This window comes from Ruditapes philippinarum, unplaced genomic scaffold, assembly GCF_026571515.1.
Source record: "Ruditapes philippinarum isolate M1 unplaced genomic scaffold, ASM2657151v2 ctg4606_1_1_1_1, whole genome shotgun sequence".
Taxonomy (NCBI): Eukaryota; Metazoa; Mollusca; class Bivalvia; order Venerida; family Veneridae; genus Ruditapes; species Ruditapes philippinarum.
In genome coordinates, this window is record NW_026856384.1 from 16,431 (window position 1) to 88,519 (window position 72,089).

The window sequence follows — 72,089 nt, forward strand, 5'->3', positions numbered from 1 at the left end:
GACGTCATGTTCAAAAACGGGCTTTGATGGTCAACTTTGACGCCGTGTGTACAAAAATTAGCTGAATCTAAAATCAAGGGAACCTAATCAGTAATATGGTCAATTTTTTGCATGCCAAGGTTTTTGTCTTTCTTTTTCTCTTTTTACCATTTTGTAATAGTTAAATAATATACATCAATATTTATCTATTGTACTTTATTGTTGCTTAATAACCATTTTGTAATAGTTAAATAATATACATCAATATTTATCTATTGTACTTTATTGTTGCTTAACAGAGAGTATAAGAAGCATTACGGCAGATTTAAGAAACATAAGGAATGACCTTGAGAATAAGATAACTTAAGGGTGATTACAGATGAGATCAATAAAAAGTGTGAGGACGGACTTTCAGACATGTGAAATGAATGTTCTAAGCGACACCATGGCAAACAAAAGCATCGTTTCTGAGAATACGAGTATGTTTACATTGTCTAAAGATGTAAAGTATCATTAGAATCCCCGTTAAACGGTTGCGGACAGAACAGGTTGCTGATATGTTTTCAGTCTTGCAATCGATTGCCGCAAATCGTTCATAAAACATAAGACTTTAAAAGGTGACATAAAAGAAGAATATTCCTGTGAATCCGGTGTAAAACTGATAAACTACAGAAATAATCAGCTAAAAAAAGACACCTAAACGTACATTCAATGCTATATTTTCAATCCATTCATCTTTTTATTTGCCTAAATTATAAATACCACCATCACATAAATAATTGTATAGATAACATGTCAAATATTGACCAATTCAACATAAAAATCATAAAAATGAAAGAACTATTACCGTTTAAATCCAGTAAGGTCAAGATAGTTTTGCGACATTGAAAAGCTTAGAAAAATCTTTCGGTTAAGAATGGTTGCTAAGTTTTGTTGGTTGTAGCTTAATAATTTGTCAACACATTGAACTTAAACTTATATGTTACAAAAATGATGTTTTATTTCCGTCATAGATTTCAGGGTAAAATCTTATTAAATCTTACTGTAATAATTTTGTAAAACTGCACACTTTGCTCTCCCTGAATACTTATCTGTTTATCTATCCTGTATTTTGCAGAAACTCATCTAGCAAATTGTACATATCATACTTCTACAGAGCTTACGTTTTCATGCTAGTTGTTCTTGTTATTTATTCCAGTATTCTAGTGTGATGTAGGGAAATAATTGTTTATTAATAATCATAAAGGCCATTCAATTCCTGCTTATATCACCATGCACAGATAAATGCATATCGGAATATGCTTCTTAAAAAGAACAACGATTTTTTACGGCAAATATATAAATAGGGCAGCTTGTGTGTGGCATCTTTGTCGAACAATAATTCTTCTTCAGTGTACAAAATATTTACAGCTATTTACAGCCCGATTATTACTAAAATCATTGTAAAGTCGCGTTTTTTCATAAATGAATTGATATGTTCGGAAAAAGGATTATACAGAATAGCTTTCTATATAATGCACATCAATAATATAACTACACAGGTGTAAGTGTTCCCTTCCCTTACAAAATTTGAATTTATTTTTTGCTCAGTAGGTTTAGCGATGATTTCACGCATGCACAATCCTTTGTACATGTAACATTTTCCTTTCAATACAGCTACATTCGAATCTCTTCAAGATATAAACATAAATAATTATATCGTATTTATATTACATGTAATGCATTGTTTTCTTTCTTAAATTATTTTCTTGTTTTAGAGAGCATGAAAAGCATGGCACTTAATGTAGAAAATATTAAGAAAAATCTGGAGAAGAGTTCTTCCGGTTTAGATGACAGTTACAGGTGAGGTAAAAGCTACTTGCAAGGATGGTCTTTTAGACTTGTCGAACAAGTTTGCGACTTTGGAAAAGCAAATAAAAGAGTTGGATCAGGCAACAGAGAAAATACAAGTTAGTCTAATTTTCAATTTTTCGGCCAAAGGCCGTGACAAATCTATTTGACTTCCTGTAAAATTTACAGGGAGGTACTGAATACAAATAGGTTCAATTACATTGGTGATTTAAAAATTACAAACTGGAATATGGGTATCTCATTGGCCATTCTAAAAATCATTAATATAAAGGATCTTCAAGTCTTATTTTTTAATAAATAAAAAGTAGTATCGAAAACTCACTTCATTCTTAAGTTTCAAAGATATTTTGTAAAAGCAGATTTGGCAGATTAACCTTGGCCAAATATCTTTTTAAAGATACTTCTTGTTACTTTTGTTTCTATCTTGACTGGTCTTCTTAAGATGCCAGTCGCACTTAAAAGCAAGTGATAACAGTACATCTATAAAGTCACAACATCTTAGCACAATAATTAAAAGTGAGGCCTTGAATTTGCTACGTGATTTCTACTCTTATTCCAAAAACAATCTCTGTTCATTTATTATATTTTCAATAAATATTTGATTATGAGCATATATCTGTAAAAATATATTTTATGTATTCTTTACTATAATGGATTAAAAATTGTTTAAATTAAATCATTTGCATAATTAATCATTCATCTTTTAATTTTGACACACATGTGTTATATTTCTAAAATGCAATATTATTCACTTTTTAATTGCATAAACCTTTGTGGCTGCAAATTTGTAATTTTAAAAGCATGATTTGACATATTTCAGAGACAGTTGCATTTAATGTAATGGATGCAGTAAGCTACTCGGGAAAAGAAGCAATCTAATTTTCAAATATTTTATTGAACGACGGCAATGCCTACAACAATGTTACGGGAATTTTCACAGCACCAACTACCGGGATTTATCAGTTTAATGCACACGTTTGTGGCTTGAAAAGCGCACAAGACATTGAATACTACATAAAGGTTGGCAGTAATGTGATTGTTACCGGGGAGTTTGAAGTGCCAGAGAGAGCTACAGATACAAAATGTACGTCATTTAGCGCAGTTGCCTTGGCTCGAAAAGGTGATCATGTTCTAGTTGGTGGAAGTGAATTCTCTAAATTAGATAGAGAAAATAACGACTTATCTTCTTTCTCAGGTGTACTGATACGAGCAGTATAGGGGCATATCTTTTATTTTATGAAACATCATTAAATATTGTTATGCATTGCTCTGATTAAAAAAATAAAATCAGTTTTCTATCTTTATAATATACTATGTACATATACTCAATGTACATTCTTTACAGCAACAAATTGCAAATATATATTTTTCAACCATCACACAATTTAGAATAAGTTTAATATGAATAGTGTATATTAGTGAAACTGAATGTTAAGTGATTAATTTCCAAAAACCTTCTCTTGAATTATGTAACGTTTTCTTCTGTTGGTACTTTTCATTGATGAAGATTACTACTTTGTTGATTTATAAGCATTTACATAGCAATACGGTTTCACAAAGTGACTTTACCTTATTTATTTGCAATTCCTTTATAAATTATTTCATCAGCTTAAGAGTTTGACAATCAAGTGACGTATCTCTTACACATCATTAACTAGAAAGAACACGAAAGATTTATATTTGATAAAATAAGGAAAATATCAAAGACCAGTAGTAATATGAGATAACTAAAAGTTTTTCGAGATTTTTGTACCATTTGATGTAGACTTTTACCAGTTACTTTTTTTCACAATTTTATATCGTTTTGCTTATTCCTTTATTTTCAAAATCATCATTATAATTAGTCTTACTGACCTTAAACTCAACCGACTAAGCATTACACTAGATATCGATATTAGATCTTTGTCAATATTATCATATTGTTCTGTTTTGTTTGCCCTGATTGATCTCTGATATATTTTCAATTTTTATGTATTTAAGGATTTTTGGACCTCCGTGGAGCTCCTTTAAATTAATTACTATATGAATTCACTTTACCAAAACGTTCTTGACTGATCAATATTAAACTTTGATGAAATCCGTTACTGCTTTGTTTTTTTATCATTTCAGCCGCCCAATTTAAAGTGATTGATTGGCAATATTTACCCGAGGCATTTGAATATTCACCTGTAAATATAAATTAAAGATAAGTTGCCTAACTAGCCTCGGTGATAAGGAGTTCAGATTTTTAGTCCACATATTGGACATTGTATGTTCTAATCTTTTTTTTTTTTTTTTTTTTTTTTTTTTGTTATAATATATATTTTGCGAAACTTAACAACTAAGTTTTTGTGCAAGGCGGTAAATCCATTTAACCTATTTAACGACTTTACAAATTGAAATATGAAATTTACATATACATTTACATCTCGATATAAAAGTTGTGATTGTTTTAGAAAAGACACAAGAAATTAAAGATATGATTCATCCACTAATGCTGCATACAATTTAAAAAGGTAGAAGAAATCAAACAAAAACAGTTTGTTGAGGATTCGAACCTACAATTTCGCGATTACTACGCTCTCATACTTTCAACTATGTGACTTTTGTATAAAAATAAAGTATCGAGAACTTCCCTTTCAATAAAAATCAATTACTAAATAGTAATTGATAGTTACGATAACGCTTCTGAAATTAATGAGTCTCAGGTCAATATTACCAAACAACATAATAGAATTTGTTTGTATACAACACATACACACACAAGTTTTGTATATATACATGTACGATATATGACTGATATCAGCTTTTGGATATGTATTTAATAAAATTATGTATGATCAGTTAAACGTGTTAATTTGTGCATGTATCACTAACGTGTATTTATGCTATAGAGCTTTAGGGTTTTCCTCTACTTTTCTGACTATACTTTATTATTATTAAGATCGGTTCGATTAGGACAATCAGAGTGCAAAATATGATAAACAAGATCAACAAGGAAAGGCGGCGTTCAATGAACGCAACCCCCACATGACCCAGCAACAAGAACCAATGGCAAGGAGCCCAGGGGGACCCCAAACAAAAACAGGACAGGGCAAAGACAGAGCACGGACAGGTTAATCATTAAATGATAATTAATTTGTAACTGATTAGGAATTCAAAGAAAATAAAAATAGGCCCACAAAGGGGAAGGGGACAGGAGACCGGGGGGAGGGGCTGGGGAGTAATCAAAGAAATAAAAACTAGAGGCAATGGGGAAGATACTTACCGTAGACGAGAAAACAACAAGGGACACAAGCAAAAGTGTCACCAAAACAGTATGAAACAACATAAGACATACATCTGAGGAACACAGTGGGGCGCCGCCTTGGAACGGTCAGCAGCATAATAATGACTGCTGGGGAGTTTAAACCGGTTAATGGTGCACCAAACCTCGCTCTTAGCCCCACCATGTTCCTATAAACGAGACAGTGTAAATAAAATGAATCCCCGCCAAGTGAAATTCTAACAGTTGTCATGGTTACAAAAGGTTAAATAAGTAAAACACTAAAATGATCATGTAGAAACATATAAAAGTAAACCCAATGACCATAACAAAAGTACTCAATGTCCTAAAGGAAGACAGAGCAACAAGAAAATCACCTACAAGGGCCCGACGAAGCAAGGCAGAAGACGAACATTAAGACAATTCAGTTCCAAAGGGCTTTACGAACTATACATCATAGAGTCTCCCACTTGGTCCGTCAGATGCAATCAAAAGACGAAAGCGTAGTGTCCAACTGTAAAAGGGTTGAACACTAAACATGCAGTATGTCTTAAAATAGTAGGGTCATAACCTCTTTTAATAAAACGTTTAATGATTTTAGTAAAAACAGCAGAAAAATTACCATGACCCAAAATCTTACGAAGTTTGTAAATCACATCGCCATAAAAACCAGGCTGGCTAATCCCTTGTCGCAGAAGAGTTTTTAAATCACTATTGAATTTGGAAATTAAATCAAAGTTACGATTGTAAAATTTAGTAAAATATTTCCGTAATTTATGATAGCGGTAGCCCTGTTTTAGAAGCTTGCTGGTAATAAAAATATTCCGCTCGTTGAAATCCTTTACGTTGCTACAAGCTCTAGCGAATCTAATTAACTGGGAAACATAAAACCCGTAAGATGTTGCATGGGGTACGTCTCCATCTAAATGTGGATAATTAACTATACAAAAGTCAAAGTCATCTCTTTGATCATAGATTTTCGTGTGAATAGAATTGTTGTTGATAGTAATATGAAGATCCAAAAATGATGTACTAAAATTTGAAGAGTTCGTTTTATTAAGTTTCACAAAGTTTATTGTGAAAATGTTATATATATTTTACACAAAAATGCAAAATTATATAATTATTACCATTTTATACAAATTCTTTAAGATAGTGCTTACGGAGAGAGTTTCTAAAATAGTTTTTCATGCTTCCTACTCAATCTGTACAATTTATTTTTGTCAATTATCATGTAAATGTAATGTTTATAAATAAAATATTGTTTAAGCTAAAAAAATATTTCAAAGATTATTGTTTCTTTACTGACTCGTTTTCTGCAGGATACGGCATGAAAAATGTGTTTGCTTATCAAAGGAAATTCGACAGGATGAATAATATTTTTTATCAGGCATTAAAGGTATACTATGCTCAAATTTGATATAAGAAAATATTGTAAACACGTTTTGACTGCACACAAAGTAGACATATCTTATATTTAAATTCTACACAACATATGTGGTCACAATATGAATAGATAATGTTATTTAAAGAAAGCAGATTTTTAAAGGACTAACATTACTTTTCCCATAATAGGGAATGCAGCATCAGATAAATAGTTTATTCATCTTTAATTCAAATTGGACATATTTAGTAAGAATTACATAGATTTCAATAAATCTCTGTGATTAAAATATTATACTAATTGATGAGCATACATGCATTATAATTAAAATCAAACATAGCATATATATATATATATATATATATATATATATATATATATATATATATATATATATATATATATATATATATATATATATATATATATATATATATATATATATATATATATATATATATATATATATATATTAGAAACCGATAGAAAAAATGTTAATCTATATATCAGGTAAGGTTTTAGACATAATAAAATAAACCAGTAAACAAATTCGCAAATTAAAGTTTAGACCGAATCTTGAATTTTTTAAATGTGTATTTATACTGTTGTTGTGTGTGTGTGTGTGCGTGCGTGCGTGCGTGCGTGCGTGCGTGTGTGCGTGCATGCGTGCGTGTGTTTTGTTGTTATTGTTTTTTGTTGTTGTTGTTTTTTTTTGTCATTTTGCAGGAGCAGGTAACTTAAAACTGTGACAAGCAACATCCAAGAAAAAAAATCAGTATGTTTACTCATTGAAGCATAATGTGTTTAAACGTTGCATAATAACTGAAAATATAACACCAAAAATGTTTTAGTAAAATAATGTATCGACATGATTGCTTTTGATTATTTATTTACTTCTAAATGAGACCTAAAGGTGTAAATAAAGCCCAGGTAACACAGAAAATAGGATAGTGATCCCAATTTGTTAATCAATTTGATTTTAATCATATATGCCTTAAATTAGGACAGTTTAAGAAAATTATCTTCTTAAGTTTAAATTTCCTTTCTTTGTCTTTGATTAGAAATTGCACTACGAGCCGGAAACGTCTTTATCTCTTTAAATAGATCTGACCTTGTCATTGTTACACTTTCATTTATTTTCCTCAGCCATTTAATACTGATTTCATTTCTTTATCCATACTAAATTCTTCTTCAGTTATATGAATATATTCAGGTATCTCTAATTGACTTATTTCTTTCGTGTATGACACTGTCAATTTATAGCCGACGAGGTCACTGTGACCTGATATGTAACAATGCATTTGTGCAAAATTGTAACAGCGACATAATTTTCTCAGACGAGTATAGATTGCAAATAAAAACTGACAATGAACGTTTTTGTTTCTGTAACTGTAAATGTAGATTTAAAATCAGATACTAGTAAATTAATACTAACACATCAAAGCATGTTCTGTAAAATGACACGATGTCCTTGGAAGTCACGTTTTACCGGTAGTTTGCACATTGAATATGAAGAATTTTTGTTTGTCCAAAACAAGTGATAAATTGTTATTTAATGGGTGATATCTTTTGTGTTTAAACAGAATTTTATTCAATAACAAGAGCCACCACAGGGCGGGGACAACGCTCGACTTTTTTACTTTTTTTTAATCAAACAATTAACAGTTAAAACAAATCATAAAAAAAGAAAATTGAAGAAAAAAAAAAAGTATTTCTTTTCTTAATTTTAGTAGGTCTGTATTAAGCCGCACTTGTTGTTTTGTCCAAGTATGCATTTTTCCATAAATAAATGACAAAGTTAAAAAATATAATCAAAATTCATGTTAATTTAAAGCTCAAGTTCACATCTAAATTATTCCACATGTCTGTTTGGTCACACGAGTATAAATCAAATCCATCAAATCCGTACATAAATAACAAAATATGAAAACTTAACAATCATTCAATACTTTAACCTTAAAGGTCAAGGTCAATTCAAGGTCAAAGTCAGTTCAATCTTAGAGGAGGTCTTGTGCCAAAGGTCACTTATTAGTGGAGGTCAGTGTCTGTCTAGTTAACTTGAAGGTCTATCTTAAAAGATTATTTTGTTCAAATTTGACGGCAATCCATTAAAAAAAAGTAATAGCTCGTAAAAGCAAAAATCAGCAAAAATAAACGACAACAAAAAAAAGCAAAATTTAGATTAGACATTTAACCTTGAAGGGCAAGGTCATTTATAAATGTAGGTCAATGTAAGTCGGGTCTAATTGAAGGTCTAGCGCCAAGGGTTGTTACGGCCAAGTATGAAGACAAATCAACAGCAACCTAAAAAGTTATGATCAAGGTTTAAGTTTACGGGAGAAAATGCTTCTAATTTTTATTAATCTTTTGTGTGTTTTTTTTTTTTTTTTTTTTTTTTTTTTTTTTTTTTTCAGAAAAAGTCGAGGTAGAAATGAAAGCAAAAGAACAAATTAAAAGTGTTCTTCCGGGTACGATATGATAAAGGGGCAAAGTAATCTTCATATAAACTCTGTCTTTCTTTTTACATTACAAAATACCACTATTAGTTATTGTGTTTATTCGATCAGAAAATAAGTGCATTTTGTATGATTTGGGTTATTCATTACTGAAATATTAAGAAAGAACGAATGTATATTTTAACCAGACTTAAATGACCTGTCGAGTTTTCAATTTTGGACGTGTACATTCTCAGTTTTGTTGCTTTTTTGGAGAGAGTACTAACCAATTCTAAAATTGTTTTTTCTCGATTTTTTTTCACTTTCATTTTTCTTCTTACTCGTTTTGATACTATATGACTTTGTGAACACTTAAACAAACATAATGGTTTACAGCAAATGACTCAACAAAATGGGAATTGATGTAGATTAATGTTACAAGATTACATAAAACACATTTATTTTATTTCCCTACCATGGCCTTTTTAAATCCGTTGACCATTTTTCGTCGCCTTAGTGCATTACAGAAAAACTCCTAATGAATTAACAAGGACTTAACCCGTTATTTACTCTAAGGTGCCAAACATTCTGTACCTAACCTGGTCCTTTCGATATCCGTCATCATCTTTATGGATGTTAGAATTCAAAAAATTTAAAATATCTAGTAGTTAGGTTAGAAAACGGAGGATCGCTTTCCCAAAACTCAGAGCATGTTAATGAACTCAAAAAGTTCGTGTAATATAACATTTTCGTAAAGCGGAGGCTCGCATATGAAATACGAGGCTTGCTTTATCATCTTTCGAAAACCTGAATGCCTTAATTTCTTAAACTTTGAGGTTCGCGTGATAACACTTTTGGAGACTCGAATTATAATTTCCTAACCTCGGATGCTTTCTTTAGTACATTTTTATTTTATGTCGGAAGCTCACATTAAAAGATTTTTTCTAGATGCATCATTCAAACTCTGGTTTGAATAATGACATAATAGGCATAATGATATTTCGAAAAGCATACTTTATGACATTCCATTTTCGTGTGGACTCACAGTGTAACATGTTCACAAATTCGGAAGCTCTGTTTATGACATTCTTAAATTCTTAAGCTCGAGTTTGAACTTTTTTTCAACTAGGATGGGGGGGGGGGGGGGATGGGCTAGCTTTATAACGATTTCCTGAACGTATACACATACCTTGTTCAAGTATGATTTAGCTATATGGCATGATTTAGCTGTATGGCATTATTTAGCTATGTGTCAAGCTATTAATTAAGGAAGGAAGGAAGGAAGGAAGGAAGGAAGGAAGGAAGGAAGGAAGGAAGGAAGGAAGGAAGGAAGGCAGGCAGTAGGATGGAAGGAGGGAATCGATATGATTACACTATACATTAATGAAATCAAAATTAGCAGAATACTGGGCCCGACAGGATCGAAACACGGGCCTAATTCTATCTAACTGGTGTGATGTTCTTTCTCTTTTGTATCATAGCAAAAAATTAAAACACTTCCCCTGTCGACAAAATATTAAATCCCAAAATAAACGATTCAATGTACGAGCATCTATCGTTATCCCTTACCATGTCGTCACAATAACACGGTGCATATCCATATCGGTACCCTCTTTGCGAAATCTGCTCAAACGGTACCCTCTCTGAACATGCACAGGTGATTCCCTGTTAAAAACAAACCAGCGATGGATAACAATCCAGTAAAATTTCATTGTAATATGGAAAGGAGGTATGACATGTAGAAAAGATGTATACCACGGAACACTAAAATAATTTATTTATGTGCTGATTTGTCATGTGCCCGATTTTCATGTACTACAACTTCACAATAAGCTACAAAAGATCGTCATGTCTTGCCTTGCCCATCACCTCGACATATTGTTAGGGCTGAAATGAGTCTGTGGCTTGATTTTATATGCATCATACATATTTAATATGTTCATATACATATCTTCTGACAAATGGCAGTATATTGTCAAAGATAAATTAGAAATCTATAAGAACACCCTACTTTCGGTTTTGCAGCGGCACAGGCAACCTCTCTAGTTAAGCGTTAAGTATATATGTAATATTTTATGTATATATTACATACTTATCGATAAACGCACATAAAAGCATATGTCGTGCTTTGAGGGTACCTATGTGTTAAAGATGAGAGGGTAGCTGTGATATAAAAACTCAAATGAAGAGAGGTAGCCTGTGCCGCTGCAAAACCGAAAATAATGCAAATTAATAATTTCAAATTAATTCTTGCAAGTTAATTAAAAAACGTCACAACATGGTGTTGGTAAGGAATCGAACTAGGGACCTGCAAGTCCGTAGTCCGACAACTATACCAATGCACCACACCTCACTGACGAGTGAAGTTAGCAAATCTATAGATATATTCGTTCACTATCACTGGTCACTGTTTATTCAAATGACCTTTACGAAAGTTAATGCCAGGTCAATATTGTTGGGCTTTACAATATAACAGACCAAAACAAAAACAAAAAACAAAAACAAAAACAGAAAAAACAAAACAAAAAAAACCACAACAACATAAACACTTTGACGCTAGTTTAGCACTGATAAGAAATGTAAACAGTTATGCATCAAATAGCAAAATTTAATTTATAAAAATTGACAAAAGGAATTAGTGACGGAGCAGTATAATTAAATCATGTTTTCGCAGTGTCTTTATTAAATTTCAGACTAAAATATGAAATCTCGATAGATGATTTTTTTGTATAATAATGGAACATAGTATTAAATGCAATGCTTACATAGTGTTTTAAGTCCCGTCTCAATATCACTTATTATGTACTTTCCAAAACAGGAAGAGAAACTTGTTCATGCATTGCGCGTGAGCGACATTGATCTCACATACTTTTGTATCTACCTGCATTAATATAAACATGTTTAAACAGTCCAGTGATGAAAGACGTTGATATTGAAATAAAAACCACCAAATTCACATTATGAGACAGCAGTTCTAATTGTGACTATCATGCATTACCAAGCATTTGTATTAAAGATATAAGGAAAGACCCCCTCTCCCATGTCATGTTGACTGTCATTTTTTTAATTGACTTTTTTTTTTTTGGTTTTGATGTTTTTCTTTATTTAACTTTTTGTTTCACCTTGTATATGAATGTTTTCAGATAACTGTTCATTAGTTGTTTTAGAATGTCCTTGCATGCGATGTCATAAAGTGATCATTTCAAACAAGATTACTAAGTATAAACTTTATGAGTTTAATTGTTTGATGGATAATGTGTTCTGTCTAGAACACAATAATGTATCATTCAATTGTAACCTCTTCCCTATCCACAGGGAATAACATGTACATTAACTTATTTTGATTGTCAAAACATTTGGAGGAGGCCCTTTCTGGGAAGAAATTCAGATAGTGAAATACCTGAAAATTGCCTCCGCACTACAAGTCGGTATTTTGGCGCCAAAATAAACCGGCAGTGTGGCAGCAGACTCAGCTACTTTTCCCTACTTTACCTTACGCTGTCCCGTGAGTAGGGCAAACATGTGTTTTGCTTTTGTAATGGGGGATTTATAACATGTGAGGTGCTAGTCATCTGAGGAAAATAGCGCTGAATATGAAATAAAGTAGTATTTTGACTTCCATACAAAAGTAATAAATCACTATAACTGAACTTATTAATAAAACGCAAAGAAGCAAAAAATGGCTCGGCTCTGCTATATGGTCAATAAATCACTTTATGAAAATCGCAACAGCATAACAAATAAACAAATAAATAAATAAATAAATAAATAAAATGAATGAATGAATGAATGAATGAATGAATGAATGAATGAATGAATGAAAAGATTTTGAACATAGCTAAGGAAGCATAATGAAAGCTTAATGGGCCTTTAAACATGGTTGTTATATCCAGACTAAAATATCAAAATTGTAACATATTTGATTGTCATGTTGTAAACCATTCGTGAAACGGTTACGATTACTTTATTTTCGTTTTGATAGTTTGATTTAATTTAGCTGTTAGCTGTTAGCTGGTAAAACACGAATGATTCGTAAATTAAAACAGAAACATTTTAGACAATACATCGATATATCATTAAACATTTACGTATCCCATAGTTGAGTTATTCATATATCTCAGCTATGGGATGTTGTTTAATATACAAATATACATTTCCTGGTAAAAGAAGTAGGTAAATGGAACAATATAAATCTTATCAACCATCGAGTGCTTGTGTGTTTTTTTTTCTCTCTCAAGTTCCTGTTTCAGTTTGTTTATGAGAGTATTAAATATGTTTCGTTTAGTGCAAATGTCAGACATAAATAACTAAAACATCATCAGACAACAGACTTCTTGAAATTTTCCCACTCTTATCAACCATATTTTTTAGTCAAGCGATTCTTGAAAGTCACGTGCACCGAGTCATAAGTACCATATTTTTATTAAATGTCTCTCATTTACAGTGACAAATTAATTTGATAAATTTTGGGATCGTCGTTATAATGACGGAATAGTTATTTGTTATTCGTTTGACACCCCCCCCCCCGCCGCCTTTATCTTGATGTAAAGTCGCAACAACTTGACGTTTACAATTATTATAATGGGCAATTGACATGCCACCGGTTGCACCCGGACAGTTGGTTTGTTTGTTTTGTTTGTTTCATTTTACGCCTTTTTCAACAGTATTTCAGTCATATAGGCGGGTAGTTACCTAACCATCGTTCCTGGAGAGTTACACCAGTACTAGACTACCTTCCTCCGCGCTTAAGTTGGAAGTCCAGTAAGACATTGAAGGAGAACATAATTGTATTCAAACATGATATAAGTTAATAGAAGTGTTTTCCCCTGGTACATGTTCAATACATGTATAAGACCTTCAAAATACTGCTGTAAACACGTATGCTGTATGTTTAAACGTGTTCGGTGAATGATACAGCATATTACATGATATGTACCCGTATAAATTATAACGTCTGCAGTGATTGGTTAACTTCAATACCGGATGAGTCATTCTCTTTTTGAAAGGTGACGCGTACCCAGTAGTTCAAGTAAATCAGGAATTATTTTACCAAAATGGCGGACGAAGATGGTGATACGATTTTTGGTAAAATAATTCGAGGAGATATTAAAGGCCCTCCATTTTTACATGAAGATGACAAGGTAGTTATATTTATTGTTGTTTTGTTTGCGCTTTGCATTTATAATTTATAGTAGCTTTAAATCGCATTTATAAATGTAATAAACAACATAATGACTTAATAGTAAAGTACATTGTAAGTGGAGCAGGCGCAGAATTAAACATGTACAAATAAGCTTATTGTTGAATGTTCCAGTATTCATACTGCAAGGAATGAGGACATAGTATTCTATTTTTATTCTGCATAATTAAACAGCTATCGCCAGATTACTGGCGGGGTTTTTACTCAATGTACCACCAAGAACTATTGTTATTTAATATATGAATTGAAATACATGTAGTTACAGTTATATACAGATATTTTCCAAAGCATGGCCATCTTTACCGAAATTTTATAGTTTAATGTCAAGTAGAAAACAATCAACTTTACTGAATGCATCGAAATTTTCAAATAAAGCTTTTTTGAAAAGAAATGAAATAAATATGTACATGTAAGTTAATGCATGTCATATTCTTTGTTGTTTCTCCACATCAGCTTCGCAATGATGTAACAATTATATAACAATTATATGTCATTTGATGTATGTGTGATTTGTATATATTGTAATTTGTTAACCTTTGCCAGAAGCATTTTGTATGCTGATTATTGCAAATAGAATATTGGATTGAATTGAATATATACTTAGCTCTTGTCACATTTTATGCCAATAGCTTATTTATTAATATGTAGTAGACGTATATTACAACGAAGTTAATAAATACATAATATAACTTTATTTAACAGCAAATAGAATGTAACCAATACATTTCTAGCGTTTGCATCACGTGATGTTCCAACAGAAATCATGCATGGATCCAATCATACTAGTTCAGCCTTGTTTTCATTTCTTACGCGGGTAAAAAACATTGCACATCATTTTTCGATTCTAAAGAAAAATCATATCAATTCTAAATTGTTCTCCAATCCTCGTTTATATTTCCTGAATCCCAAAAATTCATATCACATATATATCATAGGTCTGTCGCATTGTGGACGCTTCGTCTAATATAGGTTGTGCAGCTGTGCACTCATCCAATTTAATTTTGTACGTAACTATTTCGTCACATGCTTGTCCTTTTTCAATGTGATATAGCCATAAAGTATTTCTTTTAATATGCACACGAATAATAATAACTGCCTCACAAAAATGCATAAGAATCTGTTGATAAATGAAAATGAAGTTTTTTATAAGATGTAGTCATTTAGTTATGTCTAATATTTGTTGTCATTCATATAAACATTTTAGGAAAAATGTTAGTAAGCTCGCCAAAGGCTTGCCTGGAAAAAAAAACAACCACCACCACCAACAACAGTGTATCTCAGATGACAGATATACAATATGTGTTTTATAATTATTTATAATTTCAGTGTATAGCCCTGAAGGATATACACCCTCAAGCCCCTATACATTTCCTCGTCATATCCAAGCAAGAAATAAAGACGATTGATAGTATAAACGAAACGCAAAAAGAGGTATGTTTGTTTTGTGTGTTATACACATAAAAATGTTTTAAAGATCTTGTCAAGCAAGCATTGTTATCGGGTTGATAATAATGTCCGTTTTTTAGCTGTCAGAACTGATACTTTTGTGAAGAAAAATCTCTTGGTTATCTTTATTTGGTATTTAAGGGACATTATTTGCATTACTATGGTGGCTGATTTGTTATCGCCTGCGGCGCGTTTTCATCATGTTGCCCTATCGTTTGGCTTATATCGAAAGGTGGGCTTCTGATCGTGCTGTCACTTGGCTCGTTGTCAAAAGCGCATCAAAGTACCAAAAAGTCAGTTCTTCAATTTGAGTCAAGCGACAAAGTGTCATAGTGTTTGGCGTGTTTTGCTAGCGACAGGACGACAAGAGGACAAGGCAATAACGCGCCTTTTGGCGCTTGGTCGTGTTTTCGCCAGTGACAAAGCGACGCGAAAAAGCCACCATACATTACAAATATGTTATATTATGCACAACAAAATGAATTCACCACTTTTTCTTTTTAGTGACGAGTTTTTCCGGTAGCTCATTTTTCTACCTTGATGTGAAATAGCAACCTATGACGCTAATTTACATATATTACAATGCTACTCTACCGTGACTTAAAGAGGACATTTACTACATGCGCGCGCGATAGCTATGACGTGGCCTTGCAATAGATATTACGTGCGCACGCGTTAGTATTACGTGGCCACGCGGTATGTTTTACATTCACGCGCGTACGTAATATCTATAGCGTGACCATGTAATACTGTTGCGTGCGCACGTTATACATATCGCGTGATCACGCAATAGCTATCGCGTTGCCACCTATTATACATTGTGTACGCAAGTAAAAGCTATCGTGCAGCCACGTAGTAAATATAAAGATTTTCTATGTCTCGCTTATGCTACCGTAATCAATTACCAAAAACTATGTATGTGAAAGAAAACAAAGGGGACGTAACTAGAGCATTCATCAATAGCGTGTATGAATTCGGGTGGTATTTGCCACTTTCCATACTTTATTAGTAATAATTTTGAAACCGGTAACTTGATAAGATTGTTTTAGTTCTGAGTCATATAAACGCTTTATTGGTTTAATATGACACGAGCAATTTGATAATATATATATTTCGCCACTAGCCATATCTTATAAAGAAAAAAGTAAGTTCAATATGTCCAGAGCAAACATCATGTAAGTCCACTGCTTCGCGGAAAATGACGAAGTTTGTCGTTTGATGTATGTGATTGCTTGTATAAAGTATCTATATTTGCAGTTACTTGGACACATGATGTGGGTAGCGACAAAAGTTGCTAAGGACCAAGGTGCTACTAACGGTTATAGGATTGTCGTGAACGACGGGAGCGACGGTGGACAACATGTTTTTCATCTTCATTTACACGTGCTTGCTGGAAGAAAAATGTCATGGCCACCGGGATAATAGATAACAAACATTTTTTTATTAAAGTAGTCATTCATACAAGTCATCATAGACTACTTCGAAACGAGCTGATATTTTTGTTTAATTTCATTTTTCATTCATAATTTATTAATTTTGATAAAAAATGTACGCAATTATTGTATTAAAAGTATCACATTCACCTTGAGCTCGAATAAATGAGCATGAAAACTCGATAAATGTCGGTACCTTCCGTATCGGAAATATTTGACACGGAAAATGTTGGCGAATACCTTAATGTTACAAAAAGGATGATAAACTGAATAAATAAAAAAATGTACAACTTCTATATACCCTATCATTTTGTGATCAATAAAACATGAATATCTGTTCTTGATATATGTGTTTTGTTAAGTACCAATATATTTTTTTTTTCATGTAAAAGTTCACGCGTTAACTATTGTAGTTGGATGAATTATTAGCTGTTTAAGTGAAATGTTACAATCATAATCTTCCGACTACCTAATAGATTGCACAACAGTCGCAGAGAACATTTTAATTGTGTTGGCTTTTTTTTTCTTTCTTTTTTTCCTCTTCTTCTTTCAAGACAAAAATAAATTTGAAACATGTAAGGCATGCGTGATATTTCATGACTCCTTGAACGAGTATTTACGAGAATTTACAGTAGGCCTATGTATGTAAAAAATTCCTTGAATTCATATAAATAGAACGTTATTATTTGGTATGTCTGAGAACTTGTAATTCAGTTAAACATCTGGGTGTAATAATTTCAACAGGATATACAGGACTGTAATTTTATACATCTTATACTCGCTCTCGTTCTCTTTCATTGAAGTCCCCTCTATTAACTGGCTTTATAATAATTTTGTGTCATTAACACAGTAAAATATGTTTCCTCGGATTTTAGATAAGTTCAGATTATTATCATATGTCAATTTACACTCCCTTAATCCTCATGTACCAGAGTAACACTAGAAATGTATTAAAATCAGAGTTTAAACAGACAAAATAATGAAACAGATAGCACCAGAAGCTGAACCTAGAAAAAAAAACTCATAAAACAATATTAATTTTTGAGTATCTCATGTTTGACTGTGAAAAGCATTTGCTCATGATAATGATTGTAATTAAAATGATTTAATTAATATGAAATTAAATGTATGCTGGTGCGTAAATTTACTTTTGTTCTTCGAAATTATAGCAGTATTGAATCTCAAGGCCGACCTTTCATGAATCTTACCTAGCAAAATAGGCCCGCCAGTTTAGTTCAATAAGGGTACATGTACTCGGATTCGTAATACCGGGGATCGCTAGTTCAATCCTGGGACGAGTGACAATTAATCATCGGAGTCTTATGGTCAGTTATCTTTCACAATTCATTCAGAAAGAGATAAGTAGTCGGTTACTTGCAGATAAATTGGTAACTTGTCTTTGCACGTCGTAGAGAAATCACAGGGCATCGCAGAAGATTTGGAGCTTGGCTTATTCATCACCAAGGGCAAGTTGACTTGTTCAGACCAGAGCGCGGTTGTGTTGCCTATAGGGTAGTTCCTGGAGACTAAACTACCCCTGTATAGTTAACCCTTTACCTTATATATTTGCTCATGAGGGAAAGGGTTAACTAAAAAAATTAAAAATGTTACAAAAAACAATTTTTCACCAAAATTAGTTGAAAGACCACATGTTTACATGGAAAATCTAGATTTAGGGTAATTCCAAAGTTTTTCATCATTTTTTGTTAACCCTTAACCTCATATATACGCGAAACAACGCACTTTCGACCCCCCTCTTTTAGGCCTAAAATAGTGAAAAAATGTCCTATTTGGGTCCCAACACATGTTTTCGTTTGAGAAATGTTGCTAAAAAAGGTGAGCACTTTTTCGGCGCCGCCCCCCATCCAAACGATACATCAGGGGGTTGCCAGAAGGGGGATGTGCCCCCATCTGTTTGGGGGATTTTGAAGGGGGCAGTAATCCCCCTCATCGCCAAGAAAATTTTGGACTTGTGAGAGGCTAAAAATAACACCAGTTCGATCATAAGGGAACGTTTAACCAACGCTGAAAAGCCTTTGACTCTATCTCAATCCTTGAAAAGTTGCAGCACTTTGAAATAAATTTTGATGGAAAAAATCAAGGCAAAATAGTGATTTTTGGCAATTTTGAGATGTCTCCTCGTTGCCATGGTGACATGAAATTTAAGACTGAGCATGTGGTTACAAAGGCAATGGTCCAGTCAATATTTGTGCCAAGTTTGATTAGTATTGAAGCATTTTTCATAGTTTCATAGCAGTTTGAACTTGTAACAGGAGGTTTTGCAGTGAAAACGGCCATTTTTCACAATATGCTCATGAGGGAAAGGGTTAACTAAAAAAAATTAAAAATGTTACAAATAAAAAAAAAGTTTTCACCAAAATTAGTTGAAAGACCATATGTTTACACGGAAAATCTAGGTTTAGGGTAATTCCAAAGTTTTTCATCATTTTTTGTTAACCCTTAACCTCATATATACGCGAAACAACGCACTTTCGACCCCCCTCTTTTAGGCCTAAAATAGTGAAAAAATGTCCTATTTGGGTCCCAACACATGTTTTCGTTTGAGAAATGTTGCTAAAAAAGGTGAGCACTTTTTCGGCGCCGCCCCCCATCCAAACGATACATCAGGGGGTTGCCAGAAGGGGGATGTGCCCCCATCTGTTTGGGGGATTTGAAGGGGGCAGTAATCCCCCTCATCGCCAAGAAAATTTTGGACTTGTGAGAGGCTAAAAATAACACCAGTTCGATCATAAGGGAACGTTTAACCAACGCTGAAAAGCCTTTGACTCTATCTCAATCCCTTGAAAAGTTGCAGCACTTTGAAATAAATTTTGATGGAAAAAATCAAGGCAAAATAGTGATTTTTGGCAATTTTGAGATGTCTCCTCGTTGCCATGGTGACATGAAATTTAAGACTGAGCATGTGGTTACAAAGGCAATGGTCCAGTCAATATTTGTGCCAAGTTTGATTAGTATTGAAGCATTTTTCATAGTTTCATAGCAGTTTGAACTTGTAACAGGAGGTTTTGCAGTGAAAACGGCCATTTTTCACAATATGCTCATGAGGGAAAGGGTTAACTAAAAAAAATTAAAAATGTTACAAAAAAAACAATTATTCACCAAAATTAGTTGAAAGACCACATGTTTACACGGAAAATCTAGATTTAGGGTAATTCCAAAGTTTTTCATCATTTTTTGTTAACCCTTAACCTCATATATACGCAAAACAACGCACTTTCGATCCCCCTCTTTTAGGCCTAAAATAGTGAAAAAATGTCCTATTTGGGTCCCAACACATGTTTTCTTTTGAGAAATGTTGCTAAAAAAGGTGAGCACTTTTTCGGCGAGGCCCCCCATCCAAACGATACATCAGGGGGTTGCCAGAAGGGTTATGCGCCCCCATCTGTTTGGGGGGTTTGAAGGGGGCAGTAGTACCCCTCATCGCCAAGAAAATTTTGGACTTGCGAGGGGCTAAAAATAACACCAGTTCGATCATAAGGTATTGGTAACCAACGCTGAAAAGCCTTTGACTCTATCTCAATACATTGAGAAGTTGCAGCACCTTGAAATAAATGTTGATGGAAAAAACAAGGCAAAATAGTGATTTTTGGCAATTTTGAGATGTCCCCTCGTTGCCATGGTAACATTAAATTTAAGACTGAGCATGTCGTTACAAAGGCAATGGTCCAGTCAACATATGTGCCAAGTTTGATTAGTATTGAAGCATTTTTCATTGTTTCATAGCAGTTTGAACTTATAACAGGAGGTTTTTCAATGAAAACGGACATTTTTCACAATATGCTCATGAGGGAAAGGGTTAAGCTCTATAGCAAATTACGACTCGGCTGCCGATATTCCGACTAAAGTTGAAGGTAGTGGTCTTACAAAGTAGGCAGGGACGACGGGGAAAGTGTGCTAGGGTCATTTTAATTTTGTTTCAGGTAACTGTACATTAATGTTCTTATTGGCGGCCGTACATTGGAAGGCCTACTTTTGCCTCAAAATTCATTAAGTTGGCTACTTCTCCGTGGTAATTGCATGGAGGTAAAGTATCACCACTTTGTGCTTCAACATAAGTCCTTTAATTGCATGACTGGTAACATGTCCTGGGTCCGTACTCTACAGCTTCTTGTGGTTTTGTCGTAGGGTGTATTTAATTTTAATATTACATTGTATTATAAACTGAGAAGCCGGTGACACATTAACGTGCGAATGGACCTTCAATAAATACATAATTCAGTCAGTCACTTAGAAACTGTACTTCTGCTACTGTATGTCAACATGCGATACTGTATGTCAGCATGCGATACTGTTGGCCAGCATGCGGTACAGTATGTCTGCATGCAATACTGTATGTCAGCATGCGATACTGTTGGTCAGCATGCGGTACAGTATGTCTGCATGCAATACTGTATGTCAGCATGCGATACTATATGTCAGCTTGCGACACTGTAGGTCAGCATGCGGTCCTGTATGTCAGCATGCGATACTGTATGTCAGCATGCGATACTATATGTCAGGTTTCTTTACTGTATGTCAGTATGCGGTACTGCATGTCAGCATGCGATACTGTATGTCAACATCCGCTTTTGTACATGTATGTCAGCATGCGATAATGTATGTCAGCATGCGGAAATGTATGTCAGCATGCGATACTTTAGGTCAGCATGAAATAATGTATGTCAGCATGCGATACTGTATTTCAGCATGAAATACTGTATGTGAGCATGCGGTAATGTATGTCAGCATGCAATACTCTATGTCAGCATGCGCATCTGTATATCAACATCCGCTTCTGTAAGTCAGCACCCGCTTCTGTATGTCAGCATCAGCATTTGTATTTAAGCATCAGCTTCTGTAGTCAGTATCAGCTACTGTATATCAGCATCCGCTTCTGTATGTCAGCATTCGCTTTATCTGTATGTCAGCACTCGCTTCTGTATTTCAGTATCAGCTACTGTATATCAGTATCCGCTTCTGTAAGTCAGCACCCGCTTCTGTAAGTCAGCATCTACTTCTGTATGTCAACATCTACTTCTGTATATCAGCATCAACTTCTGTAAGTCAGCATCTATTTCTGTAAGTCAGCACCCTCTCCAGTATGTCAACACCCGTTTTTGTAAGTCAGAACCCGCTTCTGTAAGTCAGCATCTAAGTCTTTAAGTAAGCATCCACTTCTGTAAGTCAGCATCCACTTTTGTGAGTCAGCACCTACTTCTGTAAGTCATCATCTACTTCTGTATGTCAGTATCAGCTTCTGTATATCAGTATCCGCTTTAAAAAGTCAGCATCCGCTTATAGAAATTCAGCATCAGCTTCTGTAAGTCAGCATTCGCTTCTAAATGTCAGCATCCAATTCTGTATGTCAGCATCTGCTTCTGTTTGTCATCATCAGCTATTGTATGTCAGCATCAGCTTCTGTATGTCAGCATCTATTTCTGTATGTCAGCACCTGCTTTTGTAAGTCAGCACCCGCTTCTGTATGTCAGCATCCACTTCAGTAAGTCAGCAGCTACTGCTTCTGTAACTTAGTATTTGCTTCTGTACGTCAGCATCAGCTTCTTTAAGTCAGCATTCGCTTCTAAATGTCAGCATCAACTTCTGTATGTCGGCATCAGCTACTGTATGTCAGCATCAGCTTCTGTATATCAGCATCCGCTTTAATAAGTCAGCATTCGCTTTTAAATTCAGCATCAGCTTCTGTAAGTCAGCATTCGGTTCTAAATGTCAGCATCCAATTCTGTATGTCAGCATCCGCTTCTGTTTGTCATCATCAGCTACTGTATGTCAGCATCAGCTTCTGTATGTCAGCAACCACTTTTGTAAGTCAGCATCCACTTCTTAATGTCAGCATCAGCTTTTGTAAGTCAGCACCATTTCCTAAATTTCAGCATCCACTTCTGTATGTCAGCTTCCGCTTCATTATGTCAGCATTTGCTTCTGTATGTCAGCAAGCGATTTCAGTGGCGTACCTACCGATGCGCCAAAACGCACGGGCATATTAAAAAAAAGAGTATCGAAAAAAAATAATAAAAAATGAAATCAATAATTTTGGTGTAAATCGATCAACACATTCGTAGCTGCTAATTGATTCAATAGGTATTCTTAGGATGTTACTTAATTCGAATATGCGTTACCTATTTATACAAAATCAACAATGCAATTATGTGAAAAGGGAGTTAGCACATATGAGCTAATTAAAATAAAAAACATTGCTAGGGTATATCACTGGGAAGCCATTTTAGAGAGAATTATTCAATTGTTCTGTCAGTCTCGAATCCGAGAAATCAATTTTCTTAAAGCCTGCGTCACATAACACTCCGATTAGGTTTACGATGGAGTACCGATGCCTGAACGGGATGAAATTGCCAATCTTTAAAGGTCTCCGGCCGGTGACCTTCCGGTGTCAAGTGTCGGGTGGGGCACCGTACGGGTAATCGGAGAATTTTAGTGCAGAGTTATGTTCTTCCGGCATCCGGTACATCGCCAGTGCAACGTAGCAGACACGGTAAAATACCCTCCGATACCAGACCGGACACATTTTGTTATCGGTAAAATACCGGTTAGAATTTTACCTACTGGGTTCCCAATGTTCTTCCAGTTTTCGAGCGGTATCTGAGCGGTCACCGAAGGCGTCTCGGCAGGTAACTGACCGGGACCCGGATGGACGCAGTGCGGCGCACGTATGGTCCTAAAATGTCCGTAAGGATAACGTTGGGGATATTAAACATACCTTAAGGCAGGTAAAGCCTTTGACCCGTGTTCGATTCTCGGACGACGGTGAATGTCACTTTCGTTGTACAAATATTATCAGTACCTTGCGAAATTAAAAGAGATTATTACTGTTTAACTTCTTGACAGACTGTCCAGGAACGATGTGGTGGCTGAACTGTGCTCTGGTATGTATATTCAAGTTCGCTTCCTGCCAAAGTTCTCAGGTTAAATCATAATGAACACCATCATTATCTCATTAGCCGGCGTGCAGAGCTGAATCGGTTAAATCGCTAGACTTGTAATCTGTATATTGTGGGTTCGATTCCCGGGATGACCAACTGAAATTACAAGGAATCTTTCAGACGGGATGTTGCACTTATTCATAATCCCTCATGTACAGACTCAATCAAATAGATAAAATAAGAATCCCTAAACTGAGTCTGCAATTCTTATGTAATTTTGTTGTGATTAATGATTCCGGGGGATCATTTTGTTTCAAAATTTTACAGCGAGGTCCCCTGTATGAGTGCTTTAACACTTGGATAGGTAAAAAAGAAGGAGAAGATTGTTTTGGGTCCTGCTTGGCTCTTTGACGTTGTTCATACTGTGTTGCTAAATAGTGTCGGGGTTGCGTTCATTGAACGCCTCCTTCCTTTTTGATCTTGTTTTTCATATTTTTCTGAAATTGGGGCATCTTGCTATCATTATCTCGCGCTGTCCTCCAACATCAAGAACGACTAATACTCTTCTTGAGGACTCGCCTATACGGGCAACCGATGGCGAGTATTTAGAAAAAATTCTCTCAGTTATCACACACGTTCATGAAGGTTTCTAAAAGTTTCATTTACAATCTTTTATGGAAAACTTTGATTTCAGAGTGTTTTAATATACCTTCCAAAACTGAAAGCAAAGAAGGGGTGGGGAAGAAATCAGAGGAGAAGAAGGCAAGGAAAAATGCTAACAAAAGGATGTGTGAATAACGGCCCGAAAATGGGATAGCATGCCATACGAATACCATCCGAAAGCCGACCAGATATCGCACGTATATTTTACCGTTATCGTACGATTGTTGCAAACAGGCTAGATAACGGAAGGCAACTGGACATTTATCGTACGGTAGTCTGCCGGGTACCTTTAGAATATCGACCGGTGTCCAGAAAGAAGACGCCAACTGTTTTCATCGGATGACCGGGCGAGTACCCTTCGGAAACCGTCCGAATACCTAACTGACCACAGAGGGAGAATGACCGCCCACTTATCCCGGACATGATTGAGATCTCAAATTAGCAACGGTGTCCCAGCGATCCCTCTATATCGGCCGGTCCCCGCTTGTAATGTGACGTAGGCATAAGGAAGTATGGTTTGAAATTTCTTTAAAATGTCAGTTTATACCCCCCTTTGCGAAAAATGAGACTTTTAAACTCAGAAAACAAAATATTTGGCCTTTCTACGTAAACACGGAGTGACGTACACAATGTAAAAATATGATATAAACAATTTCTTTGGAATTTTCTCTATTTTCAGTTTGAGTTAAGCTTTGAATAATCAATGTTATAATGCTTATAAACCTCGCCAAAATCCAAATAATGATAAGAAATTGTCAGTAAAAGCTAAACATTTATTTCATTTTTTACATCTAGATCTATATGCAAAATAAGATCTTGTTTGCATCTTGGTGTTTGCAGCACAACGGTATGGAGACTATTCGTTGCCAAAAATCTAGCCTTTGAAACTTGATATTGCCTACTTCGGTTCTTCTTTACAGATTAGTAAAAATCTAATAGTCAATCCGAGATTTACATACTGCACTGGTATTAAGAATTTTGATTACCTCGATTTGATAAAATGGAAGCTGTAAATGTGCAACAATTGCACACTGTATTTAGAAGTGTATAACTTCAAATTTGCGACTTGTAGAAAACGATAGAATGTACACAACACGTTCAATGCTGTGCATCATGACGTTGAGAATGTAACTGCATCAGTTGACACTCTCAGGTTGACAACACCACACGTTCCTTTTACATTCTAACGCGATTAACATTTGTAAACGATTTTGCAACTTCCATATATTGACTTACCACGGAAATAGACGAAAATTAATAGGCGGAGCCAATTTTCACGAAAACAAAATATAAAGAGAGGTAACTCTTGCTGGTACAAAAATATTTCAAATTATATAAAACTGTTTTAAATTTCACATACATCAACTGCATTACAGTTGACTTGAATATCCTCTGATTTTGTTGAAACGTATTCTAGTACAGGATATTCAAGTAATGCAAAATTGGTTAAGATATACTGTAACAATGTAACAACGTTTATACTGATAATGAGCATAATAATATGCAAAAACTAAAGTTGGTGAATTAACATAAGGATATGTTTCCCATATATATTGACATAAGTCACAAATTCATTCCGATAGGATTTGTGTGTCTTCAAACATTACAATTGTAGTACTCGTACGCATTTCTTTTACATTCAGCAAACAGTACTAGAATGAGATACATCGAATTTACTTTTGGCAACACGAATAAAGAGAACTGAACAGTAAGCCTGTGCCTTCTTTTTTAAAAGACTATTTTGTAGAAAAACCCAAATTTTTTACCAACTGTAATACCACGGAACTATTCAAAGTTTACTATCGATAATTGACATACGAGAAAACTATGACATGCTCACCAACACCAAGGATAACACAAAAAGGGCAAGCCCTTATTTCCATTGTGGTCCTTGAATTGATAATCAACATACATAATATACCTTTATAAAAAAAATGATAAAAAAGGGGAAAATATATCTATACAATAAGGTAAAAATAAAAAAGTTATGTACAAAAGGGTACATAGAACTTTTGTTTTAATTTTACTATTTGTTAAAAGTTTTTTTTGTCAAGTCATACGCTAGAAATAAGGTTACTAATGTAATTGTAAATGCTACTAAGCCAGAATTTGGTCTGTACTTAGTCGTATCAAAATATCTCTCAGATGTTGACTTGAAAATTTGAAAGTGGTCAGGTAGCAGCTTAACTGTTAATGTTACTCATTCCTATGCAAATTTGGAATCCCCTCAGTAAAATTCATTTGTCGTTGAATATAGTCTTATCAATATTTGTTTTACTTCCTTGAAAAATATTTAACCTCAGACAGTAAGTAACCTGGTGATTTTTTTAGTTTCTTTTTCTAGGAAATTTGGTATCTACAACGTTTCAAAACTTATATGCCTATAACCATTTAAAGACCGCTGATGTTGATTGAATAAAGGCATAGAATGGCAATCATGCAAGTGAATTATGTTTGGTTGACGGTAAATACCGAAACTGAGCGGATTACTACGTTTATTTACGGCGGGAAAATGGGCGGAGCATATTTTATCTCCTATTGAAAAACGTGTAAACCTGGATTATGCTAATCCGAATCATGATGGGCTAAGAAAGTAACTTCTGTTTTGTCGGCGTATACACGAACAATGAACTGTATTCCGCATGTTATGATGAACACTTGGTAGTGCTACTATCAGAATAACAGTCAATGTTTTGTCAGTTAACAACATGTATTTTGTTGAAATACATGTTCACAATCTTAAATCGGCAAACTCAATCCAAGAATGCAACATTAGAGTTGACATACAAAGCAATACAATTGTATTTTATCAGTAAACAAACTGTTCAACTCTGTTCAATAAGGCTGGATTTTTGGCAACGAACAGTCTCCATACAATGGAAGGGAGTCAGCTGTATGGAATGTCTTTTTATCGACTTTAGATAAATTGGCGAGTCTGTTTATACCAACATGCTTGATGTGCAACTCTTATTCCCATTTGATTCACAGTGAAAATAAATGTGTATGTAAAGGCTATAATGATTGTTGTTATAGAGATTTATCCATATTCTTACTTTATGAAACTATCAACATTAAATAACCTTAATTAAACGAAATAAAACTGACTCTTTTCAATAAGAAGAACAGCAGAACAAATAAAAACTAGAAACCACGTGATTAATTTTTGCTTTTAGTGTCCTAGATAGGTAGGTACCAGACCTAAAATTCTTGCGCAAAATCTTAGTGACGGTTCGGTATTTTCCATGAGCACAAGGTGTGAGGATACAATGCTACGCGGCGATTTAATCCAAGTTTATAGGTAGCACCGTTACACCGTCAGAAAGTACGGACTTGTACGGAAATATTGGTTCCCGGCCAGATGTATAAATTTAAATTTCAATTTCAAATGTAATTTCGTATTCGTGTTATTGCAGTTCGTATTCGTCTAGGTGCATTCGTATAGATTTTATTTCAGTGTCATGTAACCCACTTTGTATTCTTAAAAGAAAGGACGTTCAAGATCATAAGTTAAAATCTAAATTATTTAAATTGAAAAGGAAGAAGTATGCAACATAATATCTAATCACGTAGTTTAAACAAGAAGTAGAAACAATTGATCCTTACATTCTGCAGTATCAAAGTACAAATGTTTATCTGTCAATTAAAAAGTAGCAATTAAACTTGTTTAAATCATTTTAAATTTATATGATTTTAGATAAGAATTTAATAAATACGAAATTACTATAAATTATATAAATTGAAAGATAAACAGCGAATAAATACCCAAATTCTGCTCCATAGGAATGATTACTGTAACAAATGTCTAAACATTTTTGGTTTCAACTCTACTGATTGACATTATCGCAATTAAAAATATTTTAAGGAAGCTAAATGATCGTGCGAAACCACATATTAGCTGTGAATACTATCCGATAACCTTTCGATAACCTTTCGAAACACTGAAACATAAAAGCCTTTGTGTTTAATATAAATCGTTTTTAAGCGTATTGGTGAAACAAAAGAAAAATAACAAAGAAAAAATTAAACTTGCTACAAAAGAAAAGAAAACCCGTCTTTATTACAAGAGAGACACCTTGGCATGTTTTGTTTTTCTAATAGTAAATATTTTGAACTATTTAACACAGTGTATACGGAAGACTTCGTACACCTTCTCTTACATTTAATACAAGTATATGATGGAACCGGGAACATATGATAATTTGGATGTAGAAATTGAGTTAAAAAATCGGACTGAACAAGACAACATTTACGAAACTCTTCAACATGGTACAGGAGAGCTTGCAGATAAAACTACTCCTTCACCCAAGAAGTGCACACCACTTTTGTTTTGGTGTACCCTCGTAAATTCAATTTTGATTGGACTGTTGATTATCGCAGTATCTGTTTCTTTATACATGTGTATAAACGTTTCAAAGGCTTCAAATAGTAAAGGTCAGTACTAACGATTTTCTTTTAGTGTCTGTTGGATTGTAACAGCTATATTAAACAAATAAGAATATTATCTTTATTTTTGTTTGTTTATGGCTTAATAATAATAAGAAACACCAGGCAAATATAGCACGAACATATTGTTTTTTTGTTTTGTGTTATATTGTTTAAAATTGAGACCCCAATATTATATCTTTTCTCGTATCTACCGGATGGTGACGGAAATGATCGAAAGCTGCTATTGTATCGGTTCTTGAAAACTCAGAATAATGTTTTTGCTGAGACAGCTATAAGTATAATTTATTAACTGATTCTGGTTTATTTTTTGTATCTTGTATCAATTTAAAAAAAAACTATCAGCCATACAACTCTCTCCTGCTACTTTTTGCTCTGTTGGCAAATTCTATAATTATAGTGAATTAGAATTTTTATGGAGTCAAAATACTACATGTACTTTGTTTACATTTGCTACCGTTGTATGACGTTAGTAGAACGTCATAATACTGATAATGAGCATAATAATATGTCAACACTATAGTTGGTAAATTTGCATAAGAGAATGTTTCCAATATATAAGGACACAAACCACTCTTGGTGGTGAGCAAGATAATCACCGACAGGAGTTGTGTGCCTTAAACCGTTACATTTCGGATGTAGACAACTACTGGACTGGAGTTGCCATACCCTATGATTTCCAAGGCCAAGTCTCGTGACGAAACTGTGACAAACTCCTCGGAGGGGACTGTAATGTAACGACGTTGGTAGAACGTCATTATACTGATAATGAGCATAACAAGTTTGCGTTTTTAAAAAAAAGCACGCGAGAGGTCTTTTTGCAGATGTTGAAGATTTGTTTAATTGTTTAGAAATAAGAACTTCTGATTAGCCTTATTGTATCTGCGAACAATAGAAGTATATCGGCTATTTCCGTCTGACTACGGGTAGGCTCAAATTAGGAATAATAGGTAATATGTTCCAAAATTAAAGAAGGAGCCAAATTTCAGTACACGGTTCACTCGGTCATACATGTACAGAAGTGCTTGGTGATATTGTTAGGAAATAACTCTGGCTTAAAAAAGAACACTAGAAATCTGTCGCTGAAAATGTCTGTCGTTTAGAACTATATGCTTGTATAATAAAAAAGAGGTCCAAGTGAAGAATATAAAAAAAAGTCCAAGTGAAGAATGATAATTAAATGAATTAAACTAAAATTAGGCCCTAGCAACAGTTTAAAAGGAACTACAACTCTTCAACTACATTATACTCAAAGAACCCCAACAAATAGAAATTTCCAATCTTATATAATCTTTTGTTTGCGCATGCAGCTAGTAAGTGTACAAAAGTAAATTGGCGCTCGACCCACTCGCGGAAATCAATCTGCACGACTTCTTGTGCGGCTACCTATTCAAAGTGCTGACATGCATTAACAATGTTCAAAATGGTACACACTGGCAATGGCTTTCGCAGAAGGGGTGGGTCTATCGCAGCGGCGGTGGAGTGTTCATCGCAGCAGCGGTGGATAAAAATTGGGCGTTTGCTGTTGTCAGAAAATTTATGATTGAATTTTGCTTTATGTTTTAACGTTTTACGGGAAACACATAGTGAGACTGGAGCCCCCATATGTACTCTTCCAACTTACGCACATCATGCAATATATTGCCATTTATCCAAACACTTCTGTACAGTTTGACAAGGGGACGCCACTTTTGCCGAGTTATGGTAAAGACAGGTACAAATGTGTGCAAAACGACACCTACATATAACGGCATAGCATCGTATGAATACTACTTATGCAAAACAACCATATTTTTGTATATTTTGAAATTGTAATTGCCTGTTTATAAATAAATGACAAAAAATGATTACAACGCAGACGGCAGTGGATTCGATTGTAACGCAGTGCGGTTGGCACGATGCCATTATTTTTAAGCCTTTAACTTGTCATACGACGCACCTTTCAATCAATCGAGTGCAACCTTTTTTTCTTAAAAAAACGTGTTTAATTGGTGTTCAACAATATAACTATATATATATATATATATATATATATATATATATATATATATACAGTCACATTCCTCCATTTACGGGGCATCGGTCTATTTGAGACCATACTTGTGGGGTTTATATTTAATGTGGGGCATACATAAGGCCTCGCAACTCTGGCATGTTTAAAACGATGTATGGGGGCGTAGGCTACCCTTCTAACATAGTGCCCGTAGGCCGGTTTTAGTAGTAAATGATATATGTCCCACAAATGTATATATTTTTAATGGGGTTTTATGTTATTGGTCAATATGTTTTCACCTATGGTAAAATTAAATATATAGTTGATATATATAACTTAGTACCCCTTAGTTCTGTTGTTTGGAAATGTCATTATATACCTACATAGTGGCATATATAAAAACTGACTGCATGAAATAATGCCACTCAACTCGGTCTTATAAATAGGCCCCGTAAGTGAAGATATGTGTGAATATATATATATATATATATATATATATATATATATATATATATATATATATATATATATATATATATATATGTGTGTAACCGGGTATAAATGATTGAAGACTTGCTTCTATTTCATCATTTAATTGTCGGACATACAAAAACGAGCATACAAACAAAATACAAAGGAATTACAAATAATTGATTTACAAAATAATAAAATTACACATTTCATCCAATTCATCAATGGAAAAGAATAAATATGACATTAGAAATATATAAATTCTTACCAGGATCAGCATACAAGAACTGTCCATAAATGATGTTTAAGTTTACTAATAAGTAACTACTACTATCAACAACTATACTGTAAAGTAAGTTATCAGTTACTCGTATAATGTGGAACTGGCGAAGGGAAATATTTTACTCAAGCAAGAAAATGTTTCGCGGGGATTTTAGGGTCATGCACGTGAAATATTAGTGAACACATTCATGCAACCTTTCAACTTACAGTGACATCTCATACGAAACAGACTATACAAAACATTACCACAGTTAGGCAAACAAACGACGACACAACAGTAAGGCGAATACCAACCAAATACAACATAACACGGAGGATACAATATACCAGTGATAAACACAGGTTACATATATATATATATATATATATACAAATAGATGTCTGATTTTCGCTGCCATTATCCTTCAATTCAAAACTCATTTGACAGGTGTTATCATAGAATAGTCCATGTTGAACAAACTATTTTGTTTAATTACTGAATTATTTTTGTATGTGAACAGATATCGATTTTGAGTTGTTTCTTGTTGAAAAATGCAGCCACCATTCCAGTTAAAATTCGCAGTAAAGTAAGAACATAAATAGTTCGCTTTATCTTTACATTTCCTTTAGAGATCATGCATTTAACAACCTGGACTGATTAAGAACAAATTCCCGGCGGAAACTAGGAGTTAAACAATCTGACCTTGATGCACCACCGAAAGGAAATTTACCGATGCGCAGCAAATTGCATAGAAATGTAATTTTCCGCGTTACATCGTATAGACGGAGAACTGTTGTCTCAACAGGTGCGTTATCAAAACTGGTATAACCAGTTTGGTCACGTGATAAGAGTTATTGACCGTGCGTACGTACGATTAGTGGTCAGTTCTACAGAGACTCTCGTTTGGTACACGTCGTTAACTACATGGGGAGTTTTTATCATGGATCGAGATACTCACGACATTATCAAGGACGTTGTAAAGGACACCGTGGAGGAAAGCAGACAGTCTTTACTTCAAGAAATTGGGACGATGTTCGAAAAGATAAGTGAACAAAATAATTCTTCTCAATTTGCTAGAATAAGCAATTTAGTGGCATCATCTCAGCCACAATTTAAAAGGAAAAGCAACGAAGAACAGTTTTGTCATAATAGTAAAGTTATGTTGAAGCTTAATGAAGTTGAGTCTAAGTTAGATAGCAGTAAAATTGAGGAGGCCAAAAACAGTATTACAACAGGTTTGTGTTTAAAAAAAATTCAATTTGCAAAAGCTTTGTTTTTATTCAGCAGTTTTAAATTCGTGATACAATTAATAAATTTGCTATTTTCGAATAGTTTTTACGTGTTTAATGTGTAGACCACGTGGTCTCGATACACGTGTCTTTTGTTATACTAGAGGTGAATTGTTCTGTATGAAGATTGTTGGGATATGTTTATTTCTAAAGGAATAATAATGCTTATAATAAGAATGATAATAAATATAATAATTATATGTCTATTATATTTAAAAAAAAATCTCTTTGTTTCTTCTGTTTTCAAATTTATTTAGATTAATGTCTTTTTGGACATTAGTGCACAAGGACGTAAAAAAAAACAAAAAAAAAAAAAAAAAAAACATAAAGATTTTATAAGCTGATGTGATCAATATAGATGTTTTTTGCATGGTTAGCAATGACTAATGTGGACTCGCCTTTTCTTTAACATGTATAGATAGGGGATTCATGTTTTATAGTATAACTGATATAGTTGCATTATAAACTTGCATACGCATGTCACAGATTTAAAACCCGTTGCGTTGGTAATGCGCAGGCCGATATAAATAAATTAGAGTAGTATCATTTATAAATAAATTTAGTGATACTATAAATGGCGGTAGCACGGGTTTTTCATGTTTAATGCTTGAGATATTTTTAAAGTTAGATACGGCTTATTTTATTTTCAAAATTTGTAAGAAAATTATGTATCATATCAATGTGATTTTCAGTTACAAGGATTATATCACAGGAGTTGATTATATTGACTCATAAAGATTATATTATTTATAGAAATTATGTTAAATATTTTTAGTAATAGGCATATTTTTCTTTCAGCTTTGGATATTTTGTCACACCGACAAAAGATGATACAGTTGGCGGATGCTAGTAAATTGGGGTGGAGAGTAGTTCATGAGTATGAACAAAATCCTCTAGCAGACGACAGCGATGATGAAAAGAAAATGTATAAAGCTGAAGTCAGGGCTGACAGGAAGTTCAAAGCTGAGAAAAATAAAAAGTCTAAAAAGTTTAGAACCAAGCCTTACACCAGGTGTGTACCTGCACGAGCTACAAGTCAATCCACTTCGCAGCAATTTGGTGTACAGAAACCAGGCTTATGTTTTTACTGTGGAAAGCCGGGTCACTGGAGAAAAGAATGTCCAGCAAATACTACAAATTTGAATAATAAGATGAGTACATTTTGTTTATTTAGTAAACATTGCAATATGCTAGACAGTGATTCAATGAACCACAATTACAGGGAACAAATAAATAATGAGGCAATTAGTTGCGATTCGAACCAAAATGATTCAGAAAATGAAATCGTTGTATTTTCTAAAAAATGTTTAAGTCTTAATGTTTCTTCTGTGAATCACGGATATTGTTCTCAGCTGAACAGTGAATGCTCAGTATCAGTAGCAGAGCATTTTGAGTCTAAAAAAGAAAAACTTAAATGTGTAATATCGCCAGTAGGAAGATTGAAGGCTCATGCTAGCAAATGGCGATCTATCAATGGCGATTCTTTCATTGTAGACGTTATAGAAAATGGTTACAAATTGCCATTTAGAAATATTCCTAGTAAAGTAATGCTTAAAAATAATAAGTCCGCTAGAGACAATCCGTCTTTTGTTACGACGGAAATAGAGTGTTTTACTAGAAAAACATGTTATTTCGGTAGTAGATCACGTGCCGGAAGTTGTAAATCCGTTGACTGTGGCTTATAATAAGGCCGGAAAAGCAAGGTTGGTTTTAGATTGTAGGCATGTAAATCTTTTTTTGTATCTATTCAAAATCAAGTTTGAAGATGTTCGTGTCGCTCAGCCTCTATTTAGTGCTGGGGTTTTTGCTTTTACTTTTGATTTGAAAGGAGCTTATCATCACATCGATATTTTTCAAGCTCATAGGAAAATATTTAGGATTTTCATGGAACTATAATGGTCAACAGACTTATTTTGTGTTTAATTCACTTCCATTTGGCAATAGCTAGCGCAGGGCAATTTTTTTAAAAAGTCCGCAGTAAGGGTTCATGTACTTAACGGTTTCAAAAACAAAAAATTGAAAGTTTTTTCTGATAATCAAAATGTAAAATCGATTCTTTTGAACGGCAGTGTTAACGCAGAGCTTCAAAAAATTGCTTTAGGTTTCAATGATTTTTGTGAAGAAAATAATATCCATATTAGCCCGGAATGGATACCCAGAGAAAATAATCAGATATCAGATTATTTGAGTAGATGTCTTGATTCTGATGATTGGTCAATATCAGATCGTTGGTTCAGATATTTTGATTGTATTTGGGGAATACACACAATAGATAGGTTTTCTACTCATTATAACACTCATTGTGAAAGGTTTAACTCTAAGTGGTGGGTACCAGGAACGGAAGCTATAAATGCTTTCGATCAGTCCTGGAAAAACGATAATAATTGGTTAGTTCCGCCGCCTCGGCTAATAGTAGAGTGTATAAACAAAATTGTAAACGAAAATGCAAGTTGCACATTAATTATACCAAAGTGGAAATCTTCAGCTTTTTGGCCTTGCTTGTTTGATACAAAATGTAATTTTAAAACTTACATAAGAGATGTAGAGGTTTTACCAAAAAAATGGAATAATACGTACTGGTAAAGGTAATAATGGCGTGTTTGCACACACACCATTGCCGTTTTGTATGCTGGCACTCAAGATCAGGTTTTAGTTTGGAGTGCCAATATAGATATATTTTAATGAGACATGTACTGTATTCTTTTTTTACAGTATTTTATGAAGTTTATAATATTTGCCTTTTCGATTATAGGTGTTGACTTAAAACCTTCAATCAGGAGCATGATGAACAACGCAGGAGTGGACATTCAAAAACATCAAACAGTTATTGATCACATGGCAGGTTATGTTGTACAATCCCGGGCAGTTTCTACTAGACAGAAATATATGAACTATTTCAAACATTTCGAAGAATATTGTGTCAAAAATGGTATTGTTTCCAGGCCAGCTTCATCTATAGTTGTAGCAATGTATTTAATAACAAACATGTTAGATCACGGAAAGTCGTACGGTGTTATTTCTTCTACCGTATATTCTATTAAATGGATGCATTCTTTGCATGATTTTGTGGAACCTACTACGAATTCAATGGTTAAACATTTATTGGAAACAAGTAAACGAGAATGCTATGAACCTGTTAAAAAGAAAGATACAATAGATTCGGAAATGTTACAAACATTATGTGATATGTTTTCAGATTCCAGCGACGTGGTAACCTTAAGAGATCTGTCAATTATTCTTTTAGGTTTCGCTGGGTTTTTACGTTTCAACGAACTGAATTCTTTAATTTGTTCAGATATAACATTCAATGATGATCACTTAGTGATAAACATTTATAACAAAAAAAATCTTAAGAGCAAAACTGATGTGTATAGGCAAGGAAAATCTGTTCCGATTTGTAAGGGTACTACTAATGCATGTCCTTTTAATATGCTTAAAAAATATATGAGGGCAGCTTGTCTTGACGTAACCTGTAATGAATTTTTGTTTAGGCCGTGTTTTAGGTCAAAGGGGGTATCGGCGCTTATAAAAAGTAATAAAAAGTTGTCTTACACACGAGTTAGGGAATGCATTTTGTCTAAATTAAAGTTAGTAGCACCAAATTTAAATTTAGGTACACATTCTTTGAGAGCTAGTGGAGTTACGGTGGCCGCTAACTCAGGTGTGTCTGATAGATGTTTAAAGAGACATGGCCGTTGGAAAACTGATATAGCTAAGGACGGTTATATTGTTGATTCATTAGACAGTCGATTGTCAATTACAATAAAGTTAAGTTATAAGTATTTTATAGATACTATTTTATAAACATATGAATAATTAATTGAATTTTCATGTTTTTCGTCTCAAGCTTTGTAATTTCTATACGTGTCTCGCCTTGCAGTTGTTATTGTTGTTGTTGTTTTGGATAGTGGCTGTTGAGACATGTAGTTCTCCGCGTTACATCGTATAGACGGAGAACTGTTGTCTCAACAGGTGCGTTATCAAAACTGGTATAACCAGTTTGGTCACGTGATAAGAGTTATTGACCGTGCGTACGTACGATAAGTGGTCAGTTTTACAGAGACTCTCGCTTTGTACACGTCGTTAACTACATTAAAATTCAATAACATTTGTGCAAAATGATGTTTATATATGTTTTTATTTGTTATAATTAAGAGGCATGTCTGAAATGTTTCTGTTGTTCTGTATTTCTAGGAATAGTCGGGGCATTTCAATGTTAACGCATTGACTAGGCTACGGAAACACGTTTCCTCCTGTTTTTAAAAAATAATGAAAAGAAAAGATAGGGGGTTTTTCGTGGGCGGCCCGTATTCTGATGAAGAAATATACGTTTGAATTTTCGATTTCCGTCATGATTGAAAACATTCTGGGTTTGCTTTAGAGGTTTTATCAGATTATTAACATGACGCAAATCGCATTTTCGATTGTAGCATGCTTATATTTATCTAATAGAATAAACATGATTAATGAGTGATTCTTGAGTTATAGAATTATATTTTAATAGAAAAGTATTATTGTAATTACGAATGTTTACTCCTCAGTTGTGTACCAATAAATACGTGTCTCGCCTTGCAGTTGTTGTTGTTGTTGTTTTGGATAGTGCCTGTTGAGACCAATTTATATATAAGAGCTTTATTTATTAGCATTTGTTTTTGGTCGTTTTCTCTCTGCATGTGTTTGAGTGTCGAGCATAATTTAAAGTAGACATTTATAAAATTGTGCCTATGATACAGTATATATCTGTGGTGTAAATTCTAATACTTATTGCATAAGAGAAATAACAAGGTTTCGAGCCTAAGTTGTTATACACCAGACTTTTATTAAAATAAAAAATACCTAAACAGATTACATAGCAAAGTGGCCTCACAGTCAACGGCAGTTATTAAAGAGCAACAATATTATTAGTTTAATAATTCTACTTTTACTGAGAGTAGCTCACTAAGTCAGAATCAATCAATTTTCACTCAGTATTTACATAATTATCACCAATTTCCCTCTTCTTACAACAACTTAAGATGTCACATATTCAGAGCTACCTGTAACCAAAACTGGTATTTCAAGAAAAGAGTTTAACATCAAATAAGAAACAGGACAAAATATGTTGGTAACCCCCCCTTCCTTAATTCTATATAAAGCAGGATGTTATTTCAACAACTTCAAACGTCTGACACACATATCTCCTACACAGAGCAATTGTTACATACTTAAATACTTTTATTTGGAGTGCAATGATATCCACATAATGTGATGTCTTCCTTATTCTATTGTCATAAAAGTGTTCATTCCCAATTTAATTAAATCAGCCGCGACATTTTTCTATTGTTAAGAGAAATACTTGGAAAACATCTTGACACTGGAAATAAAGTAACAACCAAAGGAATAATTGTGATTATTGTTTAATTGTTGAAGTAAGTTAGCCGTAAAAGTGTTTTATGTTTCAAGGAAAATATGTCAAGTGTCGTTTGAATAGATGAAATTAGTTTTATCAGCTTAAAATTTTCCTTGAAATTCTCTTTTTTATGGTACTTAAACAACAATTGAGCGAGTTGTCATGGGTTCAAGGTTACCCGACTGCATTTTGATAGATGTTTACCAGACAATTTTATACACTTGTATGTCTCTGGATGTCTGTAGATTGGGACGTCCGTGGCCGAGTGGTGAAGGTCGTTTGCTTCAAACCACTTGCCCCTCACCGCTGTGGGTTCGAATCCCGACAGGGACTTTGGATTATTTCATGTGAGGAAGCTATCCAGCTAGCTTACGGAACGTCGGTGGTTCTACTCAGGTGCCCGTTCGTGCCTGAAATAATGCACGGAAGGGCACCTGAGGTCTTCGATATGACCTATACTGTGTCGATGTGACGTAAAACCCAAAACAAAACAAAAAAAACAAATGTCTGTAGATCTATTTATAAACATTTTATTTTTATGTTTATATGGCATAGTTTTGCCGGCTCGCCACGGCGAGCCGGTATTACGTTAGGATTTTACTTAGAAACAACCTAAAACTCCGAATCCATCCAAAAATTTAATCTAAGCTTGGCTTCCAGCTTTCTACAAAATTTATCTGTCTGGGTTGGAATCCAAAATAATTAAGCCAATCAAATTTGATCTTACATAGCGTCAAAAAACCTTCAATTTTCACGCCATTTTTAAAAAGGAACAAGTATTGCTTTGAGCGCAAAGATGATAATGATGATAAAATATTTGTTTTCATGAATTCTTTTCAATAAATCATATTTACACTGACTTTTGATTTAGCGATTTCACCTGTTTTCTCTGTAGTAAGTTAAATAATTAACAATTAATTGGTTAATTAACATAAGTGTACATCTGGTTCTGTGCATATTTTCTTTTTCTTTTTTTCCGGTAATTTTATCCTTTCCGGTATTTTGTGTATGTACTGATGTATTTACTGGGATATACTATTCTCCGGTCCGGTCGCTTCCGGTCTCTCCGTCTATTTTGACCGGGATTTACGAGACTTGAGAACTTGTACAAATCAAATAATCATGCCCCATGAATCTAAATTCGCCCACACCCAAGAGAGTTCTTCAGTAATATATTCCTGTATAGGACTTGTGTATGTCACTCATTCCAATACTAAATAACATATTACAACTTAACTTTGTATAAAGAGACATCTTTATGAATTCTACCTATCTAACATTTTTTGGTCAAGGTCAACAGGCCATATAGTAAATGTGCATAGACATAGGGACTTCATTATATCTGTTTACATGCAACTTCATATATACTCATATTCCCCTATGTTAAACTGAGAGAACTGGCTTCCGTAACTTTATATGTCACTTTTATTTTGATGTTCGCTGAAGTCTCTTCAGGTACAGAACTGTCATTTTTACATTTAAACACACCCCTGGAATGAAATTACAAAGCGAGTCGCTACTAGCTTTTTTAAAAGCTAACCTTGTAGAATAGTTACGTTATAATGTTATTATTTAACATATAGTTTAACGTTACCTTTATATTGTCTCAATAGACAGCCATGTAGATTTTTTTTTTAAAGAATATTTTGTGACACATAGGTTTTACAAAAACAACATTTTTGGGGGGCAAGTAGATTTAATTTTGGCATTTTTATCCTATATGTATATTTGTATGACATTGATTGACATGAAACTAATAACAAACGCAAAGAAAAACAGATGGACAGACAAAAGCATTCAACACAATTTTCCAGTAGAGTGCCATAGTCCCAAACAGTTCTTTTGGAACGACTGGATAGCAGAATCCACCTAACCATAAATATGATTACTAAATCGTGTCATCATATTACCAGTCTAATATGTAGGTTTTTTATAAGCTCTAAGGGTTGTATTATATGTTATACCTCAGATCGTTAAAACACCTGTTTGGATGTCCGTCCATGGCAATATCATGCCTGAGTATTTTTGTTGAAGCGTTTTCGAAATACTTTGGCAAATTTCTAATCTCATTGAGATGACTTGCAGAGCTTTAATTACAAAATGCTCAATAATAGCGAATTTTCGAACAGGCATTAAAGAAAAAAATGCTAATTGCTTTACCTTCTTATGTGAGGCACCCTTTAGAGTATTGAATTATGAGTTTTGGAAATATGTTTTCAAAATAATACATTTTGCAGTGTTGAAGTGTTTTTCATATATTAATGTTTATGTTAATTAGAACAGTTCCCGTGGAGCCTGTTTGTTCAAATTTTTGATATGACAAACAGTTACTAGAAAAATGGTTCGCATGGAATTCTTTGTGGAAAAAATACAGAAAGACGTAGAAAAGAATGCTTCTAAGGTTAAGGATTTAATGATTGACATTAAGGAAAATAATAGCGAATTATCTGACAGATTCTCGGAGCAGCAAGATAAGATAGATAATTTGGAAAGACAGACGGACGTTTTGAGTGAGACCGTAGATAACAAAAGCATAGTATCTGAAAACATGCGTATGTGTACATTTTATCAAGAAAAAAGTTTTCGTTCATGTATCATAACATGTATTTGAAGGGACTCATCAGAGTTTTTAAATGATCGGACAAGACATATTTTTTTCGCGAGTTTTTATTTATATGACCTGACCGATAACCTGTGTGCAAACATCCGCTTACCATATACATGTATTTCAAAACTAATAAATTCCAGTTTGCAATTATGCAAAATGACACAAAAATAAAAAGCGTTTAAAGGTATTTAACTCATATCGGGCTATAGGCTAAGAATCGCACAAAAATTGATTTTCAATTAAATTCGGAGACTACCATTATCTCTTTATTATAATTTGTAAATTTTGCCCGTTTATTTGCCTCATTTGATCTTTGTGAGAACTGGCATGGCTTTGGACCTCAGTGTAGACCTTTTAGAAGGGTGTGATCAAGCAATAACTGTCGAATTATAGTGAATAAAGTAAAAGAAAAAAAAAACACAAAGAAAAAACAAAAACAAAAAACTGTACAATCACGTTGATTTCAAGCTCCTATGGTCATATCGGGAGAGAAATGTTCACGCTATTTGATTCACATAGATTATACCAAAATAAAGGGTTAATACAACTTTTTTGTACTTAAGCATCAGAGGAAACACGACGACGCATTTAAAGCTCGAGTCTGCGAGTCCTAGGGCTTCTTCAGATGTTAATGCATGAATATAAGGTGAATTAAGGTGAATTCTTGCATCAACATGCGACTGATTTTGTATTTCGCGTTTCGTAATTTCTTTTTTGATTAAACAAATAGATTTCGTCATCATTTCGTGCTGGTGCTGGTGCGATGTCATGTTATGGTTACACTTTAATAATGAAATTACCATGCTTCTTTTCATTTAAATAAGGATGGGATCAAAAATAATCACTTAAAAGGTATCACCATAGATTTAATCTTCAATTTCGACTTCATTAAAGTGGACTTGAAAAAGCATCGAAGTTTGAGAACACATTTGATATTTCTTTACAAAATAAATGAAGATATGGACATTTCACAGTTAATCCAAATATTGATTTTGATCTGAGAATTGATCTTAACTTTGATCCGACTATCTACATGATTTACACTCCTCAGTTTTATCCAAAAATATCGTAGTAAGTTTGCAAGTCAGCATTTTTACATTTTTTATGTACCATTTACTGGTAATATTAGCCTTATAGAATCAATAGTAGTCAACGAAAATATAGCCAGGATCATTTCATCCTGATCAAGATTTTTTACTTGGTAAACACGGACGGGTCCAGGTCTGTTATTGCAGGAAGCTGTTGTACGTGCATGACATGGCGCCCTGACTCACACATATAATATGAGCAACAACATCGCGTGGTTGCGTTATTTTATCTTTTAATGATTGCATTCTCCTCCGTTAATGTAAAACTACGTGCGTAGTTTAATGGGGGAAACATAATAAAATAACACGCAGCCAAAATACGTGAATACGTTTTAATTATTACACTGATTTGAATTCTTATGTTTATTACGCATTGAAATTATTATTTAGTATTATGCATTTCATTTGTCGATAATCATTTATGAAAATTATTTATTTGACAAAAATGTTTTTTCTTCGTTAAGTAACATATTTACATATTCTACTCTGACGAACTGCGCAAACTGGGCCTTAGTTGACAAAATGACATATAAAAAATAACTCAAATGAAAAGACCTAATATTTTATAACCTTGGAAGCATTGCTATATAGAAGGGCAAACAAAGCAGTTCTTTTTGCCTATTTTCAGAAAGAAAATAAAATATTTGTCGAGCCAACATCTCAGATCTTGTTCTGAAGCCACAATTGCCATAAAGAAAACTTGTTACAATCGTTTCCTTTATTTTCATTTAATCAAAGTCATTACTTTCATAAATCTTCATTGTTTTTATTCTTGCATAGTATTTTGTTTCACTTTTTATTGCCAGAGAGAGCATGGAAAATATGACAGAAGTTGTAGGAAACATCTGTTATAACGCAGATTTGGACTGGGTGGGGAAACTGAAAATCAATATAAAATTCCAAAATCCAATATAAATTTAAACACAACTTTATTTTAAGAACGATGGATGGTGAATGATGATAACAATATATTTTATAATAACATAGGTAAATTATAAAATAATTGCATAAGTATGTAATTAAGTAAAACTAATATATCTAATTGAATTTGTAACATTTATGGTATACATTACATTCTTACAATAGGGGAAGAAGCAAAATGATATACATATACAATTAATTTAACTAACATAAGTTACAATTTATTAATTAGCTTGGCAGTGAAAAGGTATACCGAGATCTTGGTCGATGACTTAACCCAAGCGATTAGGTACTTAATTAAAATATAGAAATTAGCCGAATTATCTTGTTTTATTGACCAAGATTAATTTATTTAAAATATATCTAATTTGCACAAAGAACAAAATAATTAATTGAATCAAACATACATTGTTTGCAGATAAAAATTAAGAATTTAAATTTTAAGAAAATAGTATAAAATAATTCATGTTAAAAAATTTAGATTTAAAATTTCTATCCTTCTATTTTATATTTTGTTACAGCAATACATTAAAGTGGATAGAATATTTCTCATTATAGCATATTGCTTGATATTTCGCTACACAAGATTTATCAGCATAATGCTACTTTGTACTACAAGTTCTAACTTGTACACACATTACAATGTTATATACAATAAAACTAAGAATATTAAATGTTAAGAACTTAATGAAAAATCATAATTACAAAGAGTACAATATCTTGTACAAATTTAGTTTTAAAAAAATGAAAGAACATTGAAATAAATTTACCTGAAAATCAGTATAAAATTCCAAAATCCAATATAAATTTAAACACAACTTCATATTTAGAACGATGGATGGTGAATGATGACCATAGGCAAATCCACCAAGTTTTTATACAGAAAAACTGCCGAAAGCTGTGAAAAATAACAGGAAGCCATTTCCATTAACTTTGCAAACACAAATAATAAACAAATTGGTTTGGGTTTAAGCCTTTGAGAGTTATTGTAACTAATCTGTGTTACTATTAAGCATTACGACTTACAATGCCATATTGTATTAAAAATTTTGGTTAGAGGTGTTTTTATAACATGGGGAATTTTTATAAGTTTAAAAACAATTTTTAAGAAAAAGCTCCTTATTGAAGTCAACTTGCAATTTACCGTAATAAATGTTTCTAACAAAACTCTATAAAAACATATGATCATTTTGATACTAAACATGACCATATTATCTTTAAGGAAAAATATAAAAATAATTACATAGTACACATACAATATACATGAAGTTGAAATGACATGAACATAAAAATACATGGGTATAATTACAATACTAATTAATAAACTTGCATTATAAAATTTACATTATAACAATTGCCTGGACCCCTAAAACTTTGGTCCCCAAAGTTGAAATGACTAAGAACATACGAGTACATTAATGAAATAGCATTACAAAATTTACATTGTAACAATAAAAAGACACAAAGCAAATACAAGTATATACACAGAAAAGATATGTACACCATAAAAATTTAAATTGTTCATTGGCCTGATGCATAGGTGTGTACCGGAAAGTGTAGCTTTGTCCTAGGCTAGAACAGATAACAATGTATATTTCCTTGATAGGCGCTTAATTGCATCAATACATCCATTCCAAAGGATGTTTCGGCCCTGCTCGTGTTTATGAGCCAATACACGTTTTATTGTCTGTATGACAGGAAGTGTTAGTTTATCCGGAATTGGCAATTAAAAACTGCAAATTAGCAATATTTTAAAAACATTTCCATCATTTAACATTGATAATGACTGACTGCACGTTTCTGGCTGGGTGAAACAGAAAAAGAAGGTCAGGATCCAAATGAGCATTCCCCCCCCCCCAACTTTTATTTCTGGTAAGGGTGGTTCTAAAAGAAAATAAATGCATGCAGGCTAGCCGGGTTGAATGGTGATCAGCCATCTTATAGCACTATAAACACAAATAAAGTTGGCTTAGCTACCTGAAAAAAAAAATTTGATTTGGGGACCTGTTCCGAAACAAGGGAAAATAATTTATAGATAAGTACCAATTGGATTTATCAGAGAATAAAACTAAAGGCAATCCCAATCAAGACAATTTAACCCTCTATATCCTGTTTATCCTCACGCGCTCTGCTGCGAGTCATCATCTTGTGCATGAAAGGTTTCCTAGCTACTTTCCTTATAAGATATTCTTGCACATCCTCAATAGAATATTTATCCTTGTTAATCCATTTTCTGGACTTTTCGATCTGGAAGTGCTTTTTACAATTTATATGATCATAACTTATTATTTTCACTGACCTTAAATCTTTCATTTGTTTTCAGGTGTATTCTTGGATTTGTCTATATTGTATTTGTTGTACCAGGCGGGTTTTCCTTGTTATTGGCTTTCACAGCTTGATTGGTATTTGTGTTCCTTGCTTGCTTTATCAAGAACCACATACCCGTTGCTTTAACTGGTGTTGTTGGCAAAATTGAACGATCTCCGGCACTTGATGTTGTACCTATTCGCTTGGTGCATCAGACGAACCACTGTATCCACCACCTGTTATAATGCAGATTTGGACTGGGTGGGGAAACTGAAAATCAATATAAAATTCCAAAATCCAATATAAATTTAAACACAACGATGGATGGTGAATGATGATAACATAATATATTATATAATAACATGGGTAAATTATTAAATAATTGCACAATTCTTGGTACATATGTGATAAATGTAATACCATAAAGTTCAGATCAAATCCCCATTTTTCTCAATGTTATAGCCCCTTTTTACTGTATACTGTAAGGCACAATCCGTTACAGTTTTCTTAAACAAATTGACAAATAATTTATAATTCATACTTTCATCATTTACAAAAACAGAGCTAAATCCATACTCATCGAACAGTTTTTTTTAGCTTAAATCACCATTTTTTCTGCCATTATAATATTGAGCCAATGAATGTGCATAAACTGATTTTAATAAAATATTATCAGTATTTATAATCTTAATATCCACATTAATAATTATCATCACCATATCAGCAATACATAATCATCACCATCAAGATAATCATTATCAGTTCATCATCATTATCAGTTCACCATCATTATAATTATCCGTACATCACGGCATCATCAGCATTGTATGTTTTTAATTATTATACTGATTTGAATTATTAAGTTATTTTACGCATTTAATTCATTATTTAGTATTATACATTTCATTTGCCGATAATCAATTATAAAAATTATCTATTTGACAAAACAAATTTCTCTTCGTATAGTTAAAAAAAATACTCTGACGAACTGCGCAAACTAGACCTTAGTTGACAAAATGACTTATAAAAGCTAATTCAAATGAAAAGACCCAATATTTTATTATATTGATATTATCCCTATATAGATGGGCAAACTTTGCCTATTTTCGGAAAGAGAATAAAATATTTGTCATGGCAACATCCCAAAACCTGTTCTGAAGCCACAGTTGCCTAAAAGAAAACTTGATACAATCGTTTCCTTTATTTTCATTCAATCAAAGTTAAAATATTCATAAATTTTCATTATTTTTATTCTTGCATAGTATTTACGTTGCCACAGAGATCATGAGAAATATGACAGAAGTTGAAGGGAACATCATTAAAGACCCTGAGGAGAGAATTTCCGGTTTAGATAACTTAAATGGGGTTACAGATGAGATGAGTCTTAAACGTACATTCAATGCTATATTTTAAATTCATTCATCTTCTTATTTGCCTAAGTTATAAATACCACCATCACATAAATAATTGTATTGATAACATGTCAACTATTGACCAATTCACCATACAAATCATAAAAATGAAAGACCTATTACCGTTTAAATCTAGTAAGGTCAAAATAGTTTTGCGACATTGAAAAGCTTTGAAAAGTCTTTTGGTTGAGGATGGTTGCAAGTTTTGTTGGTTGCAGCTTAATAATTTGTCAAAACATTGAACTTAAGCTAATACGTTACAAAAAGTATGTTTTATTACTGTCATAGATTTCAGTGCATAATTTTATTAAATCTTACTGTAATAATTGGGTAAAACTGCACACTTAGCTCTCCATGAATACTAATCGGCTTACCTCTTCTGTGTTGTGCAGAAACTCATCTAGCAATGTGTACATATTATTCTGCTACAGAGCTTACGTTTTCATGCCAGTTCTTGTTATTTATTGTGAGCAGTCATATGACGTTAAGCCAATATGTATATGTAGGTGTGATGTAGGGAAATTATTGTTTATAAATAATCATAAATGCCCTTTATTTCCTACTTATATCACCATGCACAGATAAATGCATATCAGAATAACCTTCTTAAAATCAACAACGTTTTTTACAGCAAAGATATAAATAGGACATCTTGTGTGTGGCATCTTTGTCGAACAATAATTCTTCTTCAGTGTACAAAATATTAAAAGCTATTTACAGCCCAAAATACATGTAAAGTAATTGTTAAAATCTTTGTAAAGACACGTTTTTTTTCATAAATGAATTGATATGTTCGGAAAGAGATTGATTAGAGTGGCTGTCTATTTAATGCACATCAATTATATAACAACACAGGTGAAAGAGTAACATTCCCTTACAAAATTTGAATTTATGTTTCGCTTAGTAGGTTATGCGATGATTTCAAGCATTCGCAATCCTTTGTACATGTAACGGACAATTACGAACATTTTCCTTTCAATACAGGTACATTACATGCAGTTCATTGTTTTCTTTCTTAAATTATTTTCATGTTTTAGAGAGCATGGTAAGCGTGGCACTTAATGTGGAAAATATTAAGAAAGATCTGGAGAAGAGTACTTCCGGTTTAAATGACTTACAGGCAGTTACAGGTGAACTAAACGCCACTTGCAAGGATGGACTTTTAGACTTGTCGAACAAGTTTGCGGCTTTGGAAAAGCAAATAAATGAGTTGGATCAGGAAACGGAGAAAAAAACACGTGAGTCTTATTTTCAACTTTTCGGCCAATGGCCGTCTAAAATCAATTTGACTTCCTGTAAGTGTAACAGGGAGGTACTGAATACAAATAGGTCATTTAAAAATTACAAACTGAAATATGGGTCTTGTTGGTCACTCTAAAAACTTAATAGAAAGGACCTTTCTGATATGGTCTTAATTTTTAAATAAATCTAAAGGAGTTTCGAAATCTCACTTTTCTTCTTAAGTATCATAGATATATTGCAATTTAAGGCAGATTTGGCAGATTAACCGTCGCCAAATATCTTTTTAAAGATACATCTTGTTATTTTTGTTTCTATCTTAATTGGTTTTCTAAATGTGCCAGTAGCACTAAGAAGCAAGGCATAACAGTACATATATAAAGTCACAGCATCTTGGCACAAAAATCAAAAGTGAGGCCTTGAATTGGCTTTATGATTTCTCCCCTAATTCTAACAACGGTATCTGTTCATTTTTTATATTCTCAATAAATATGAAATTATGAGAATATATCTGTAAAATATCTTTCATGTATTCTTTACTATTATTGATTAAAATTGTTTCATATAAATCATTTTGCATGATTTATCATTCATTTTTTTTTTAAATTTTAACACACTCATCAGTTTATTTGTGTTTCTTTTGGTGTGTGATATGCAATATTCTTTACTTTTTAATTGCTATAAACCTTTGTGGCTGCAAATTCTCTTAGATAAAAAGCATAATTTAACATATTTCAGAGACAGTAGCCTTTAATGTAATGGATTCCTATAGCATCACGGGAAATGGAGCCATGAAATTCTCAAAAATTGTACTGAACGAAGGCGACTCGTACGACAATGATACGGGGATATTCACAGCGCCCATTGACGGGATTTATCAGTTTAATGCACATATTTGCATCAAGAAAGGTGTTCAAAGTGTAAATTATTACATAAAGGTTGGCGATAATTCGATTGTAACCGGAGAGTTCTTTGTGCCTGATGAAGCCAACGATGCAAAATGCACGTCATTCAGCGCAGCTGCGTTGGTTCGAAAAGGAGAAAATGTTCGAGTTGGTGGAATGTCTTTCTCCGAATTGGATAGACAAAATGACGACCTTTCTTCTTTCTCAGGAATACTGATACGAGCAGCATAATTTTACGGTATTATAAAAAAGACAAGCAGCGACATCCGCCATTTGCCGCCGCAACGTTCGGCATAAATATTTTTCCCTTTGGCTACAATTGATTACTATTTTATCAGAATTTTGTTCCCGTTATCGTTGTCAACTATCAGGTATCGTCCGGATATAACTTTCACGATTTATTGTTGATACGTGTTGACATGTAAAGGCTGCATTATAACGGTCGTATTCGTGTTTTGATTTGTTAACATGGAGAAAACAGACACTTTAGGCTATAATAGTAACATTGTCCAACTGATATTGCCTAACTGAAAAAAAGAATATTAAAACATGATCCATAGTTAAATATTTTAGGCACTCATCTGGTATTTATTACAAGGAAATGTGAAAGTGTTCCATGTATTGACTGCCATAAAGAGAGTACTAGAAAAATTCAAACAAAAATCAAGCATATCAAGGGGGATAACTTACGCCGAACGTTGTGGTTAATAGAGGATGTCACTCCTTTTCTTTTTTCAATATACCGTAAATTTGACTGATTTTTAAACTAGCAGATTATATTAAATTGAGATAATATAATTATAGACCACCCACTCGTATAATATGAATAGATATTAAAAGGTCGGACAAAACATCTGTAGAGCCGGTACGGATTCGGATTTATGCGCCGCAATATGCGATCCTGTTCCAGAGTTCATATTATGTTTTGGACCTACGTGGAGCTCCTTTTAATTACTTTTTGAATTCACTTTACTAAAACGATTTTGACTGATCAATTTTTATAAAAAAAATTCATTTCAACCGCCCAATTTAAAGTTATTGTTTGTATATATATATATATATATATATATATATATATATATATATATATATATATATATATATATATATATATATATATATATATATATATATATATATATATATATATATATACATGTATATATATATACATATACATATATATATATATATATATATATATATATATATATATATATATATATATATATATATATATATATATATATATATATATTGTTTGGCAATATTGACCCAAGTTATTTGAATACTCAATCACCTTTTGGTGGTAATTGTGGGATTCCGAAGTAAATTAAAGTAAATCATACGGATTTTTGAGTATGGCATAACGGTTTACTTGGTCGAGTATATATATATATATATATTGGTCATATATATTTTGCGAAACTTAACTACTAAGATTTTGTGCAAGGCAATCACCCATTTAACAACTTTATAAATTGAAATTATGAAATTGTATGGCATGTTAAACGTTGCAATATTCGATAAATTAAATTGTTGTTCTATATCCAATATTCATATTGTATAACACTAATTTTATATTCTATACCATTATATTTATTCAATCCTGCTGAATATTTGTTTATCATTAAAAATATTTGTGTGCGATAATTTTCTATATGTATGTTCTATACTTGAAAATATATATTGTATAATTAAAATATTTATTGTATAGACCTACTGAAAAATATTTATTCGATAATTTGAATCATGGGATAGAACACTTAGCATACAAAGCCCCGCCTATTAAGTAAACACGAAAGTTTTGATAAAGCGTTATCATCCTGATTAAACTAGACTATGGAGTTGAAATGATCAGCGTCCTTGTGAATGTCACTTGTAAATAAAGCATATGCTTAATCCTCCTTATAAATGTATATGTATATGTAAAATTAGAAATAGATTTTAAAATCTTCAGGATAGCAACCGTATAATAATGGTTTTTCATATGCCTAATAATTTAACCACGATATGAACCTATTTGAGGGTATCATGTTAGATGCATTTACATAAAAAACACGGAACATAAATCGGAATATATCCCCTATATGAAACGAAAAATACCAACAAGAAACATTAACAACTAAAAATGTTATGCCGTTAATGCAATGTACATGAAAAGCGACCGTGCGCACGGTATAACTTTAAAATTTGACGTTACGTTGTCTTTAACGGAGCAGCTCTTTACTCATTTAAGAAGTAGGCCAATACGTGTTTCACATGTTGTAAATTGCGGCTGAACCACTGCCTGTATATATATTTAGTCTATTACACCGACTTGTAAACACTGTACACAGAAGGAAATAACGGAAGTTTGCGTCATTACAAGAGGTCATTTATAACCGTACAGTATATCACATCGACTTGTACAGACTGTATATGAACACGTCGGTGTAATAGACTTATGGTTATAAATGAGCTCTTGTAATGACGCAAACTTCCGTTCTTTCCTTCTATAACTTGACTGCTTGAAAATTGCACGTGAAATAAACTAGTATATGTCTTATATTGATATATTTTTGCTGCATGATAATGTATCATACATACGAGAAAATGAAAGAATAAAACAACTAAAAATAAAATTGTCATTATTAAAAAAATAAATAATGCATAACCAATTTGAACGGGACTGATAAATTGTAAAAAAATCACGATAGGACTTTTACGATGAATAGTCAAATGATTAATACAATTTTAAATCAAGAACATAATAATCACACTGGCCATAGCTTTAGCAGAAGCGAGGGGTCTATCGAACCCTCGTCGCAGAAGCGGTGGATAAAATATGTCCGTTGGCTTTTGTCGGTAAGCTTATGACTGAGTTTTGCTTAATACTTTAATGTTTAACTGGAAACACCTAGTGAGACTGGAGCCCACATATGTACCTTTCCAACTTATTACACGCACACGGTGCAATTCATTGCCATTTGTGCAATCACTTCTGTACAGTTTGACGAGGGAAAGCCACTTCTGCCTACTTTTGGTAAAAACACGTAACATTTGTGCAAAACGACCACTAAATACGCCAACATTAGATGATATGTATGATAAATGCACAAATCAACCATATTTTAGAACCTTTGAAAATTGTTATAGCCTTTTTAAAAAGAGAACTGACAAAAATTGTTTACAACGCAAACGGCGGTCGATTTGATTGCAACGCGATACAATTATTGTCTTTTATGAGGGTTTACTTGACATAATTCATTTTTAAATAGAGTACAACTCTTCTCTTACTTTAGTAAGTAGAGTTTACAGTCAAAACTAAAACGAAATAACTGAAACGATAACATTTTAGGAGAATTAAAAATGTTCTAAACTTTGGATTAGAGAAAACCATTCACCGATCTCGTTTTCAAGTTTATCACATGGAAAGTAAATAAGACCCATTTTTCTTATTTTTGTTTGCTAACTTTCTCTGTATTTGTAGCTAGTAAAGAACAGAATATTGAGTTTTTCTAATTTTGCTTAAATTGTGACATTCGTCGAAGAAAATGGTATGTGATTTCAAAAATGGTATATTTTTAAAAAAAATTAAAATTACCTCATATGAAAAAGGTAAAAGAAATATTGGATTTTGTTGTTGAAAATATGGAAAATTTACTTGAAAACATTACAAAAGGAAAAAAGATTTTTCAGACGTATCTTCCATTGAGATTACCCAAATTTAGTATAAAAATGAAATTCATGTCCAGAAAATGAGATCGGTGACCCCTAAGTTTTTTTTGCTTGAAATGTTTATCATATTCTAACATCAAGAATATATGCCGAACATCTTTAATTTAGCCTATATTACTGCACGTTTGTTACGTCGATTTCCATTGGATAATCGTGCAGTATTATAATATTAGTTAGAAAGATTTTTGACAGGTTATATGACCGTTTGTTTTTTTTTGACAGGTTATATGGCCGTTTGTTGCCGAACCGCGTAGCTAAGGTTTTGCTGCAACCGTTTATATACGGCCATATATCCTGTAAAAATCTTCATAGCAAATTTATAATACAGCAATGATCTTTTTTTATAGAAAAAAATGATTTCTTCAAAAATTGACAGCATCCGTGTATAAAAAGCTATATAACTATTATAATTATCCAATGAAAAGCAACGTTACGTTGCACAGTCCGTAGCTACTGTCGAACATCGTTTATAATGTCCGCAGTCAATCGCCTACCACTTCTCAACGTCTCTCTCGACGATTGACGTCACCAACGTCCTTAAATTTCTTCTTTCTGCCTCTCTCACTTTTTCTTTTTTCATTATCTCAATCACCCTTTCTTGACAATGACAATTTATTTATTTTTCCATTATCCCTTTCTACGTTTAAGAGAGTTTCTCGACTTACTTAATTTCTTACTGATCGAATTTCATGACGTTCTGACAGCATAAGTTTAACGCGAGTTTTTCTTTTACAAGTGACATATGAATTGTGATTGCAGAGATAAATCTGGTTTAAATGAAGTCATTTTTTCTGATAACGTCAAATATGGCTTATGACGTTTTGTATTTTGAAATATAATTATGTCATATTGTAAAATATACGCTTCATAAAGCGCCTATCGTCAGCGCAAATTTATGCACGGCGCTAGGTGTGCGTTGCCATGTTTTTTTTTAATTCGCTGTTACTTTCAATCTATTTGCGTTATAAAATTTTCAGACATACATATATATTTATAAGGAGGATAAAGCAGAGGCACTATTTACAAGTGACATTCACAGGGACACTGATCATTTCAACTACACTACAGTCTATCAGGATCAGAAATTCGTGCTTACTTTATAGGCGAGGCTTAATATTTTAAGTGTTCTATCCCATGATTCAAATTATCGAATAAATATTTTTAAGTTTTGTATCCAATAAATATTTTAAATTATACAATATATATTTTAAAATATAGAACATATAATTATATAGAAAATTATCGCACACAAATATTTTTTGATGAACAAATATTTTTAGTAGGATAGAATACATATTATGGTAAAGCATATAAAATTAGAGTTATACAATATAAATATTGGATATAGATTAAAAATTAAATTTATTGAATATTGCAACGTCTAACATGCCATGAAATTGATATGGATATTGATATCAAAATTTAAGAAAAGACACAAGAAATTAAAGAAATCATTCATTCACTAAAGTTGCATACGATTTAAAAAAATGATAAAAGAAATCTGACAAAAACAGTTTGTTGAGGATTCGAACCTACTACCTCGCGATATCTATGCTCTCATACTTACCACTAGGCCATAGGGACTTGAGTATCAAAAATAAAGTATCGAGAACTTTCCTGTCATTAATAACCAATTAGTAAATCGTAATAAATACAATAAAGCTTCTGAAATTGATGAGTCTCAGGTCAATATTGTCAAACAATACAATAGCTTTGCAATACAATATATATACATGTATATATACAATACTTGTTATGACTGATATCCGCTTTTGGGTATGTATTTAATAAAATTATTTTAAAGATTAGTTTTTCTTTATTGACCTGTTTACAGCAGGATACGGTCTGGTCAGACTGCATGAAAAACCTGTAATTGCTTAACGGAAATTCGATAGGATGAATTATATCTTTCATAAGGCATTAAAAATATACTATGCTTAATTTAATATTAGAAAATATTGAAAACACGTTTAGACTACACACAAAGTAGATATATCTTATATTTAAAATTCTACACAACATATGTGGTCACATTATGCACATATAGTTTTATTTAAAAACAGCAGATTTGTTAAGCACTTTAACTTTACTTTTCCCGTTATAGGGAATGCAGCATCAGATACATACGTTTTTCATTCTTTAATTAAAATTAATCTGAAATTAAAAGGGACATAACTTTGTAAATATTAAGTAGACTGAACCCAAATTCGAACATGACATGTATTTTATAATGTAACATATGTGTACTCAAAATTTATAACCATATGTTGACTTCTTCAAGAGTTATCGTCTTGAAACAATTTTCATAAATGTGATAATTTTTTTAAGAAATCATGAAAACTAACATTTCTTTATCATCTTTATCATATCTGTGCGCTTAAAAACATTACATGCTGCTTTTAAAAGATGGCGTTGAAATTGAAGGTTTTTAAACGCTGTGTAAGATTAAATTTGATTGGCAAAATAAATGTTTGCGTCCATCTTCGACAAGTGAATCATATAAAAAGCTGGAAATCAAGCTTGGGTTAAAATTAAGATGGATTTTGGAGATTTAAGAGTTAAGTTCTTTTCTACTGTAATGCCGTGGCGAGCCGGTACCAAAAGAACAATAACAGGTCGGTATGTTTGCAACCTGTTAAGCGGTCGGTAAGTGATTTTCTGCACCGCTTATAACAAAGGAGCCGGTAGCTAACTTATTATCTTACAATATGGTCATTTTACTATTACATATGATTAATTATATAAATAAATTACATAATTTGACAAAATAATTCTATGAATCTTTATGGTGGATTCTGAATTCTAAAGACTGAAACACCTAACATGGGCAATGGATAAGTTATAAACCTTGTATCTATAATAGTGGAAAATCTAAATATCCTCTTAACTTAATCATACATATTTAAAATGATGTAAACATGTCAACTTATTCTGAAAATTAACAAGATAAGCTGATTGTTGCTTCATTGAAAATAAGAATCTTGATGTATTGGAACTTGAGGCAACAGTTTAATATCTATTAGCTGCTCATAACCAGTCATTCCTCTGCACATAAAATGCAATTAATTCATTTTCAACATATGCGCGTTAAAAAACTGGAAGACTTTTTTAAAGAAAATACTAACTTTAAGTGGACTGTAATAGGGAATACACCTTCCCATATATAGTTTATTCATCATTGTAGTCAAAGTAAAATTTTCATAGATTTTAATAAATCAATTTTTTTTTCTTTAAGAAATACAGTTTTTAGCACTTAAACATTAAAGTATCCAAAAATCACAATAAGAGATATTACAACTTCCTCTCTTATTTCCATGACAACCTAGTCTTTATCAAATAGATTTCTGTTAGACAGCAACAATTCAGCGGTTAAAGAAGATATGTTTTAAGAAGTTTCAAATTCTTTTTGTCTGATAAACAGAATCTAAAGGACGATACATTTGCATTTACAAAATGAAATTATGAAAAGTTTGATTTGAAAACAGTTGTTTTTTTATCCTTGCCTAAAGACAAGCGCAACTCTTCTGAAAGAGGCATATTAGCTTTAACAATTAATATACCCGCTTTTGTGTATTGTCACTATCAAATTACATGTAATACTTTTTGGCTTGCAGCCACGGCTGCAAGCCATTTCATCTGGAAAACTTGTTCCGGTTAGGTGGTATCCTGCTTACATCTGTTGGTGCATGATTGAACGGGAAACCAGCTGCAATCGTGCCAATCGCATCTTTTCGGCCTTTTCAGTCAGTCTTCGGATTAATGATAATAGCCGATGTAGTTCCGATTGCAATCGTGACAATTCGGGCGATTCCGTCATACTGCGGAGTAATATTACGGAAATCTAAGTATTTTAGTTACTTCGGTAATCCAAGTTTGTATATATAATTAGAATTTCTATTTTTACTTGATTTATCGGTTTAAACCGTAATAAATTATAAACGAAATTGTTCCGTTTCATTTGTTTTTCAAGACGCAAAAGTTAGTTTCTTTCATAATTGTTTTTTTGTCTGTATTAGTTTTATACAATAGAGAATGGTGACTGTAGTATTATTCCGTCTTCAAAAAATCACGCATGATCGAGTTATATTTAGATCTACTGAACGCAATTCAACTTCTTGGTGAGGTAATCTAAAAATAGCCCATGCATATCATTAACCTTGCCACGTTCATAGTTGATACATGCTTATTAATGGGGGACAGTAGTGGATTATCTTCCCTTAATAAAAGCCGAGGTTAACCAAAATATAAGTAGGTCCATTCGGAACTGCCTCGGCTATTATCTACAATATTAACCTCGGAAACAATACGGATTGAAAGTAGTTCTACCACGTGGTTTACTGATGTAAACAGAAACAGAGATAATGTAAAACGAATGTATATATTTGACATCTAATGTCTGTTCCGGTACTCTTATGCTTGAAAATATGTCCGACAACAATTTGTTATTTAAATATGCCCTCTGATGTTCAATTTTAAATAAATCCGACCAAATGTCAACAGGTTGGTTTTTTGTACTTTCGGTTTCACAGCCATATTAGTAAATATATAAATAATGTATTGTTTGCTTTTGTACCTATTAATTCACTTATTTTGGGTGGACTTTTACTACATATATTGGAAATAAACTTGTCAACAACTCCCAGCATTAAATTACTATTTGTTTACATGTTTAGTTTCTTAGCGTAGGTTAGACCGGAATACCGCATCCGTTCTGTGTATTCATACTATTGTGTTCGAGGTCCTTATCCGAAGACTGACGGAAAGGGTCGAGTAGTTGCGATTGTAAGTAGGTCCAAATATTTGGAATCCTTTGCTTTTATCGTTGAGTTTTATATAAGACAGGTTAATATGTCTTAATCAATTATTTACACATGCATCAACAAATATGTAAACCTTAAGGAAAAAATGTTTAATTTATGTCAACAGATTCTACATCCTATCGCAATATCTAATCTGAATATTACAAATGATCATAATTAGCCCTAATTAATTCAGTTTGCTACAAAGAAATAGGCGATAAAGTCCGAGTAATCCAATAGCTTAGGACCTATCTATTTATAGAGAGTACTCAGGGGAGGTTATTCACTACTGTCCCTCATTGATACCACGTAACGAAGTATTTTGTGCATTTACTTGTCTATAAAGCAAAGGAATGATTTCGCTGCGAAAAAGGGGAAATGAGATGTGCACACGTGTTTTCCTTCAGTATCACGTTAATATTTTTACGATTGATCATTTTCTTTATTAGTTTTATACAATAGAGAATAGATCTAAATCGTTTTGACAAAAAAATATTCGGTTTTCCAAGAAAAAAAAAAACAACTAAATAAACCCTTTATGATATACAAATAACGTAATTCAAAAAAAATGTGATAATAAATTGAAAACCAAAAAAAGAACAATTTTAAAGGGTTGGGATGAAGGCACAACTGTGCAAGCCTTTCCTTTTAAAAGGAAACTTTATTTTATATTACATCTGTACATCAGGTCAACAATAAAATTAAGGTTTCATACCGTTCTCTAGCTAGTGGCAACAAATTTTACACATCTTGCCAGTGCAGACCAAGATTAGCCAGCACATACGTACTGTCCTATCATGGTATGCACCTTTATCAGTACATATTTAAATAATTTGCCTAAAATCCTGAACGATTTTGTCAAGATATTACATTTTAAGGTTAGAGATTATACTCTTAATTTCATTTGTAGGATATTTTAAAAAATGGTAGTAGGTTGTGAAGAATTAATTTAAAGTCCTAACAGCTCATGACATCAAAGAATATATTTTGCTGCTTTATATATTTTAAAAAACTTGACTGACTATTTTTAATGCCGAAAAATTTAAAGGCATTTAGGTTTTTTTTAAGGTTTATTCTATTCGTTAATTCATAAGGGCCACTAGGTCATTATGGGATGTGCTGTATCTGCTAAAGCGGGAGATGAAAGAGCGGCTCTAAATAATAAAAAGAAACAAGATAGAACAGAAAGGAGACGTCAAAGTCTGCGGCAGCAGGAATAAAGTTTGATTAATTCAAAAATCCTTTACAACACGATGATAAGGGGAACCAGTGTTATTATAACAACAACAGTTTTGTATGGAATATTCTGATTTACTGTTTCACTTTGATGATAATGGTGCACAATTCTACATAGATAAAAATGACCAACCATAATATCTAAATGAAAACAGACTTTTTACCTGGATCGAAAAGAGAACCATACTATTTACATTAAGATGAAAATATATATGGATCAGAAAGGGAGCAGTTATCTTTTTGACAAAGAAGGATAAAAGTATTAATTTGATGAGAATGGTAAGCCTTGGGTCAGACAAAGGGGGAGAAGACTTAATGCAAGACAAACACAAAGTAATAGGAGTAAGCAAGAGCTCTTTCCCTTTATCTACCATACCTGATCTTTTACAATGAATGTAAAAGAACTAGAGAAGTTAAAGATCCTGTATGTTTTTTGATTGATATTGTTACTGTGTGTATACCATATGCAAATATATATGTGCACATTATATTTATTCATTTCTTATTGGAAAATTTGACATAGAATTTATAGAAAATAAATTTTTTATTACCTCCCTTTATTTACATGAAATGTTAAATTGGGTAAAATCTTTATAAAAAAAATCCTAATTGCTACTTACAATATTGACAAATCTTAATTTGAGCATCATATTAAATTTTATGAACTAAAACCTTGAAAAAAATGTGTTACAGGATGTTTAAAAATCATCATAAAACTCTGTTGAACCTACAAAATTAACGATTCCTCATTCACAAACAAGCCATTTTTTCCTTCACCATAAGTGATCTTTCTTCTTATTTAAAGCTTATTTTTTACACATTATGAGTATGAACAAGTAATTTTAAGAACTCCAGATAATATAACAGATGCGAGTCTGAAACCAGGGTAACCACTCAGATAGAAGCAGAAAATAAAATTCTTAAAACAATTTTGGAAAATGATAAAAAGTAATCTACCTGAGCCAAAATCATTTCGTTAAGTAAGGAGATTCAGCATAACGGCAGACGATGATGTCCAAGATTGTTGTGTATGAGGATAATGGAATCATTATAATTGCTGATTCAGACAACTAAAAGCTAAAAATTATTAAGCACATCCGTGCAGACTGATCAGGATCTCCACTGCTCACTTTTAACAGAAAACAAAAAATTATTTTATGAATATAAAAACGAACATACTGTACGGATGTGTATGCTGATCTGGATCTGAACTTGTCGCATATGTATGAAAACACATAAATATGTGATAAAGCGTGTATATGTGTTGCTTTACACGATTCAAAAAAAGTTTGAATGTGTCTTATTTTTTTACAAATTTTGTGATATATAAGTTGTTAACAATACATGTAAATGAATATAATTTACTGTTGCAGTTGTTAAAAGCTTAACGCACTTCGGTATCATTGATGCCAGCACTATTAAGTGTTAAGAAATGAGTACTGTTGACTCAAGCCAGTGGTAGGGGGCGTGAGAGATGTTGCATTTATTCATTATCCCTCATGTAAAGACTCAATCAAACAGAGTCTGCAATTTTCATGTAATTTTGTTTTGATTAATGCTTCCAATGCCAGATTTAACAGCTTTTGACAGCTTTTGCATGACACAGTGCTTAATAGTACAGTAGCTTATATTAACAGCTACTGGGGCCTGTGAATTAAATCATCAAACTTGTTTTCTTTTTTCGTGTAAAAAATCGGCAACTCATGCTTCTTTTCATTCAACCCTATTAGTTAGGAAACTGCAAAGCATAGCTTACATGGCAATTGCACTATTTACCTATCATCTGTTGAATTCTTTAAAGGGACTTGACTATCTTCCATTTTCGAACTTTCCATTCGAATTTGTTTTGGGATATCAAATGAAAAAGTTAAAGTTGGTCAGCCAACTGTATAGAGCCTAGTCAGACTGCAAGAATAAGAAGGCTTGACAGGCATTGGTGGCAAATGAAATGACACAAGCACTGTTGTGGGTTAAAAGATTTTTGACAAAATGTTATGAAATGAAATTCGTGGTTATCATCAACAAAATATTGTATATACTATGAGATTTTAGACTAAAGTCTATACATTTCTTTACAGATTTTAAGTCGGACTGATTAAAATTCATGTCCAAGCTTTGTCCATGTCAAACCTAGTCTGCAATTCTCTTGTGATTTTGTTGTGATTAATGCTTCCGAGGGATCACTTTGTTTCCAGATTTTTATACCAAGGCTGTCCAACAACGATGGCTGTAGAACAAAAAATATAACGTCATAGCCAAAAATGATTTTGGACAAGTGTATCTCCTTCAATTGATGTAAAATAAGAAACATTATTTTAAGAAAATGTACATACTTTATATATATCAAAACATTATTTTACAGGCCTAAGGTATGCTTATGCGGCTCACGCCAAAAATTTTCATCTTGACCAAGTATTTAACGTAACATTTTATCTTCAAAACGGAAAAAGTGGACAATAGAGGAAGGAAATTGCAGTCCAGTCATTTGTGTCGGAAAATGGTTAAAGCGCTCAAAAAAACATTAAAAACTTAAAAAATGAACGTTGGGCTGTATATGAAAAAAAGAGCATGGGCCCATTTTTCTAAAATCCAATATGGCGGAAGAACTTCAAAATGGCCATCATACCTGTTACAAATTACAAAACTGTTAATTTTACTGAATCAACTTTATAAATCATAACATATTAGGGTATTGTACTTATTTTTCTAATCATTTTTTTATTTTTGGACAATACGCCACTTTTCATGGAATCGTACAACTGTGTCACATTGAAGGTGCCATGATAACCGCCGTATGAACACAACTGCAGGTGTTTTTAAATTCAAAATTTCACCATCTTCGTGTTTAAATGTTGAATTCTGCTTAAGCCGGTGCTAGGGGTGTGGACGGTTACTTGCATTTTCCAGTACCGTCCATGAACAGGCTCAATCAATCCAAGCCTGCAACATTTTCTTTTATGCTGTGTTGGGCTTTCTTTAAGGTTTTTTTTCTCTATTTGATTATTTTGTTGAAATGTTTGGTTTAAAGTCTTTGATTTTGACATACATTTGATGAAATAACTACATTTAATCCCTTCACATTGGTTTTCAATTGAATAACTGTCAATTTGACACAAAATTTCAAGACTAATCTAGTTGGTAGTTGATTGTTCGTACATATTATTATGTCCCAAGTTACATTAACTCATAATCGTGAAAAATGAAACCCGACGTTTATTTTCATTCTCACCACGTGCCACTTAGGATGTCCTTGGCCACAGCATTCTATATCTATGGACTGTGTTTCATTACCCTTCCAAAAGGCATGTCTAGGCCGTCCTGTTTTTATGGGGGTGTGGGGGATGTTGCACTTATTCATTATCCCTCATGTACAGACTCAATCAAACCGAGTCTGCAACTCTTATGTTATTTTGTTGTGATAAATGCTTCCGAGGGATCACTTTGTTTCCAGAATTTTGTACTTCACAACAGCAGGTGTCAAGTGCCGTGTGGCAGCCGTAAAAAGTTGCCCCGTACTTCACTTCGGTGTTGTTATATTTTCTGGTCCTTCGGGATCATTGATGCCAACACTATAAAGTGTTGAGAATTGAGTACCGCTCAAGCCGGTGCTAGGGGGCGTGGGGGATGTTGCACTTATTCATTATCCCTCATGTACAGACTCAATCAAACCGAGTCTGCAATTCTTATGTTATTTTGTTGTGATTAATGCTTCCGAGGGATCACTTTGTTTCCAGAATTATAAAGATTGGGTATATTCACCGCATTACCAGATCAAATTAAAGAAATCAATGGACGGATGTGCTGGATAATTTACAGTACCTTGGCAACGTTTTTATTCTGAGGGCCTCAAATTTTGCAAGTTAAGAACGCCACCAAGTCCAAGGCGGGGATGGAATTGGACAATTATATAAGTAGGTCTTGCTGTCCATAAAACATCATGCACCTCGGGTATTTCTCTTAATCCTGCCAGCTCTTGATCATGCTAATGAGCACATAACAATACCCGGGCTAATGTGTGATGGATGTGTTGTTTTTGTTGGTTTAAATTATACGTTGCCAGACTTGTCAGCAAATTTCAAATTATCGTTAACTGGCTTACACAAGACTAGAGTAAAAATAGTAAAACGATTGATATGTACTACCGTTATCAACATTGTTTCTTCCAAAATAGGTTATATCCCTTGATGACATACTTGTTCTTATATGTACAATACTTTTAAGCTCACCTGAGCTAGATCAGGGTGAGCTTTTAGGCTCGTAGAATGTCCGTCGTCCGTTCAAACTTGTTCGTTAACACTCTAGCGGTCACACTTTTGCCTCAATCATCATTGAACTTTGTCAGGATGCTGACTAAATCATTATCAAACTTGGTCAGGATGCTTGTCTAGGTTATAGCTTGGATGAGTTCGAACATAGGTTATCTCGAATGAAAAACTAGGTCACAAGAAAAATTTTGTTAACACTCTAGTGGTCACATTTTTTTTGCTTAATCATCATCAAACTTGGTCAAGATGATTGTCTAGGTTATTGTTCGAATAAGTTCGAACATGGATCATCTCGGATAAAATACTAGGTCACAGGAGCTAAAAATAGAAAAAAACTTTAGTGAACACTCTAGTGGTCACATTTTCGACTCATTTATCAACAAGCTTGGTTAGGATGCTTGTCTAGGTAAATGCTCGGACAAGTTCAAACAGGGGTCATCTCGGATGAAAAACTAGGTCAGAGGAGCTAAAAATAGAAAAATATTGTTAACACTCTAGTGGCTACGGTTTTGATTCAACAATCCTGGAAATTGGTTTGAAAGTTTGTTTTGATGATTTCTAGGCAAAGTTCTAATATGAGTCACCTGGGTTCAGAAACTAGGTCACACCTCCCAAATATTGAAAAAACTTGTTAACAAAATTTGGATCAACTGTAAAATGTTCGTATCTTGTAAAAATAACAATAAATTTATTCTTAAATTTCATAAGCATGCTATTTCAAGTCAGTCCAGTTTTATCAAGTTAACACTGAATATTTAATCTATGAGTATAAATAATAGAGAATATTAGAGTTTTTAAATTTGATCCTGATCTTGATCCTGATCCTTAAATCTCTGTGAACACGGGACCAGGGGTTCCAAATGCCATCCAACCAGGGTTTCAATATAAAGGCTGCTAAATACCAAGGTTGATTACAATATCTCATTTTTAACTTAGTTATCTTTCGGAAACAATTTTTCTACTACTAGTAACAGTGACCTTGACCCAAGGGGTTCTCAAAGCATTCTCAATCAGGATCATATATAAGCTTGCTATGTAACAATTTTGATTACAATATTTCATTCTTTACTCTTGTTGTTATTATCCTAAAACCATTCTTCTATTGTTAGTAATGATTAGCTTGACGTTGACCACAAGAGCAAAAGCAAAAAGCAACCAAAAGCAAGGTCTTCGTATAAACTGGCTATTTACTAAGTTTGATTACATTATAACATTCCTAACTATGGTTATAGTAATTGTCCGGAAACAATGTTTCTTATTTTATTAACGGTGACTTTGACCCCGGTATGTCCAAATGCAATACCAGCTGAGGTCTTCATATACGCTAGCTATATATCAAAATCTGGAAACAAAGTGATCCTTCGGAAGCATTAATCACAACAAAATTACAAGAGAATTGCAGACTCGGTTTGATTAAGTCTGTACATGAGGGATAATGAATACATGCAACATCCCTCACGCCCCCTGAAGTTTGATTACAACATATCATTCAAAACTCCAGTTATTTTTCTTTTTTAGTTACCTTGACCTTGATCTCAGGGGGTCCAAATGCAATTCTAATCTTGGTCTTCTTTTTAGCTTTCTATACACCGAGTTTGAATGTAATATCTCATTTTTAACTTTTAGTTATGGTCTGGAAACCAGTTTTCTACTTTTAGTAATGGTTACCTTGACCTTGATCCAGGGGGGTCCAAATGAAAATTATATGATATCGTGCTGGTTTGTTTTTGCATGTTTGCTCAAAAATTGTTTATAAATTACTAGTAAGAATATTTTACTTTTTTTATTTTTTCCATTGAGCATTTTGTATTTTTAAAAAAACGCTTTTGTCCATGACTTATTGTGACAGCTATTGTCCATGACTTATTGTGACAGCCCTCGCAATGGACTCCATAAATTCTCATAACATTATCTGTTTTGCTAAGTGCTAGTTTGACAGTCAAATTCTAACTAACAGTTAGCTGTTACCTAAAAGGTGTTCCTGATATCTGTTTCAGTACCAACCTATCCTCGTTTTTGTCTTTCCACTTTTTTGTTTTGTTTTAGCTAGTAACTACCATTTTTTCACATAAGTTGTTTGTTATAGCAGTAAAGTGCAAGTAATATTAGAAATATTGTTATTTTCTGAAATATCACTGAAATAGTTTTAGATATGTGACGGGCTCTCGACTCAAGGTGGAAAATCATATGACCGTACACATAATAACCTCTATATTGAGCTATTTTTGCATGATTACTTACATTACACCAGTACTGGTGAGTTCCCGTCTAGTCAGGGTGGCTGTATGCTCTGGGTCACAATTAAGCTTAAATCAATATTTTTGCTTATATAAATCCACCAATTCAATATGTCCTTCATGAAATATTTGCATTAAAATATTGTATCTTAATTATCCCTCCAACAAAACATGGCAGATTTGATGGTAAAATATTGTTTGTATATTAAGTACTTAGAATGCTTTAGCATTTGACAAATATTAAAGTGTGGTTGACAGACTCTGCTTCCATGTTTAGTAATTTGTTTGGTGGTCACAATAATTTCTATGGTTAGGAAGCAGTAGGGAAACAAACAGCAAACAATTATTTTACAGTATGCATCAAGCTTTAGCAACATATAAGATAGAGAAAACATAAAAATTATGTTTGTCTTTTCAAAGCAAAAGTAAATCTTATTTCCCAATAACAACAACAACAACAACATATTTATTTGATAATAAGGCCACCGGCCCATAATATACGAAGCATCATGGACAAACATTTAACGTCCCGCTAATTAATATCGTCAAATATACAAAGAATATTGTGTATATGAATACACCTGATTTTCATTCCATTATTTTAAGTGTAACTTTTAACCTTTCACTGCTTGAGTAAATGAAATCTATATTTAGGACAATTATATATTTGACACTATAATGGATCTGAAATACAAAAATGTTTGACTCATCTGGCGGTGTGCGGCTTTAACAGTTTGTTCCAATGGGAAAAACAGTTTTCATAGATACAAATTATATGATTTAACCTAGTGACTAAGCTCTGACTATCTATAGAAATAACTATTGTTTTTCTGAAAAAAGATCTATTACAAACACTGTATAATTGTGATTATAAAGGTACATTACATTGAACATTTTTCATTTCTTAAAAAAAATTGTACAGTTTGATGTTATCAAGACCTGTGTATTTTACTTATCTGGAATGATATTGAAGTTAAATGTTTTAATTTTCATTAAAACATTATCTTTACATTGTACCATTTTGGAAACGAAATGAATAACAATTTACAATCACAGTTAAATATGGCTAACTAAATATAGAATAATACGATCTTTCAGGTAATATTATGGAAAATAAACTTAAGATTATTCATGGGGTCTTCTCCATTTAAACGACAAAATCAGTGAAATGGAAGGTGGCTGATGAGCTACCCCCTGAGATGAACAAGTTTGTCAATCGTAAATGGACGCCAAAAGTGATAAAATTGAAAAGGCGACGAGCAAGATCAACGTAAAAATTCTAGACGATAAATTGGGCTTTAATATAACCAATGTGGCTATCTGACGAAATGGAGACTTATTTGCTGTTGATCAGGCGAACAAAAACTAAAACTGTTCAACAAACACTTGAGATTTCAAGCAAGTTCTAAGATTCGCTCCAACTCAAAGTATTTGTCTCGTTTCAAGCATAAGGTCGAAAACGACAAATTGAAACTTTTAAAATTATATTGATTTTAAAAAAGACTTGAAACAATTTAAACTATATATAAATAATCAGCTATTATGAGTTACAGGTTTGGGGGTCTATCCGCTATAAATATCTCAGGAAAGCAGCACGAATTCTTGAGGTGAAATTATAAAACATGTTTATAGAGAAAGCTTATTTTTAAACCCAGACCACATTGCAAAAACAGGTGATATGAATTTTGATATACATGACCGTAGCAACAGACCGGTACGTTATATTCGCATACAAGGAAATAAGGACAGATGGGGATTGTTTTATTGATAAACTCTGCTACATCTTTCTTGCGGGACTCGACAGGATGCATCAACTGAACGAGCAAGGTGAAAATGTCCAGTACAGTATATCGAAGGCAGATATTGGATTTGCTCCCACAATTTTTGCTTACAAAGATGATGCAGTAAAATCACTAAAATTTTAAAGGCATAAACATATTAAGTAATTATTTGGATATAAAAAAGACATTTTGATTTTTAGTATGAGTTTTGTGATGCAATCCAAAACTTGTATAAGATAAATTTTTTATTTTCTTGCAAAAGTACACATAATCTCTTCTTAATCAAATGTCTTCTTCTTTCAATGTCATGAATCTAATACGAAAATACTTCTGAAAATGTAGTGTTTATGGTCTTTTCCCATTAAATCTTAACCCTTTTAATTTTTTTCCATTACATATATATCTTTATTATATACTTTTAAAACAAATACTGAGAAATATTTATGAAACATAATATGTATTTTTCAATGTAAAACAACTGCACTTCAGTAAATCATATTTTGGTATTTTTAATGGTGTCTTGCCTTAATTTAGCCAGTATACGAAAGTAAGAAAGAACTCGTAATAACTGTAAGGTGGAAAATCATAAACAGAAAATTCAATTTCTGTTATAAATACAGGATGTATTTTCATCTTGTGATATGGCAATTATTATATTTTACTCGTGGCAACCGCCACTCACGAAATATTTATTTCCATACCAGTCGATACAGTTATCAAAAACAAAAACATGATTATTCTCCATATATTTTAGTGCATAATTATTATACACACGATTTCATGCTTCAAATACATACATGTTTAGTTTCGTATAAATATACACACAATATACAATTTCACAATTTTATAAACATATTTAAGTGTACCAAAAGTGTTGGGCCAAAAGTTCTTACATTATCGTGGGACCTTCCCTGGCATGCATGTTTGACTAACCATGTATAAATCGTCCATTATACATGTACATAGAGTCTTCATAACTCTTCATGGATATAAAGAAAATCAACTACATGAACATTGTAATTTATGATGAATGTATTTCCATCCATATATTTTGTTGCTGAGAACAATAAAATACAGATTTTATATCATGATCTTAGAGAGAAAAAAATGATGTGAAAAAATACAAAGCTTTTTTTATGTACATCAGTGACTTTTCTTTCACATTTTGTATCTAATAAAGACCTTGTTAAAATTTTAAACTAAGGATAAAATAAAAGGTATTCAGTCATCATTTGCAATTGTTTGTTCCTCTTGTGTATCATTTATAACATATATTAAATCATTTTTTAAAGATTATTATAAAAGATATTTCAAGAATAGAATACTTTAGCGATCTCAGACAAATATGAGCCGCGTCATGACAAAACCAACATAGTGCGTTTGCGACCAGCATGGATCCAGACCAGCCTGCGCATCCGAGCAGTCTGATCAGGATCCATGCTGTTCGCTTACCAACCCTATATCAAGAAGCAAAACTGATAGCGAACAGACTATGCGGATGCGCAGGCTTGTCCGGATCCGTGCTGGTCGCAAACGCATTATGTTGGTTTTGTCATGACGCGGCTCAAATATTGCGGCTCATTTATGTTTCATTTCATGGATTACGGAGAAAAATAAAAGAAATGTTTTCCTACAAATATGTTCCGATTATATTGCAGTTAAAGTGACCTTAAGGTGACAACGGAGTCAATTATCACTGAAAATACCTAAAATGAGATTTTTTGCTTAGTATATTTATCAACCTTTTCTGAACACATTCGTGATTTAATTTTGGAAGCAGTTAGTCCAAAAAATGTGTTTTTAAACGTTTTAAAACGGTACCTGTACTATTTTTATCTGCTATCGCGTAACCTGTCAATTATCGATAACGCTCCGCCCCCTGTTGAGGCATCAATGAGGGAAATCGGTAGTTCCATATATGCGTGAATACCGGTCCATACTGGTCCATACTACTCGTAATTCATTTATCGTACAAATACCGTACATCTTTTATGAATATCGTCTACCTTTTATTTAGCCTTTTTTATAAAATAAGAAATTGTCGGCCAATGTACGTAACATAATGTATGAAACATAAATAATTAAGCATAGCGACAAATCGCACGACCACGGGGTTGATTAAAAATATAGTTGCTAAAATATCCATAATGTGTGAAAATAATTTGTCTGTCCCGTTAATCTGATAGATATTACATTGAGTTTATGGACTTTTGTACAATTTCAATTTCAATATTTATTTGGCATAAACATATACAATGTTCATCGCCAATACACAACTGTATGGCGGATATAATGTACAATTGAGAAAAGTATGTTATTATAAAGTTACAGTTGTAGATAATACAATACATTTGTAGATAATACATACATTTAATAATTGATTAGTCAATAAATGACATTAGTCTTTAAGTTATTTAATTCTTTTGTATTATTTTACAATATCAACACAATGCAGGAAGTTGTTAACAAGCTATAACAATAATTACAAACTCATTTTAAAAAATGATGAAAAAATGCAGTATGGTCATTACATATTTCTTTTAACATTAGCTAAATATATATATCTTGAGGTTTTGTTTAAAATGCTACTCTGAGTACTAGATAATAAAGTTTTAAATTTGTTCAAATTAGGCCAATGACAATAATATTTCGGCAAACATGCGTTTCTTATTTCTCTATAAAAAGGGCAAACTAGTAAAAAATGATATTCGTTTTCAATACTACTCATATTACATTTTGTACATATTCTAAGTCTTCTGTCAATATTTCTATGCCTTCCCTCTTCAATAAGTAGATTGTGAGCGGAACATCTTAGCCTAGATAATGCAATTCTGTGATTTGTATTAGTGATACTTGAAAAATATTTCTCTGTACAAAAATCTGTTTTTATTAAACAATATGTTTCTAGTTTTTGGTGAGTTACGAAGTTCAGAATAAAACTGTTGAATATACTGATCATAGATTGATCTAATAACACATTGAATCTGTAAATTTGTTACAAATGAAATTATTCCATAGGTAGGAAAAACCTGTTTCATCTAGAATGTTCTTAACATTTTTAGACCATTTATTTACTGGATTAACCATTAAAATCATGCTTCATAAATACTTTTATACATAAGAGAATCTGTGTGTTTGACATTATCTTAAACCAATATTTATCATTCTTATCTTACGCATAAAATATAGTGGAAGTCTTCCAAATTCACCATATAATGTAACATTTGATGTTTGTGTTCGTACTTGTAAAGTTTGTTTTAAAAAATTTCATGTGAACCTTTTCAATATCTGGTGCCTTATGAAAACCCACACTTCACAACCATAATTCAAAATAGAGCAAACCATCGAATCAAAGAGTTTAATCTTTTCAGAAATATTAAAAGATACAACATCGAATAATGAATTAAGAGAATACAATGCTCTTTGTGCTTGTTGTGATAATGATTTCTGAGCTTGATAAAAACATCCGTTAGAAGATAACGTTACACCTAAATATGTAAAAGTACGTACAATATTGAGCTTACAATTGTTATAAAAATACTTCAAAATGTTCTGGATAATTTCCCTTTTTAAAAACCATAGCAACTGTTTTATCAATGTTAACTGTTTATACCCCATTTGTTACAATACACAAGTAAATTATTTAACAATCGTTGAAGTCCTTCAGAAGAATATGACATTAACACAGTGTCGTCCGCAAAAAGTAATAAGAAAACTTTCAGTTCCTCTAAACAAAACGAATCTATTGTGTCATCAAGAATACATTGATACATATCATTTATGAAAAACAGAAATAATAAAGGCGATAAAGGCTCGCCTTGTTTAACACCTTTTACACTATCAAAACTTTCAGAACACATACATTAACACGTACACAACTTTTCACATTTTCATACATTTTTTGCAACATTTTAACAAATTTTGTCGAAGCACCTGATTCTAATCAACTTTAACCATAACCATTTCTATATACAACATCGAAAGCTTTCTTAAAATCAACAAAAGCACAGTATAACTTTCTTTTTTCGAGGGAGATAACTCTATCTATAATCGAAGTTAGAACAAAAATGCAATCAATTGTGCTTTTGTTTTTTTCTAAAACCATATTGAAAATCAGATAATAATTCATTTGATTCTGCCCATGAGCGAAGCCTTGTATCTAGCAAAACTGAAAATATTTTTGAGAAAATACTAGTGAGAGTAATACCTCTATAATTGTTAACATCGTTTTGGTCACCTTTTTTTTGGAACAGGGACAATCACGCCCTTTGTCCAACTAACTGGATATATACATTTACATACATATGATTAAAAGTTTACATAATAATGGGGCTAACAAATCTTTACTGTCAATAAACATTTCAGGAATTAAACAATCAATACCCCCGCTTTTTCCCCGCTTTAATGTCGACATTGCTTTAAGAACCTCTTCTATAGTAAATGATTTATCGAGCAGCTCTACATTAGTTACGTTGCTATTATTGGTCAAAATATTCTCAACATCATCATTCGAAAAATCTAAATCATCCGAAAAAATGTCTTTAAAATGATTAAAAAATTCCTCCGAACTTATATTATTGTTTTTTGACTTTTTAGCTTTTAAATTATTTACTTCTTTCCAAAACTGCTGTGGTTGTGTGGAAGCTAATTTATGCAAATTATTTTTTTGATTTGCCTTAAATTTCGTTTTAGCCTTACGTTTGGTGTAACGGTAAATGCGTTCTTTTTTCAAGAAGAATGTTACTGTTATTAGTAGATCTATTGCTTTTGTATAACTTCGTGGCTGAACGAAATTCACGTCTAGCCGTCTCGCATTCTTGCGTAAACCACGGGCTTTTAAATTTGCGTTTTACGATTAGAATTTGACACATTTACTGACCTACCGAAAACGCTATATGCACATTTGTAAAGGATATCTGCAAATTGATCTACTCCAGAATTTATGTCTGTATTTGAAAAAAATAATATTATCAACAATACTTTCTAGATTATTTTTTTCTAGGTCAATTAAATTTTTATACTCTAAACATTTTGCATTACTCCACACGATTTTGTCAACAAAGGTGTCCTTACCTAAGGACTTTCACAATGATTTTTTATACACAAATTTATCTGTATAGGTGCATGGTGAGAACATGGATTCATGTCATGAACAATAAAATCTTCAATGTAATGAAAAAAGTCACATGACAT

The 72,089-nt window shown here is 32.8% G+C and overlaps 2 protein-coding genes across 2 annotated transcripts; both read left to right on the forward strand.

Annotated features, from left to right (window-relative positions):
• Positions 1 to 13,875: 13,875 nt before the first annotated feature.
• On the forward strand, positions 13,876 to 17,316 carry LOC132746343 (adenosine 5'-monophosphoramidase HINT1-like). The gene is made up of 3 exons (XM_060735455.1): positions 13,876 to 14,034; positions 15,420 to 15,524; positions 16,797 to 17,316. Exons 1-3 carry the CDS (start codon positions 13,948 to 13,950, stop codon positions 16,959 to 16,961), a joined length of 357 nt encoding a protein of 118 aa, XP_060591438.1. The 5' UTR covers positions 13,876 to 13,947; the 3' UTR covers positions 16,962 to 17,316.
• Positions 17,317 to 28,609: 11,293 nt separating this feature from the next.
• LOC132746340 (uncharacterized) lies at positions 28,610 to 49,872 on the forward strand. The gene is made up of 3 exons (XM_060735451.1): positions 28,610 to 28,962; positions 47,752 to 47,952; positions 48,692 to 49,872. Exons 1-3 carry the CDS (start codon positions 28,704 to 28,706, stop codon positions 49,087 to 49,089), a joined length of 858 nt encoding a protein of 285 aa, XP_060591434.1. The 5' UTR covers positions 28,610 to 28,703; the 3' UTR covers positions 49,090 to 49,872.
• The last annotated feature ends 22,217 nt before the right edge of the window (positions 49,873 to 72,089 follow it).

What these genes read in the sequence shown, in the direction of transcription:
- LOC132746343 (XM_060735455.1), top strand. Translation starts at nt 13,948, where the DNA reads ATGGCGGACGAAGATGGTGATACGATTTTTGGTAAAATAATTCGAGGA. An exon ending in TTTTACATGAAGATGACAAG is followed by an intron (nt 14,035 to 15,419) that starts GTAGTTATATTT and finishes TTATAATTTCAG; the next exon opens with TGTATAGCCCTGAAGGATAT. An exon ending in TAAACGAAACGCAAAAAGAG is followed by an intron (nt 15,525 to 16,796) that starts GTATGTTTGTTT and finishes CTATATTTGCAG; the next exon opens with TTACTTGGACACATGATGTG.
- LOC132746340 (XM_060735451.1), top strand. Translation starts at nt 28,704, where the DNA reads ATGATGGAACCGGGAACATATGATAATTTGGATGTAGAAATTGAGTTA. An exon ending in AAAGGCTTCAAATAGTAAAG is followed by an intron (nt 28,963 to 47,751) that starts GTCAGTACTAAC and finishes TTCATGTTTTAG; the next exon opens with AGAGCATGGTAAGCGTGGCA. An exon ending in GGAAACGGAGAAAAAAACAC is followed by an intron (nt 47,953 to 48,691) that starts GTGAGTCTTATT and finishes AACATATTTCAG; the next exon opens with AGACAGTAGCCTTTAATGTA.